The sequence below is a fragment of the Solanum pennellii genome, chromosome 1 (genome assembly GCF_001406875.1).
Source record: "Solanum pennellii chromosome 1, SPENNV200".
Taxonomy (NCBI): Eukaryota; Viridiplantae; Streptophyta; class Magnoliopsida; order Solanales; family Solanaceae; genus Solanum; species Solanum pennellii.
Genome location: NC_028637.1, coordinates 104718941 through 104772677, shown reverse-complemented (window position 1 = coordinate 104772677; position 53737 = coordinate 104718941). Strand labels below are relative to the sequence as shown.

The following is a 53737-nucleotide window of genomic DNA, read 5'->3' as shown; positions in this document are numbered from 1 at the left end:
ACAGTAGTTTGTGCTTTCTTGATTTTCTACAACTATATACATTCTTATTTTGGACCAAATTTAAGAGGGTAAAAGTACATTTAAAATGACAACTTACATAATTATATAACTCAAAATTAGATAAGGTTGGTTGGCACAAGTGAACCATGGAAATCTACCGTTGTTAACCGAACCTATTGCTTGGTCTTTTACATTATTTTTTCCTATCATAAATTATTTGATGTAATTTTTTTAAAATAGTTCTCAATTATTATACGTGAATAAAGTAAAATTTTAATAAATAAATATTATAATTTAAGACATAAATAAAGGTTAGATGATCAAAACTCATCATAATTAAAAAATTTTAAGAGACGTGTAAAAGAGAAATACGACAGATAATTCAAGACGAAGCGTAAAAAACTTATATAGATACATGTGATCTTGTATTTAGCTATCCAATAATGCTTAATAAATAATTAAGTTTTCAATTTCTGTTAAATAAAGGTTAGATGATCAAAACTCATCATAATTAAGATCTTCTTAAGAGACGTGTAAAAGAGAAATACGACAGATAATTTAAGACGAAGCGTAAAAAACTTATATAGACACATGTGATCTTGTATTTAGCTATCCAATAATGCTTAATAAATAATTAAGTTTTCAATTTAAGACATAAATAAAGGTTAGATGATCAAAACTCATCATAATTAAGATCTTTTTAAGAGACGTGTAAAAGAGAAATACGACAGATAATTTAAGACGGAGCGTATAAAACTTATATAGAAACATATGATCTTGTATTTATCTATCCAATAATGCTTAATAAATAATTAAGTTTTCAATTTCTGTTTAATTTTAGCCTTTACAATAATTATTTTTAGTTAATAATTATATTATATATTACAAGTCTGACCAAAAGTTGTTTGAAAAGATGGAAAAGACCATACACGGATTTGACACGGATTGGAGTAAATATTTTAGTTTTATGGTCTTATGGACGTGAGATATACTCCTCCTTTTAATTATATTATTAATTAAAAGAAAACTATATAATAGTCAAGATATGCAAGCTTTTATGATATTATATAAACCTAAAAGGAGATTGTGCATATATAGGAAAAAAAAACATACCCATCTTTTTCCTTTTTTCGAATTCAACTTAAAAACTATAAATAGCCAACAATATTCTTTGCAATTTTGACCCATGATCAATTGTTCTTTGCAATTAATCTATAAATTACCAAAAGTATTCTTTGCAACTAATTCATGATCAATTGTCCTTTTTGAGTAAAGAAGCATATTAGAAATATGGACATGATATGAAATTAATGATCTGAAATCAGATTAATATAAATTTAGATATAATTTGAAATGATATTTTTAATCAGTATTTAGATATGTGATTTGAGATTTTGAGTTCATACTTTTTGAATCAAGTTGACTCCATATAGGTCTACGAGCTAAAAATGGTGAAAAAAACTGATCCAGATATAAATTTTGGGTCGAAAAAATATTTCATATTTTGCACTATTTAATAAATACGAAGAGTAATTAATGCGGTAAAAGAGAAAGTATACTTATGAGTATAAATATGAGTCTCATGATTAAGACCATCATAACTTATAAATTTATCTTTTTACTTCAACAACATATAAATTTAGTTTCAAATTAAACTTAATTCTACAATATCACATCATATCCCATCAACCAAACAATCCCTAATTGTTTTCAGGCCAATTTTGTTTAAAAAATTAAATCGGAACTCTAATTTTTTTGTCAAATTAAGATTAATTGTATTCAAATAATGGAGTACCAACGATGTATTTCTTATTACTTTTTTAAATGTAATGACTAAAATTTTTTTTGGCTATAGCACTATATTATTCTTTTTGCCAAACAATAAAGCTGTAACTTTATACTTATTTTCTTTATTATAATACAATTATTTGTTCCAACGTATAGTTTTTCTTTTGGGAGCAGGTTGTGATTTAATCTTTGGTAGAAATTAGAGCACTCATAGTGTGTATATATATAATAATAATTTCTTTAAAAAATAGGGCTGAAAAATATAAGGCCTTAAGCGATGACTTTAATGGCTAGAGATAATACGATCTTGACCCTAAAAAAATAATTAATTAAAGTTTTATTATATCTATAAAATAATATAAACAAATATCGCTCCCTAAATCATCAAAAGGTATGAAAACTTATCAAATAATAAAATTTTAAAGGATAAATAAGATTAGGAACAATCGAACATTTTAAATATGCATCGAATATTCCATATCAATTAAATTTAAGAGAGTAAAATAATAATATTGCCCTCACCTTTCACAAACCTTATCCCCTAGCTAACCTCACCCAGTACTTTAATAAAATAATTTTTTTTCTAAAAGATAAAGAAACACAATATTTGAGACTATAATATACATTGATCACGACATGGTTTATCGTACGGTGATGAAACAATTGAAGATTTTAAATTTAAATTCTAAAAATAAAGGAAATTATGTAAAGAGTGTTACTTTCAAATTAATTTTATAAATAGGTGATTCAAATTTAGTTAAAATTTTAAAAGTTCTCAGATCTGGATTGAGAAAAAAATGAAAATGCAAAGATAGGTAAGATAACATGCGCCTTACCCCAATGGTTGGTCAAAGGCAAAGCTAAGCACCAATGACATTTTCCTAATTAATTACTCTATTGTTTTAATTTAATTGGCACTTTTAACTCTTTTTCACGTTCATCATATATATAAAATTGATTATCTTTATTTTTCACGTTCATTATATATATATTATTTTTATTTGGCTTACCACATTGACAGCCCCTTGAACTTACACGCGTTTTCCGATTAGACACCTTAGCAAGACCTTCTTCTTATTAAACACTCAATGTATACTCAAAGTTCGTTTATTAGACACACATTGTTGAGTTGGTATAGTGATTATAGGAGTATAGTGTACTCATTAAAAGAGCGTGAAAAATTTGTAATATCTCTGTTTATCTCTGTTTTTTCTCCTCTTAATCCTTCTCAAAAAAATTTCCCTGGCCCCAACACAGTCATAATCATCCCTCATTCATCTCTTGAAAATGTCTTCTTCCTTCACTCTCTAAAATTAAAATTAAAATAGTATTATTGAAGCAACATCAATCCTGATGGTTGAATTAAAAAAATGTAAACAAAATTCATAGACAAAGTTGCTAAAAATAACTAAATACGACGAAGTTGTACCTTTTTGATTTCTTGATAATTTCAAGTTTAAAACATATTTGTTAATGATAAAAAAGAGAGGAAGAAGAAGAGAAAAATTGGGAGGAAAGAATTGAGCTATGCAAGTTAGAGAAAATTGTTTGAAAGGAAAGGGAGGATAAATTATGAAATATATTTATAATAAAAATAAAAAGAAAAAATAGAAAGTTCATAAAATTATGGGATAATGTCCAAGTACCCCCTCAACCTATGTCAAAAATCTCAGAGACACACTTATACTATACTAAGGTCCTATTACCCCCCTGAATTTATTTTATTATTAATTTTTTACCCCTTTTCAATCTACGTGGCACTACCTTGTGGGCCCAACGGGGCCCAACGATGATTGACTTTTTTTTTCAAACTAATGCCACGTAGGCTAAAAAAGGGTAGAAAATTACTTATAAAATAAATTTAGGGGGGTAATAGGACCTTAGTATAGTATAAGTGTGTCTCTGGGATTTCGGGCATAGGTTGAGGGGGTACTTCTGCGTTATCCCTAAAATTATTAATGGTGAAATTTAAGTTGACAGTTAGGAGGGGCTTCAAAGAAGAAGATGCAGAGAGGACAACTAGATCTGATAACTTTTTTTGTAAAAGATTTTTTTTTAATTTGCCACATGTCACGGTATGATTCACTCTTCTTCATATTATAGTGTTTGAAAGTCACGCACTCTATATATTTTTGAGTAATGTCATTGAAGTGTCTGATAGACACACTTTGTGATTTCATAAGGTGTTCACTAGGAATATAGCCTCATTAAGGTGTCTAAATAAAAAAAGCGTATAAGTTCAAGGGACCGCTTATGTGTTCAATCTTTTTATTTCTTAAAATATTATTGAAAATTTAGCAATATTAAAAAAATCCACCTCTTTAATGTTAAAGTAAATATAGTTGAAAATAATTGTTAATTTTGATCATAAATTTTTAAAAATACAAATTTTAAGCTAAAACGCTAATTGAAATGAGACTAAAAAGTATATTCATAATTCATGTTCCTTTCTGGTTGACCGTCTCAAGCTTTATGATATTGCCCTATGATTGCAGTCCTAGGTTTATTGTTCATAATTCATTTTATTGTTTAGCTAAACTCCATTATCTTCAACATAAATAAATAAAAAAAATTCTTCAAAAGATCTCTTTATATTAATGGTTTTCCTTAATTGCTCAAAAGATAAGTTAATTTTATTAATTAAAGAACCAATCATCCTGAGGAGCAACTTGTCTATTTTTTACTATATTACATTGCAATCATAGTCCTAGGTTTATATTAGTTAATGTTCACACCACTTAATTATCTTTCTTTTTCTGTCTCTTGTATTTTAAAAAATTAAAGGTTTTTGTTTTGTCCCTTAAACACTGTTTAGAATATAGTTGTAACTACTTTTTTTTGGTTGTTCTCATACGATGTTCTCTATTTATTTTTGGACCACAATTAATTTATATTTTGTATAGCGTAAAATGATAAGTAAAGAGAAATAACCTCTGTCAAAAAAATAAAAAATTATATTGCCAAAGCTCAAACACGTGCAAGACCTAGAGTTAGTTCAGATTCATATTAATAAAAAAAATTTCTGATTTTTCACCCGGTGTTTGACCAGATACTTGAAGCAACCTCTTTATTCAATATTTATCGAATTTGGCACTAACTCATATTTATATTTATGTGAGTTAACATTAAGTAAAATTGTTTGTTCTTGTAGCTTATTTATATACTCCTTCTATTTTTATTTACTTGTTCAATTTTTCTTTTTTATTTGTTTATTTTGACAAATCAAGAAATTATATTTTTTTACTTATTATAGTCTCAATTTATTAATTTTTTAAAAAGATAGTCAAAATCTTAAATTTTTAATTATCCAATTCATAATTAATAGAAATAAAATGACAAACTCAATATATCAATAATTATTTTCTTAATATATATGTCAATTAAAAAATGGACAAGTAACTATGGACAATGGACATAGGCGATACTCCCTCTGTTTCTATTTACTTGTCCATATTTTTACTTTTAGATGTCCCTATTTACTTGTCCATTTTGACAAATCAAGAAAGGACAATTTTTTCCCCTATTATACCCTCATTTAAACTTCTTGAAATTTTTTTAGTTTTAATTCATTCTTTTTGAACCATATTTAATAAGGATAAAATTATAATTTTACTATATTAATTATTATTATCTTAATATGTGTGTCTTTTTTAAAGTAGACAACTAAATAGAAACAGATAAAGTACTATTTTGAGTAATCATTGTAGCACTCTTTCTCCAGTTTTTTGGTAAAGAGTGGTTGAGATTCTATAATAGTAGTTAAACCAGGTTGCTTTGTCTTGAATCTAATTCATTATTAATTTGACAAATAAGAATTATGGTAACAATAATACTAGAAACACAAATGAAAAAAATTTAAAAAAATAAATCTTAAAAAATTGAGATAAATTGAGTATTATGTTAATTTTATACATTAATTTTTTATTTTATTATTTTTTCCATTTATAATCAAATTCTCAATAAACAAAAAAATATATTATATCATATTTAATCATATCTCTTCCATTTTTGAGATTTGAAAAGAGTTGCCACTTATTCAAGCTTTCATACGTGAGAACATAATAAAATATTATCAAGTTGACTCTTTTTGGCTACCCAAAACATTTTCTATTTTGATTTGTAGAAAACTCGTGTGCTTGGGAGTCCCTGATGATTAACATATGCACGACACGAAATTATGTATATTTAAATCCTCAGCCCACCGATTCAAGCACATTAATAATTTAATATACAATCAAACAAGGGCCTTAAATCAATCTATATAATCTTTTACGAGATATAATACTTCAAATATGTCAAATTTATATATTTAAAATAATTTTACATGAAAATTTTAAATTTTTTTATAAATAGTATTTAATATTTTTTTAAAAATATAATTTATAATCTATTATTGATAAAAGAAAAATGAGGCTCTCAAATTACACAGTTAGAACCGACAGTGAGTAACTACTATACACCGTAAATAACAGAAAAATATTAAAATCGTTTGATAGAATATATAAAATTATCTCAATAAAATATAATATTTAAAAAATTACGGAGTCAGTAATACTCTTTTAATACACAATAACACATATAACTAATATAAGAATTAATCATATATAAAGGTGTGCCAAACTAAGGACTGCTAATATATAAAGGTTAATACTATATGCATAATTTTGTTAATTAATTCTACCAAACGACCCTTAATTTAATAAAAGAAAAATGACATTACCAACACATTGCTTGTATACTCAGATAGCATATATATATATGTAGAGAGAGATATGCTTGTATTGGTTTGATAAAGAGGACGCAATATTAAGGTCCTACATTTGCATAGTTAATCACTTATAAAATTTTAATACATATATATATAGTGGAATTTCGTAGAATTTATGTGTCACTTTTTTTTCAAATCATTAAAAATGAATAATATTTTTCATATTTAGTAAAATGTTAACTTTGAATAATCACATAAATATTTAGGGTTTATTTTAGACCATAATTCTTTTTTTAAAAAAAAGATTAGAATTTATATCAAATCAGATACACTCACAAAATTTGAGACGACAAAAGTATTATGATGGTAAAAAATAAAAACTCTTGAGGAAAGAATAGAGTAAGCAACGCATGGAGTTGATCTAAATATAGTAATACTAGATGTAAAGGTTGATGTTTTAAAGAATTTTATTACATCTAATTAACCATATTCATACTAAATGAAACTTATTATTACTTTAAAAGGTAAAAGAAAAAAACAGACACAGTTTTTTACAACAATTAAATAAGAGCACAAACAATTTGGCAAGTTTCTTTATTGATTTATTTTATTCCTCTTCCAAAAATAGTTATAGATCTTGAAATGTAACTGATTACTACTGTTTCTGTCTCAAATTATTTTCCTGTCATTTTTAAAATTATATTCTTACATTACTGTCGTTTATAAAAGTTGAAGACAAACCTAATTAATTTTTTTCCTATTTTATCCTTAGTAACTATATGTCATCCTAATTTAAGAATAGACATAATATATAATTATGCCCTTTAACTTAGTTTCGAATCACATTTATATACTTCAACTTTGGGTGTGCATAAGTTGTATAAGTTGAACAAATAGACACACATGTCCTACATGTAATCCTACATGTCATTTTTTGTCCTACATGTATTTTGCCATGTAGGATTCATGTGTTTATTTATTTAAAAGTTAGATAGTTAAAGTGTCTGTTTATACATTATGAAAGTTGGAGATCAAAATTAAAATTTGAAGTCAAGTTTAGAGTCCAATATATGTATTATGAATAAAATAATTAACGCCCCTCCTAATTACTTATTTTTTCATATGAGACATGTAAAGAAACAACTACAAATAATTTGATTCAGAGTGAGTACTTTAGGTAAAAAGGCTAAAAATAAGTCACAAAAGTAACCAAAAATCTTTTCCTATTTAAATGCTGATTTTGTTCGATATGATGTTAATTTTATTTTATTGTTTAGGTACTTAGGGTAGCACCAATATATTTTTAATTCATAGACCATAATGCTTTTTGAAAAAGATCAATTTCCATATTTTAAAAAATGTAAAGTGATTCTGTCTTATGTAAATTTCTGGCAATAAAACGTATATTAATCTATTGCTTCCAACTAATTAAGGGTACTAACAATAATTTCACATGCATCACTAACAAAAGGAATAATTGCCCAAAGTAGGTATTATTCCGTCTGAGTGACTATATAATGAATAAACGAATATCTCAATCAATCTATTGCATTTGTCATAATTATTTTATGTTCTATAAAAAATATTAATTAAAATGTTTTTTTTATTTAAATCTGAATTTAGTATTATTTTCTTTTTCATCATATATTATTATTTTTTTCCATATTTATTGAGTAAGGATAAAAATGAAAATAAATAATTTAATAAATTTTATTATACTAACTTCGACACACCCTTTAATAATAAAATTATATTTAACAAAGAAGTTAGGTAAAATGAAGTACAAAGTATAGCATCTTGTAGCATTTAAGGAAACAAAATAAATCATAGGTTAATTTAAAGGAGAGAAGAGCATCTCGATGTTTTCAATTACTCCATGCTTTTAGTTTTATGCATCCGTTTTAATCGGATAGAGAGCAAAGCAACAAAAGAGAAGATATCAATACATGTAAGATAGCAAATTAAATTATTTCTATCTTTACGAGATATTTTAAATTTAAATTTTAAATATAAAAAAATCTTTAAATACGAAACGTTATTCTCTGAATAGGACCCTATGTAGCATGAATCCAATTTAGTATAAAAGAGCATGTTATGTGTGATGGGATTTATGTAGGATGTCGGTTTTGTTGTAAAATTTGAAATTACATGTTTTGGTCTTGAGGAGAATATTTGGATACAATACTATTTTAGAGTTTTTGGCTAAAATCAATCTAGTTTAAGTTTAATATTTTTTTATTACGAGACTAATTGAACTTATAAAAAAAATATTTTTTTATTTGGTCATATCATAGTCATAACGAGAAGATCAAAAGTTACCTAAAAGGAATAAGGATATGGATAGAAAATAAATCTTTCACTTTCAAAATTTAAATATTGTATGTTGTTAGTTTATATATTTTTGCATCACCAAGTAAATTAACTTGTAACAATATGTAAGTCTTGAGATATTTATACAACGAGTTCTGATGTTTACAAAAATTATGTAAAAAAATCAATTTAAAAATATTACACCCAACTATTTAGAGATTTTCTTTAATAAAATATTTAGTACGTACGTATGCTATATACAATGCAATTCACATTTTATACAATGTATAAAAATATTGGAAATTTATTGAAATTACATAGGCATTATTAAGTTATGAAAAAAAATACTTTACTTGAAATTTTTGAAGTTAGAGTTGTATTTGACCATACTTTTTACAAAGAATATTTAGAATTTAGAATATATTTTGTTTGAATGTGATATAAACACTCAATTTCTATAAATAAGAAAAATCCCCAACTCAACTAGCTTAACCATGTGTACATATTCATTTGACTTGACACATTTTCTTTTGTTGGTGGTGTGAATTTTTTTAAAAATCAACACAATGATGAATCTTGCAGTGGTTTTTGTTCACTTAGGTTTAAGTCATACTTTAAAGATGATTTTAGCCAAAAACTCTACTATTTTATATCGAATATGTTGTTGTTCATCGTTTTATTCCTCTTTTTGGGCCTGTAATAAGCCTATTGGGCTTAGACAACCTAAGCCCATGACTCATGAGGTAGTACATGGCATATGTTCAAATCCAATTGTTGCCTAGGACAAACAAAGAATTTGCTAATTAAACAACTAAAATTGAATTTCTATTACAAAAGAGTTGATCAATTCAATTGTTGTCTGAGGACAAACAAAAAATTTAAGTCTGAAAACATAAATAAATGAATTGTTAAATATATAATTGAAAATCTTTCATATAAGCTATCCAACTATTATATTTCCACCTAAATTTATGTAATTGGTTCGAATTAATCGAAAGTAAGATACCAAATATCGAAAGATTGAAGATAAAGAAATAGTCCACCAATGGCTTATATAACAAAGCCGTCCATAGCCTATCCTTGATATTGTCAAGAAAACAAAAGGTAAAGACAAACAAGTTCATCCAAATGAAGTGTACACAGAGTGTCTCTGTTTACTTAAACTGCAATTTGTCTGAAATATCAAAAAGTATCATATACCATCTAAGCCATGTTTCTCAGCAAATTTTTGAACATCTTGCTAGTTTTAGTAATTTTTGTTATCCCTTCTTTATATTCATTGAACTTTAAATTCACCGATATTGATACTTCTCATGTTAATCTCTCTATCAATGTCACTGGAGACGCCTATGTAACGAAAGAGGGCATACAAGTCACGCCTAATGAACGTAGCATGGCATTAGGTGGAAAAACAGGACGCGCCACATACATTGAGACACTGCAGTTATGGAACAAGGCTACAAGGGAATTGACAGATTTTACTACACATTTCTCTTTTGTTATTGATTCAAATGGTAACGATAGTTTTGCTGATGGACTAGCCTTTTTCTTAGCTCCTGTTGGTTCGAGTATTCCAGTTGGTTCGTCTGGCAGTGGCCTTGGTCTTGTTAAAGCTGAGACAGAAAACATGCCATCATATGAGTCATTTGTTGCTATAGAGTTCGATACATTTGTTAATACCTGGGACCCCTTTGGCATACATGTAGGCATCAATATAAATTCTATGGAATCTGTTGCTACTAAAATATGGGTAAATGACATTAAACTTGGGAAGAAAAATGATGCTTGGATTAGTTACAATGCTAGTTCCAAGGTTCTTGAAGTTGTTTTCACAGGATTTCAGAAAAAATATAGTCGAGACAAACTAAGCTACACCGTTGATCTGAGGGATTATTTGCCTGAGAATGTTAGTTTTGGCTTCTCAGCATCAACTGGACAATTGTTTCAGAAAAACAATGTCAAGTCTTGGGATTTCAATTCGAGTTTTGATGCTGTCAAAGTTCCAGAACATGTCAATCAGCCTAGTGCAAGTCCTCCTATACAACTTCAAGATCCAAAAAATCATCCTATTCAAGGTCAAACTCCAAATGATCCTCCAATTACTCATGTTCAAGAAGTACTCAGCACCTCGGGAAAAGGAAGCAAGGGACTAGTAGTTGGATCAAGCATAGGATTACCTATTCTGATTCTTGGTTTGATAACCGCCAGTTGCATTTTGTGGAGGAAAAAGAGGAAAGGAGATAAGAAAGAAAATGTCTTCATTGATCTAGATATGGATGATGAATTTGAAAAGGGTACCGGTCCTAAGAAGTTCTCGTATGGTGAATTAGCTCGTGCAACAAACAACTTTGCTGAGGGACAGAAGCTTGGAGAAGGAGGATTTGGTGATGTTTATAAAGGTTTATTGAAGGAATGTAACTCATATGTAGCTGTTAAGAGAGTATCAAAAGGGTCTAAACAAGGGATAAAGGAGTATGCATCAGAAGTGAAGATCATCAGTCGATTAAGGCATAGAAATTTGGTTCAACTTATCGGTTGGTGCCACGAGAAAGAGAAGCTGCATCTTGTTTACGAATTGATGCCCAATGAGAGCCTAGATAAACATCTTTTCAAAGAAAAGTCATTGTTGGTCTGGGAAATCAGGTGGAAAATTGCTCAAGCAATAGCCTCAGCTTTGCTGTATCTACACGAAGAGTGGGAACAATGCGTAGTCCATAGAGACATAAAAGCAAGTAATGTCATGTTGGATTCAAACTTCAACGCTAAATTAGGTGATTTTGGGTTGGCTAGGCTTATTGACCATGACAAAGGATCACAAACAACGATGCTAGCAGGGACCGTGGGGTATATGGCACCGGAATGTATTATGAATGGAAAAGCTAGCAAGGAGTCAGATGTATACAGCTTTGGAATAGTAGCATTGGAAATAGCAAGTGGAAGAAGATCAATAAATATTAAAGCACCAGAAGATCAAGTGAGATTGGTTGAATGGGTGTGGAACCTGTATGGAACGGGAGGGCTAGTCGAAGCAACTGATCCAAGATTGAATAAAATGTTTAATGAGAAAGAAATGGAACGTTTAATGGTCATCGGTCTATGGTGTGCTCATCCAGACAACAAACTGAGGCCATCAATAAGGCAAGCTATCCATGTTCTAAACTCTGAAGCTCAATTACCAAATCTTCCATCAAGAATGCCAGTTGCAACATATTCACCCCCTCCATTGAATATGTTTTCGTCTCCATTTTCAAATACCTATGAAGTTAATAAGCAGGAGCAGACTATGACTTACACTGTTTCATCAAGTGTCTATACTTCGTCAGCTGCTTCATCGACAAAATCACTTTTGTAAACCAATATTGTTTCACTTCAATTATCAATGGATTTTGTGTTGATTTCCCTTCTCTACAATCATTTAGACATATAATGGATGATTAAATTCTGAGTTTTGTTAAAAGTTGAAAATTCACTTCACTTTGTCAGCAAAAATAAAAGGATTGTTTTTCTTTTTAGTTTTGACTGATTTTTCGTCTTTCAATAGGTCGAATTTTGGGGGAAGTTGTTGGTTGAGTTTTTTCTTCGTAAACAACAGCTTCATGATAAAACAAAGTCGTCCGTAGACTCATTAGGACCAAAAGCCACCAGCAAGGTACCAAAATTTTTTATAGTTTTGTGTTGTTTTTAATGAACAATCCTTTACTCTTTAGGCATATGCATATTAATTTTGTTAAAAGGAATTAGCATCTTCAAAATGCTTCCTGCGCAACACATAAAGGCCTCCAGGGGTGAAGGGATAGATTGAATATCATACGAGAAAGCCTACTAGTTGGAACTGTTATGATCGAAAATAATTAGGTCTCGTGCGAAAGTTAGCAAAAACAAATTTTTAAGAATACAAACGAGAAATATAAAAAAATAAAAATAAAAATTTAACATGGAGTTCGATCAATTTGACGTATATCCACGAAAGAAATGAGCAATCTACTATATAAATATGAGTGTACAAAATATAAAGATAAATAACCTCAATCAATTCACTCAAAATACATGACAGAGATTCATTAAAAGAAAGAAACATTTTCCTATAAAAAAAAAAGAACTTGTCCATCCTAAATTTTTTTCTAAAAGAAAAAACTATTTATGGTAAAAAAAAACTTAGAATACAAAAATATTTTAAAAATCTCTTATACAGCATATACTAGATTCATGTATCAAGCGGCATAAAAGAAATTTGGGTAAAAATTATTATTCATTATATTACTGATTCCTAGTCTGAAAAAAAGCTTCGTTAGGAAATAAACTAATTCTAGTCCTAGTTTACTTTGTATTATGGATTCCTAATCTAAGTTTATTTTGGTTACTAGTATTCTTATAAATAGGAATATCTAATTAAATATTTTCAAGGTACAAACATACCAGAGTTCTGCCACATAGCATCAAGAATTTAACCATGGGTGATGCTTCAAATTCAACCTATATTCCAGAGAAGGATCTCCATACTTATTTAGAGGAATTATTCAAGAAAAAGAGTTCTGCCAGAGAAAACGCACTAAGGACATTGGTTAAGCAATTTGAGACCAATGTCCGTTACGAATTTGTTCAAAATAATTTTGTTACTTTAATACATCGATGCCAAAATTGCTTGAAACGGGGTTCGGCATTGGAGATTGATTTAGCATTACAACTGATAGGATTAGTTGTTCTAACGCTTGGTGCCGGTGATAATGCACATGAGGTGTATGAAGAATTGCTTGTGTTAGTCCGTGAACTTCTCACCAAATCCAAATTATGTCACGCGATCAAGGTGTTTGAATGTTTGTGTATTGTCACTTGTGTTGGTGCCGGAGACTTTGTAGACACAGAAAGATCAATGGAAATTATATGGCAATTCTTGAATCAAGAAACCAAACATTCATCCTCTGTGACGGCTGCAGCAATATCAGGTTGGGTTCTCCTCCTTTCAGGCATTGATCGATGGAACATTAGTCCGAAAAAGTGGAAAGAATCGATCTCTTATCTTCTGAAACAATTAGAGGAAGATGATGAACATGTTAACGTTGCTAGCATTGAAGCGCTAGCTTTGATTTTTGAAATTGGCAGTCTTGAGAAATTTTCAAATCAAGACGGAGAATACAAGGACATAAAAGATGGGATAATGGATCAGATAAAGAGAATATGCAATGGCACCAAACAAGACACTTCAAAAATTCTCGAGGATGATTATGATAAGACCATCACACTCACATTAGGCAGAACAAGTCTCACTTTTTGCACCTGGTCAAAGTTGAAACAAATAAGTTACATAAGGAAATTTTTAGGCAACGGTTTCAAAAATCACATGAAGGAAAACAAACACCTCCACAACGTTTTTAATTTTGCACCAGCAAGAAAATGCAGTAGCGATGATGATTTAGAACTGTACAAACCTGAGTTTGAAGAGGCGGTTGTGCGAGTTTTTGTGCCTGAAGTTAGAAGAGAAAATTGTGCATGGAGGATTAACAAGTCCCATAATTCTGTACTGAGCAAGGGAAGGACTAAGTTGCGGAACAAGTACAGAACTCTTGCAGAGGAGACCAAGACTGGGCACATTGCTGATGAACAGCTTGACTGAAATAATTTTTTTTCAATTCGTGTTCAATTTTTATTTTATCTTGAATAAGTGAGTTAAATGTTATTTGTTTAGTATCTCTCAATATTTGTTAATATCAAATATAAACAATCAACTTAGTTTTTCTATTGATGCATTGATTTTATGTGATAAAAATATATGATTATTGTTTTTAAAATGAAATATTGATAGAAGAACAAATGTGTCTAGCTTTGCTACATATAAATCACTGCCGTAGAAAAAAAAAAGTATGTTAACATATATAAACACAATTTTTAAAGTAAAATGTTGAGTTTTTTTATTTTCAATCACGTATTCATATATGATACTCTATATTATTAAAATTGAAATATTAATAACTAAGAAACTTGAGTAACATAACCAAATGTGTTGTGCCCTATGTGGGATTCGAACCCACAGTAGAAATTAACACGCTTAATCACTGTGCCACAAAAGAGTTTATACAAGGTTTTTTAACATTATTAATTTATTGTTAAATTCAGAATTTAATCTCTCTATATAATGTAATTTTTCTGGGAAGGATGTTCACTCTTGGAACAGAAGTGATGAAAGTGATATAACAATAGTAATAATTGAACTCTGGTATCAAAAGAGATGTACAAGAATTCCTTTTATTTCACACTGTAACAAGGTTACTAACATGTCAGAATAATAATACAACATAGAAGAAATACTGAATCATAAACATGTGTTTCATCGTCGTGATGTTTTTTTTTCAATTCTTGGATCCTCCCAGACTGGATCTTTAATCTCAGAACCAGCATTATCATAACACGGGGAAATGCAGCCACTTCCCATATCATACAGTCTCCAGCCATCAATGTAACGATGAGTAAAATACACACAGTTGTTTCTGCAGCCAACTTGACTTGCAGGCACTGATATACCACATTTAATCCCCGCGAATAACGTTCTATCTCCAAGACTTCTCAATCTTAACAATGATAAATCTTCAATCTTCAGTTTGAACACTTCCACTTTGTCCACCACCCTGTTTGATCTTTCTGAGATCAGGAAAATGAGCAATATCTCTCCATTAGATTCAACCAAATACTCTATGAGATGTCTTGAGTAGTTTGAAGGAATGGCTTGCCTTCTACTAAGTCGCGTGACTTGAAACTGATTTTCAACTTCTTCTATTACAGCCAGGGTTCCTTGCAAACTTAGCGCATAAAACTTCCCTTGGAAGATAATGGCATTGGTGAATTGTATTAGTTGCCCCTTAGGATCATTCGGATCAATAAGACCATTTTGACTGCTTTCTTGTTTCATCCATTTTTGGTTTTTTCCCCACTGATAAACTACAAAATCTGGAAAACAACAATGGCCATTCCTTGGAAATAAAAATGTTTTTCTATGATCAGACGAGTAAGAAGCCCAACAACCATGGGCTCTGGAACTACTCAGAAAGCAATAATCAATAGCTACCTTTTCTCCTCTGACAATCGACCAAGGTGAGTAGTAGTGAAAATGCTTCCAAGGATCATAACGCGGCCTTCTTTTACCATGCCACCAATAGCAACCAGCTTCTTCAAATGAGAAGTTGAAGGTGTGCTGCTGAGTTTTGCAATAGTATTGAGGTTCATATGAAAGCTCAAGCCATGGTGATTGTGCAGTGGAATCACATTTTCTCGACACACATCTCCATGATTTAGGAATACCAGCAGTACCTATGGATTCAACTAGTTTTGAAGGTGTTGGTTGCTTTTTGAGAAACTCGAGTAGCTTTTCAGGAAGATTTTGCGATGGTTCAACAGAAGCAGACTCTTCTTTAGATGAAGTTTTCTGTTTCCTCCTATCATTTGGAGCCATGTCTAGATAATGGTCGAAAAAATCAAAGTATAATTCCGAGCTTGTCTGACTATCCAAAGGTGCTTTTATAATCTAATCCTCCCTGTTCTAGCTGTTTATTTGATGAGCCTTAAGCTCCAAGAATCAAGATAGTTGACTTCTTCATAAATTATTTTTCATTTATATTTTTGTTAATCAGTTACAAAATTATTATATCAGGCATCTAAATAGTCAACTCAACTATTTAATTGAAAGGAACTACCACTACCCTTGTTCTCCAAGAGATCAACTACCTTGGAGGCTAGCTTACTTAGTGGCCACATCTGATCTTGATCACTTTTAAGCCTGCCTCAACCTACATGCCAAAAAAAAAAACAGAAACAAGGAAAAGAATCAAATTTCACCAAAGAAACCAATACCAACCCAAGGCTATGGCCATGTCTTCCCAAAAAACTCACCAGCTTAATCTCAAGTGAACCGAGTCTACTGGAAAACATCACTTTTGGTGGTGTCACCAAGTCACAGAGATCAGCAACGTCAAAAATATTGTAGGCCAATATCGGAAGCCGCTATGGCCACAACACTGAAATTCAGCAAATGCTTCCATATCTGGCTTTATATGGGATATTACTAGCCTTATGGTAGAAGATTGCGGACATGGAAGGACCCTTGGATATATTTCAAGGGTCATTCACTCATTCCCATGGTGCACTAATATCAGTGGGATGCTATATCCAGATAATTTTCTCTTGTGAAACTCCTACAGAGGGGGATTAAATGTCACCTGTCCCTTTTATAATTTTCTTCTTCTTTATTAATAACTATAATATTTCGATTTGCCATGGGGGCAAAGCATGGAAAATGAGTTAATAATAAACATGAACTGATGCAAGTGATGTAACAACAACGATGATTGAACTCTGGTTTCAGAAGAAATGAACAAGAATTCCATTTATTTCACACTGTAACAAGGTCACTAACATGTCAGAATGATAATACAACAAAGAAGAAATACTGAATTATAAACATGTGTTTTATCGTCGTGATGTTCTTTTTCCAATTATTGGCTCCTCCCACACTGGATCTTTAATCTCAGAACCAGCATTATCATAACACGGGGAAATGCAGCCACTTCCCATATCATACAGTCTCCAGCCATCAATGTAACGATGAGTAAAATACACGCAGTCGTTTCTGCAACCAACTTGACTTGCAGGCACTGATATACCACATTTAATCCCTGCGAATAATGTTCTATCCCCGAGGTTTTGCAATCTTAACCATGACAAATCTTCAATCTTCAGCTTGAACACTTCCACTTTGTCCACCACCATGTTTGATCTTTCTGAGATCAGGAAAATGAGCACTATCTCTACATTAGATTCAACCAAGTACTCTATGAAATGCCTTGAGTAGCTTGAAGGAATGGCTCGCCTTCTACTAAGTCGCGTGACTTGAAACTGAGTTTCAACTTCTTCTATTACAGCCAGGGTTCCTTGCAAACTTAGTGCATAAAACTTCCCTTGGAAGATAATGGCATTGCTGAATTGTATCAGTTGCCCCTTTGGATCATTTGGATCAATAAGACCATTTTGACTGCTTTCTTGTTTCATCCATTTTTGGTTTTCTCCCAACTTAGAAACTACAAATCCTGGAAAACAACAAGTGACACAACCATTGGAAGAACAGGGAAATAAAAATGATTTTTTGCGATCAGACGAGGAAGTATTCCAATAAAAATAGGCTCTTGAACTATTCAGAAAGCAGTAATCAATAGGTAGCTTATGTCCTTCCAAAATCCACCAAGGTGAGTAGCTGTGAAAATGCTTCCAAATATCATAAACGCGGCCTTCTTCTACCATTCCACCAATAGCAACCAGCTTCTTCAAATGAGATGCTGAAGGTGTGCTGCTGAGTTTTGCAATAGCATTGAGGTTCATTTGAAAGCTCAAGCCATGGTGACTGTGAAATGAAATCACATTTTTTCGAGACACATCTCCATGATTTAGAAATACCAACAGTACCTATGGATTGAACTAGTTTTGAAAGTCTTGGTTGCTTTTTGAGAATGTTGAGTAGCTTTTCAGGAAGACTTTGACATGGTTCCACATAAGTAGACTCTTCTTTTGATGAAGTTTTTTGTTTCCTCTTAATATTTGGAGCCATGTATAGATAATTGTCAAAAAGAACAAGATTTTGATTCTGCAGCTTATCGAACGATCCAAAAAATGTTTTTATAATCTAATTCTCTCTGTTCTAGCTGTTTATTTTATTAGACTTAGGCTCCAAGAAAATTGACTTCTTCCGAGATTATTTTTCAGTTACAAAATTAATACACAAGGCATCTAAATAGTCAACTCAACTATTTAGTTGAAAGCCTTGTGCTCTGAGGTTGATTCTTGAAAAATAATGACTTCTGCATCTTATGCTTACAAAAGTTCAAACTGGAGAACAAACATGTCATCTAATTACTGAGCATTCCACTAATGATTGACAGTTTTATGAAATGGGAAGTGCAAGCCCAGTTCATTGCCCTGATTATATAATTATGGAAACAGAAAGTACAGTATGGATGTATAAACATGAACTCCAGTTACCATAGCACCAAAAGATACTTGAAATAGATGAGTGATGCAAAAAGAAACATGTTCTATTTGAAATACATGGTAATTGGTAGCTGTATAGCAAAAATATGTTATAATTAACCTATTCTTGGCCTTATCTCAATTCCTTCAACAATAAGGCCTTCCTTATGAGATACACAGTCTTTCACCTCTTTCATACTCATTTCTATACAATCGTGAATATCAGATTGCATGACACTAGAAGCATCCTCCATATCCACATCAGAGAGTGGAGTAAAAACCTCATAATCATCATCTGATTCCCGGGTCTCTACCTCCTCAAAGCGATCACAACGTTGAGGTCTACCCTCAGGCACCAGAAATGCTAATCGCGCGTCGACTTCAACACCAGAAATTCCAACTGGAACCTCTGAGGGCCGATAAACAAAACCATATTCATCTTCCAGCTTGTAAACAAGGTAAGCTGTGTAGGATGTCCGAGGTGACAGCATCCCAGCTCCTATTTTGCCCCGAATGTCAAGCCACCAAACATGTATGAGCTCAGCTACCTCTGGAAACCTGATTTGACAAACAATGTCATACATATGTTTCAGGAAAAGGATGGTAGCTAGATATCCGCGGAAACAAAAAAGGCAAACCTTGACTCTGGTAGTGAAGTCCATTTCCAATATTGGGGTGTATCTATCCGTTGAATGCCTTGAATCGGACCCGTTACAGCAGAAAGAACGGGCCCATAATAAAACTGCTCCCCCTCTTCCCCGTGGACGTAGCCAATTTATTGGTGAACCACGTAAATCTATTGTCTTGTTTTTCGCGTTTATATTTTCTCGTATTATCTCGAATTCCGCATCACTGTATTATCTCGAATTCCGCATAACACTATCACTCCATGTAATTTGAAGATCCCTTGCACCTAGAAAGTAACATTTCTTTCCGGTCCGTTTTTCCAGTGAGAAACTCTGTTAAACAATAGCATAAAGTAAGAAGTGCACAACTATTGAAACACAACAAGGTTACAGAAACATGTTCCTATAGAGATTTAACAAGATGAGCAGGGCGGAACCAAATTTTTTACTAAGGGTTCAAAATCTAAACAATTAAACACACAAAGAAGCTAAGAGGATTCAACATCTAATATATATGCATAAAAAATATTTTTAACCAAGTATAAGAAGTGTAATATTTCGCCAAAGAACCTCTTGGCCCTACCTGCCTCCGCCCCGATTACAAGAGATGTCTGTTTATAGAAACATCTTAAAGGATAAAGATAAGTAGCACTAGCTTTTGAGCGAAATAAACGAGAACAATTACTACCAACTTAAAGTTTCAAGTTAATTTGTGTTCTTTACCCAAAAGGTAGTCAACTAGATGGTAGGAATTATGAGCAAACTCATAATTTAATACTTACAAGTTGACAATTGACACTCCATTAGTGAGAAAAAAAGATCACAAGCTTAGTTTATTAAACAATTTTTAAATATATTACTCTCCGTTTCACAAAGAATGGTCTGATTTGACTTGACACGAAGTTAAAGAAAATAAAAAAGACTTTTGATCATGTAGTACTAAATTAAAGTTATGTCAAATGTACAAAATTGTCATTTAATCTTGTGGCCTTAAACATGTCACGTGATAAATTGTTAGCAAAAAAATAAAGAGGTTATTCTTTTTGAAAGAGACTAAAAAGAAAAGGAGGTTATTCTTTTTGAAACGGAGAGAATATTTACTAATCAATACATTTTAAAGGACACCCTCAATAATAAATAATTCAATACCATGATCTTCACCTTGTAAACTACAATTAAAAAATTTATGTTAGGAACACGGTCATCAAAATCGGGTCTTGCAATGCGTAAATCTGAATTTAGTTTTGCCCCAATACAGTACTGGACACTTCGGTTGTTTAGGTCCCTAAGGGGTTGTTCGGTTACTAGATAGAATTATGCAGCGTTTAGTTATGCATGTATTAGCTATGCAGAGTTTAGTTATGCAGGGTTTAGAGATTACAATACATGATTATTAACTATTGAATATTAAACTTATTATAAATTATTAATATATATTATTTACAAAATAATAATGCATGCTAATAAAATGTGAAGTATATTAAATAATATATAATGCTAATATTTGATTAGCATATGTACCGTTAAAAAAGATACAACCAATTTCTAGTTTCAAAAAATATTTATATTTGTATAAATCAATCAAAACGGTAAGTATATAAAAAGAATTAAAATAATCTATATATAGTAAGAAACATGTTGATAGGAAACAATAAAGTTTCCAATTAAAAATAAAATTAAAAGAAATAAAAATGATCTAAATATAAAAAAGAAATAAAAACGATAAACTTATATATAGGAAAACAATAAAGTTTCCAATTAAAAATAATGAAATAAATTAATAGAGTAAATATGTAATTTATCACTTTAATACGTGTATAACTAATACCCACATAATTTATTCCACCTTCAACCCTGCATAACTTTATACATAGATTCCCTCATAAGTTATGTTGGTACTAATTATGCAGGACTACAAAAATGCAACCAAATATGGTATAAGTTATGTTGACTTTTCTACCTAAACAAAAATTTCTACTAAATATAGTATAATTTAATACATTATTTTATACATAAATAAAATAAATTATATCGTAACCAAATGACCCCCTATTTAGGCAAAAGATAAAAACTTCGGCTCAATTTTGTTTAAGTACTAATTAAATAAAAATTATATCCATGATACTTTTTATTAAAATTTAGAACATATAAACTCAAAATAATTTATTGCAGACAAAAAAAGTAGGCTATGGAGTCTCTTAAATAACACTAAATTGACTAATGAAAAGTATATATAAATACAATTCTTTAGCTTTTAATTTATTACCCTGCGACCTGCATCAATTAAGAGATAAACAAACCATTCAAATTCTCCATTGACGTGAAGTCTGGGTAAGAGATGTGAATATACAAGCGCTGCACCTAATATAATTGCTAAAATGTGGAATTTTCCCAAACACAAAAAGGAAAGCATAGTAGCATGAACGGATTGACATATTTTAAATGTTTTTAACTCAAAATAGATTTTAAATTTTCTTTTTTTAGAGTTTTGATAAAATAATTCTCTTGTTTTTTTTTTTTTTAAGTTGAAAATAATTTTTGAGCAATTGAGTAAGCTTATAAAGTTTTTCCTTTTAAGTATTTGAAGTCAAAATAATTTAAACAAATTACGTAAAAGTTACTCTTTCTATAGCTAATTACTTATCCACTTTTAAATTGACACATTTATTAAGAAAAATAATAATCCATAGAATGAGTTTATCATTTTAGCATTATTAATTATGAAATTGATAAATTAAAATTTAACATTTTAAATTTTTTTAACCTTTTTCAAAATAATTAATTTAGAATATAATATATATATATATATATAATGTTTTTTCTTTAAACACTAATAACTTGTATATTTGACTTAGACACATACTATTCATATAAAATTATTAAGTGAAGTAATTTATAACTTTTAACTTAGATTTTACTGTTTATATTATTTTAAATGAGTAAGAATTGGACAAGTGTCTTAAATCGCTTTAATCTTGCGAGGATTAATTAATTTGCAACATACATGATAAATGTGTTCGATCTATATATACGAGTAATTTATACCAAATTGTTATCCACTATTGAGTATCATAATCATCAAAACAGGGCAAAATAATATCAAATTCCCAATTCATAAAACTTCCAAGTATAAGTAGCAGACTCATTGAAGTAGATACAGTTGCTTCTGCAGTCCAATTCACTTGCATTAACTGATATACAACAATTAGTCCCTGCAAACAACGTTCTATTTCCAAGATTATCCAATTTTAACCATCCATCTGGAGATTCATCACTTCAACTTTATCCACCTTCCAAATCGAAATCAAAAAAATTAACAAGATCTCTCCATTGGATTCAACAAAATACTCCGTGAAATGCTTTGAGTAAACTGATGGAACAGCCCTGCTACCTGAAATTTCGATTCAATTACCACTAAAGTACCCTGTAAACTTATTGCGTAAAACTTCCTTTCAAAACCAATAGCATTAGTAAGTATCATTAGTTGTCTTTTTGAACAATTTGGATCGATGAGATTACTCGATTGTTTCATCCATTTATAAGGGTACCCTGTGTGACAAGCCACGAAAAGTGGATAGGAACATCCTGTTAGTACCAAAACAGACCAGTTATCGTAATAACTTGAAGGAATTGAAGACAGAGTTGCGAAATTTGAATGGTATTGAGTGATCCCAAGGAGGAATACTCCAATAACTGTTTCTAATAGTAGGAATCAACAGAGTATACTCTGCAGGATCGTTTCCACCAGCAATAATTGATCCATGTGAACAACCATAAAAACGCTTCCAGGGATCATATCGCGGTCTTTTACTGTACCACGAACATTGACCTGATCGAAATGAGATGTTGAGAGTGTGTTTAATGTGTTGAGAAGTAATTTAAGCCATGTTTGTTGTGAATTGGAACTACATTACTTAGATCCTACTCTCCATGATTTGGCAACACCGCGAAAATTGATGTTTTCCATTAGATGATGTTGTTTTCCGATTAAGTTTAGGAGTTTTTGAGGGAGATTTGGCCATGGCTCTATTATGGTTTGAATATTTTCTTGAGGTTTCACTAGCTTTTCCTTTTTGTTGTGATGAGACATGTTTGGATAATTTTAATGTCTTTAGAAATTAAAATAAGCAGATTTTAAAAGGACCATAGCCTAGCCTCCAAGTTAGGTTAATTTTGACTAAATGGTTTGAGTTAGACTATCTAGAAACCCTCAAAAAAGATTTAGGTGCAGATGACAAATTGTACTTTTCAAGAATGATCAATTTGCAATAAATAAAGTGTATATTTTAGGGAAAATTGTACGTGTAGCAAATATTAATTTAAAGTATATGTTATAGGTATAATTTCATTTAATTTTAATTCGTAGCAAATACTTTGTCATTCGCGTCTGTCTTCTGAATTTCGATCGCCTCTCGTACTTTATATGAATACAAATATATAAATTGTGTTTATGTATGTATAGAGTGAGAGAGAACTGTACATACAAATATAAATATATATATCTTTGTTTTATACACTTATAATTATATATACAAGTTTCACTCTGCCTTGTTCTCTTTTGTCTTTCTCTCTTTCTCGCTTAATAAATACAAATTATAGAACATACGTCGTATCATTTGTGTTTGTATAAAGCGAGAGATATTTGATATACAAATACAAATATTTTAACTCGATTAATTGTATACAAAACTCAATTTTTATGCAAATATACAAACACAATCATTAATATATATATGCATAGCAGTTACAATTTATTTATATATAATTATCTAATCGATATTGCGATTTATACAAATAAAATACTATATAGCAAACGATGTTTGTTATGAAGCACAAATAACAAACTGTAGTTATAGAGCGCTAATATGATTTCTATGTTTAGTGTTCCTAAAATTTGTTGTATATTTCATCATAATATTGGCATTAGTAGTTTGCACCTGAGAAATGAGTCATTAACATTATTCTTTTCTTAATATGTTAAAGTGGGCAATAAAAAAAAATTGTTAAGCAAAACAATGCTTATATTTGTTTCGATTTGTCAATCCAACGCATTTGAGTTTCATATAAGCACGTGAACTTGGTCAAAACCAACTAATTAAATATAATTATCTTTAGTAATTAGTGGTAGTGACAAATTAAAAATAATAAAATTTCATTCAAGCACTTCAACTTGAACTTGTTTTATTTTAATTTGAAGAGAACTTTGGGATTTAACCTCTTTCTCGTGCTTCTATATTTTTTTGGGCATTGGCACTGAATTTCTTGCAAGTGTATACCAAGAGCTATTCATATTGTTTACGGTTTCCATACCGTTACAACTTGAAGTCAAATTTATCTATCAACACAAGATATAAATTTAATATATACATATAGTCAACCCTAATTTATAAAAATTATATATTAAATATATTGTTATTATTCATCCTTATAATGAACTTATACAAGTCATACCACTTCCAAGCTAGTAATTAATTATATTAATTATCCTCATAATTTTGTTTTACTTTTTATAGTTCAAGTTTTAAGCCAATCAAAAGAAGCTCTAAGAATTGAGGTCAAATTCCAGTAAAAACAAAAGAGATGCTAAGTCATTTGTTTTCTCCATTTCTAAAGAGTTATCTGTATTTGTTTAATAATAAGGGAAACTTTTGGATATAGTCATTTAAAAATAGTTTAATTATGTTTCATATCTATAATTTGTTAATTATGATTCGTAGCAACATGTTATAGGGAGGAGAGTGACAAAAAGAGAAAGGGCAGAGAGTGGAGAAAGGATAGTTGTATATGCATATCTGTCAAATAATTGTATGTATGTAACTAGTGTACATGTGTATTTGTATATCTTGTGAGAGAGATTGAGAGAGGAAGGAGAGAGACGAGTGAGAGAAGACAGACAATGGAGAGAGGTGAGCGAGAAAGGTCAGAGAGTGGTGAGAGACTAATTGTATTTGTATGTATATCATATAATTGTATATGTATGTGGATAATTTATATTTGTGTATATATAAAAAAGGACAAGTGATGTAATTAGCTAAAATTAAGTCATGAGTCTAATTAATTTAAACTGTAGCTATCTTAGCTAATTAACTAGTATAGTATGTGTTTGCTTTTCAACATAATTTTCCCTAATAAAAATAACAAGTATTTCATGAAATAATTCAATATACAAGCTTATCCGAACACAATAATCTCTCTTTTATTTCGTTTGAATAGCACATTATAATATATTTTTAGGGGCAAAACTGGTAAAGTGCAAACAATAAATTATTGACACTCATGTTAACTTCTGACAAACATGTTCCGTTTAGAGTAATAGTACTTGAAACATTTTTAAAATAGGGTATGATGATGTTTAAACGAATTTGATATTCTTAAACGCAATAAGCTAACGTTCACTTCATTTTAATTTTTTTTTATCCATTTTGCATAATCAACAATTATGCATTATTTCCTTCATTATTTAACCAGATAAAGCAATTAATTGTCTTAAACATTTTACTGACCAAAAAGTCCCAAAGTATGTTTTATTTTCCATCAATTTTTTTCCAAAAGAAAAAAGAGCTAATGCAACGGATATTAGCAAAAAAAATAAATGAAATTGATATGGAAAAGATTTAAAAACGAATATTTGGGTAATCCAGAAATAATTCTGACAACATAGGATTATTAATTACTTAATCAAATTTAGGGTAAAATTACAAGAAAGTCCAACCGATAGTGTCCGTATCGTGCGGTCTTTTTCAGCCCGTTGTACTGAGATAAAAATGAGTGTTCGTTGCCTTTGTCCTCGATCTCTTCGCCTTCCCTATCTTCTGCTTCTTTCCATAACCAAATTTTGCTGTAAATCTTGTTTTTTTTTTTCCATCACTAACCAAATCCCATATCTCGAAACAAGAGAACAAGTGTTCTTTTGTATATACAAACAGTGTCATTTAAATCTTTGAGACCCACATGCAGATTATTCGTCTTGTATATTTCTTGTTCATTTTGTGCTCAGTTTTTGAGTTTAATAAGAGATTTCTGGGTTGTTTCTTCGATTTTGTTTTCATGGATTGTGTAGAATCCCTGAAGCATTTGAGTCTGAGTGCTGATCTGGGATTTGGGTTTCTTATGTTTGGGTGGTTTGGGCAAGTGTATAAAGTTTTGGGGTTGTTCTTGTTGTTTGGTTTGGGATTGAGGGTATTGCAATTTAGTTGGTATTTTTGTGGAAAATCAGGTGAATTGAGAAATGGGTGTTGCTCAAAAAATGATTTTGATGGGAACTGTAATGCAAAGATGAAGTCTTGCAAGTCTGGGTTGTTAAGATTGTTGATGAATTCGAACTTTGAAAAGGGAAAAAATGTAATTGATAGAGTGAAATGTGTTTCAGATGAGGAATTGGATGATGAGAATGATGAGTATGAACAAGAGTGTTATGATGAAGACAAAGTGTTTGATGTTTTGTCACTGAGAAAAATGGTAAAGGTTGAAAGGCGTAAAGCAAATGCTGCTCGTTTGGAACTTGAAAAGGAGAGAATGGCAGCAGCTACAGCAACTGAGGAAACAATGGCAATGATTTTGCGGTTACAAAATGAGAAGAGTTTAGTTGAAATGGAAGCAAATCAATATAAAAGGTTGGCTGAAGAGAAGCAACTACATGACCAAGAAGTGATCCAATCATTACAATGGCTTGTACTTCACCATGAATCTGAGAGAAGTATCTTGGAAGACCAACACAAATCATGTAGTGAAAAGTTGAAGCCTTTTGGGAAAAAGGATTATGAAAGGGACAACTCAGGAGTAGCTGCTGAGGAGAATCATTGTTCTCTCAACACCAATCTTGATGATGCTTTTCATTATACCCTCTTTAGCTCTCTTGACATGGATTTGTCAGCAGAGTAAGTTTTTTTTATTACTTGGGATAACACTAAATACTGTAGATTTGCCTCCCTTCATTGCAGACCAGGAACTGTTTGGCATTGAGATTGTGCATCAACTTGTCCAGCTATAACCAACATCAAGAAATGGTCCTTACACCACAACTTGCTCTATGATTGTTCTTTGACAGTTTTACTTGAATCTCTAGCAACTAATTGGTCCTTGAACAGTTCAAGGTAGAGTGACAGTCTTCATGTGTAGTGGAATTATGTTCAATTCTTACTTGTAAATATAATGGTAGTATAAATATAGCAACTCAATTCTTATCAAGAAATAAACTGTCATCTTTGGCCAAGTGTTACATGAATAATGTTAACAAGATTTTACTGTTTCTGTTCATCACTTGTGGCAGTCTGTTCTCTTGCAATGTTGATGCTTCTGAGACTCATTTTTATAAAGCACTTTGTATTACTTATCTTGTATCAGAACTTAGTGTGAATACATACTGTGGTACCCACCATAAAATATTTTATATTTCACAAGATGTACCCCGTTAATGAGTAAGGTAAAAATCCCCCTTCTGATAAAACTTTGAAATATAAAAAATGATCTTAGTTTTTTTCACAATAGAAGACAGATTCTCCCTTCATTGTTTGGCATTATTTCATTTTCTCTTTATGTTAGTAACTTGTAATATTGGCAACCTGATCTTTTACGCAAGGTAGATTTGGTAAAAGGAAATGGATGTTTCATCATACTGAAGTGGTGTTCCGTAATAATCAGGTCAATTAGTTTCCACTTAGAGAATTAACACTGAACAAGACAAAAGCTATGCAATAACAATTTGGAGAAAAAAGCAACAGCTAAACAGACATCAATGTTCCCATGTTATCATTTCGAGTCTTTAACAAAGTTTATCAAGCTGCAATCTTATTTGCTCTGAAGGAGTTCATAATTGCACGAATGTCACTTTCTTCCTGGACAAATACCTTTTCAGGTGTTTGTATTCTCAATTCATATAAGCAGTTGTTTTCCACTCCGAGGACTGAAAGGTATCTCCTGTCCCATTCCAGACGAGCAACTCGATCTTGTGGCATAACAGCCAATTCGTTATTGTTCGCGTAAGACTTGATATTCACCTGTTCAAAACAAATACTGTTACAAGAACCAAGAAGAAATGCTACACAAATCAACTAAGACAATGAAGCTTTAACTGGGAGCTACTCTCCCATCAAAAGGCGTTGACACAACTTATATATAGCATATATTAAGAAAATTTGACCTTCCTACCACAACCCAAAAGCAGTCAGATTTTCCTAAGCCATATGAAGAGACAACAAGTCATTCCCTTAAATCAATATGGTACACTCTTAACATTGCCTACGGCCAAGGCTGGAAAGTGAGCAACAGTACATGGAGTCCAACATTGGGTAAACTAAGAAAAGGACTGAAGTTGGCTCTGATACCATGAAAAATGTAATTGACCTTGCGCCTAACTCAACAATCAACCTTAAATTTAGCTCATTAGGTGAAAATCACCCAAAATCATACAAGGAAACAACTCATATCCTCCTCCAATGTGGAATATGTTAACATAGTAAGAACAACATTATGTACTAAGAGGCAAAATATTCATCCATGTCTAACAGTCTAAGACACCTATATAATCAGAAACCAAAAGGTCCCTAGACCTTTCACAACTAGCAAAATGCAAATATTTTACCTCAACATCATAATACAGCTTCCCATCATCAGCTACCCTTGATGAAGTAGAAAGAACACTTGATTCACGTCGGACACCAAGTCTAGTTGACATAAATTCAGTCAAATATTGTTTAAGGACTCCCTTTCCAGCTTCTTCTGGTGGACCCAAATCTTTTACACTTTTGTACTTAGAGGATGAAGGTGATGATATCTCCACTGAGAGATTTTCATCTAAAACAAGAGGATCCCTGAAAAATATGTCAGCACCAGCACCACGCACTTGAATCCAATTTCGAGGATACATAAACGAATAGCCATCAAAGGTATCAATATATTCCCTGAACTCAACAGATTGAGCATATGCAACTTTTGGCAATTCATAATTTGAGAGCACAAAACTGGAGAGTATCAGGGTCATAGCCTTTCTCCTTGGAACTGCAAAATCTTTTTTCTGATTATATATCGGAAACTCTAGTGAGAAACTGTGTAATACTTACTTATTACCAAAGGTCTAACAGAAAATGTATAGTGAGAGACTATGAAACACATAGTGTTAACTGAGCTCATTCATCTCCGCAGGGTAGAAAAACTGAAACAACCACTGCAGTTCTTTGTTAATTACAGTGAATACCTCAGCACAAATAGTGTTGAATACTCTTCAAATACTCACAAAATTTTGTAGTTCAATTTTTACATTTTCGTTTAATTCAGTAAAGGGCATATTAAGATAGCTTTTACCCTAGTCATATGATTACTTTGTAAAGTGTAATTACTTTGAATTGACAGCTGCAGGATATACTTTATTATTAGTTCTAATCATACTTATGTATCAATCAATAGCTGAAGATTTAAAAAAAAAAAAACGAAAAAGGAAACATGGGAGGGAACCTCGAGAACAACTGAATTTCCTTCTTTCTCCATATCTCCCTTCTTCAAAGAATGCTGCTCCGAGAACTTTCTTTCTATTGGAGCTGATTTGGCCAAAGCTTCCCCTAGAATTTTTAGACAATATGAGAAGAAGTTTTACCAAAAGTTATTTGATCTTAACTTGTACATCCAAGAACCAAAAGCAAAGTTTGTGGATTTGGTGCTCAAAAATCTCTAACGAAGATCCATAATAGAAGCCAATTACAATCAGCAAACTCAGACCTATCATTTACATTTAGTATAATTAGGAGATGCAAGGGCAATATCTCAGACTAAGCAGATATCCTGTTAACCACAAAGCCCCAGAAGAATAGGGATGGAAGCAATGTCAATCCCAGCTTACTAGTAAATAGATTACAGATCATTCTCCAAAGAATTCTAGAATCTAGACACCAAATATTAGCAGCAAGCTCGTTATTCATAATTTCCCATACAGTTCATGGAATTTGAAGGTCAGAAGCAAAATATATAAGTTCCTAGTTAGTTCGTATTAACAAGTACTCAGCTCATAGCCAAGACAAAAACTAAGTTGTAATTACACTATACATTGAAAGGTTTCTTATCATATGATTAGATAAAACATTGTTTACAAAAAAAGAGAGGATATACAAGGAGTATATAACTTTAGGTTCTATACAAGGAATAGCCTCTCAGAAACTCATTTAAACACACAACTTGGGATATCCAATTACTCCATGACTAAATACAGTTAATATTTTGCATTTGGGGAAACATAGAGACTCCAGTGTCAACTAAACACCTTAATGAAAATTCCGGCTACGTCACTACCTTCTTCAAACCCCTCAAAACTCAACTACATTCCTAATTAATTGCTTAATCAACTCATTGAATAACAAAGATGCAACACAAAAATTGAAATTTGTAGTACCTGTGGCTATAGTGGCATGGCGGTGATAAGAAGAGTTAGGGCGAGTAGAAATGGATGGAATACCAAAACCAACACCGTAGATGTTGGAAGCTTGAAGAACTCTCATGTTCTGTAAACAGATAAAAGATCCAAAGCTGCGGAAGAGCTTTTTGAGTAAGAGTGAGGCTGTACAAGATAATCACAAATTCTGCCCAATCCACATTCCCACTTTTTGCCACCATTTTATTTATTTTGGAAACCAATTTTATTGTCTTTTTTTTTTTAAATGCTTAAAATTGAAATTTAATAACTCAATCATTTATATAATTAATATTATTTTTAAATAATTGAATAATGACCAATTTCTACTTTTTTGCAAGAATAAATATATTATTTTTGATAGACTCTTTAAGACGAAGATATACTAAGCTAAACATGTTATTAATCAAATTTTAAAAACAGGCTAAGGAGATGGAGAACCCTAAATAAACAGACATAATTTGAATTGATAAGGAAAATGTCTAGAACAACAAAATTACAAGAAATAATATTTGATTAAATTACTCACCATAATTTGACTAATATTGTATGAAAGAACATGAACATCCAATTAAAAAAAAAGCCTTATGGTACAGAACAAGCAATTTTCGGAGTTCATAAATAACTTTAATGATATAATAAATGAGTTAGAAACAACATACTTTCTCTATTTCATACTTCATAAAATTCGTGAAACAACGCATACTTATGAAAAAAATATATTACTTTCGTTATTATATTTCTTCTGTTCATTTTTATTTGTGCTATTTGACTTGACATATTTATCAAGAAAATAATTATTGATACAAGTATTTTGCCAAATTATTTCTGTCAAATGATTTGGGAAATAAGTATGTAATGTTGAGGATAAACATGGAAAAAATAATTATTTTTTCTTGATAAGTTATAAGTGACAAATAAAAATGAAAATCTATTTTAAAAATAAATAACAAGTAAAAGTGAATAGAGGGAGTAAATGTAACTTTATAAGTAGTGCAATTTATATTCATATTAAATTTTAAATGATTTAATTCTTTCGAAGAATGAAAAAAACCCAAAAAATTAAGTTAATATGACATAGAGGGAGTATAATAAACAGGGTGTTAAAATGTGGAAACGTGAGGCGAGGCGTTTTAATACAGCACAGGGCGTGAGGCGAAGCGTTTTAATACAGTACAGAGCGAGACGTTTGCCCCAAGACACAGGGCGTAAGTCCCATAGATATACTCTATTTTATAGTTTTATTACTAATAAAATAAGCAAAAGTAAAACTATCAATTATTTATAATTTTTGTTTGAGATAAATATTAATAATTAATAATTAAAAAAAAATATTATAATTACTATTCGAAAAATATAATTACACAAATAATAAAAAATATGATTTAAAGCAAAAAAAATTTAAAAAATTAACTAATAACGTCCGAACAACCTTTTTACCCCAAGTGTTAGATGACAATAACTAATACTAGTATTTATTTATTTAAGTTGATAAACACTAATAATGTTTAGTCATTAAATACATCTTTTCTTTGTTTAGGTTAGAGTTCACATTAGTCTTAGGATTCTTGTAGACCTATTGAAAATGAAACGTATGAATTACTAAGTGAATTAAATTTTTTATTAGTTTTTGTATGTAAAAGAGTCCCAAACCTATAAGAGTTATATTCTTTGTATCTAAAAGAGTTCTCAACCTAATGTGAATCCTAAACCTAAAACCTACAAAGTAATTAATAAAATTGGCAAGAAACTATTAGTATTACGATTACAATTTTATCAAAGTTGAATAAATTATATAAAGAAAGAATAATTTAAGAAAAATATTAAAAAGATAATTTTCTTTAAACATATTATTATTTTTTTAAAATTTCTTGTTTACAAGAAAGACTATTGGTAATGTCACAGCAAAATATATCATAAAACATCATAATAGTGGTAATGTCACAGCAAAATATATCATAAAACATCATAATAGTAGTAATTAATTGAAGATAAAAAGTAATTAGTTGAAGATAAGAAATGAATCGAAGAAGTAGTCGTTAGATACAAAAACTCATCAGAGAATGATGCCGCCATGATTAATCAGTGTAATCATATTGCCATTATGTCTCTTTATTTATACTAATAATAACTAAAACAATCCTAACAACGGGAGGACTCCTTAATATATAACTTGAAAAAAAGTTCTTGTAAAGTTAAAAAAGTGTTAGCCATTTGTTACAATATAATATCTTATTTTTGAGTATTTGAGTTCTCAAAAATATTATTATAATATTTAACTTTGAATTGTTTAATTTGAAATTTTAAAAATATCAAACAAACTTCTATAATAATTTTACTAAAAACTTAAAAGTTAGAACGACAAGTTACTACCGTACTAATGTCAAAACTATATAGTATATATCAGAAAATATAAATGTTTTTGAATGTTACGTTGATTGTGGCCTGTAACATAGTTCAACAATAATAATATATATAAAAGTGAATTTATTGACGAATATATTAAGTTAATGAGTCGAGAATATTAACCATTAGTCATCTTTTTTTTTAAATGCACCGATGATTGCTTTGCTAGATGCTACCAATCGTCCACAAGGCTTGTGGGTTCTCCAATAACGTAAAATAGGCAGACGGGTGAATTTCGAGTTTTTTTAAAGAAGAGCGCTATAAAAATTGAATTAGTTGATGAATGTTGAATGCTACAACAATGAGAGATGTGGAAAAATGAACTAAAAGTGCTTTACAAATTTTCAATTAAAAAAATAAGACAAGTGAACCCTTTTTATTTTTCTTTACTTTTTTATTTATAATATTAATAAAAGGACTAAACTAATAACATCAAATAACTATTGAAGTTGTTTGAACAACTTCTAAAATTACTTGGATAACTATTGAAGTTGTCGAACGATTAAAAAAATTGTCCCCACAATTACGATAGTTGTCGGACGACTAAAGAAATTATCCTAATGATTACAACAGTTATTGGACTAAAGTGTAAAAGTTAAAAGTGTAACACTATTGTGAAAATATTTTTTAAACTAATATATATTATTTGTCACTTATACCTAATTTTTAATATTTAAAGGACTCATACCTAATTGACGAATTAGTTTATCTCCTTTAATATACCTTCCCGATAGATGTTGACTTCATAGTGTGTTATGTGCCAAAAAGAATAGGAGAAACTTGCAAGTTGATTTTAATTTTCTTATTATTCAAAATAATATAAATCATGTACATTGAAATATTGAATAATAAACTATTATTATTGATTGTTTAAATCAGCAGGGATATATGGGAGGAAATCAGTATGCAATAATTCAAATTGCTCCTTCGATCATTAAGTGAAATCTTGACTTACACATATCGAGGTGTATTATTATCGTAGTTGATTCTCATCTATTAGAGACTATAGTGTAATAAAAGCATCTGTCGACAAAAAAATTACCTAGAGACAATATCTTAATCATTTAGACATGCATTTAAATTCAAATGTTTTAATCTTAATGAAAATAAATGAGGTCTAAATCAATTTGTATATTATTACGAGTCTTCTATAAATCTAATCCGTTCAAAATAATTAAGAAGCTTTTTAAAAAAAATAAACTTAATAAACTAAATGTAAATGATTGAACCTCACCATCTTTCATCTCATTTATCCTATTTTAATTCAATATATTCTATATGTTTACCAATAAATAATAATACTACTCAAAACTCCAAGTGGCAGATATGCAAATCCCTAATATAAATTTTCTCTTATTTTGTGATTCTTTCCTTTAATATTTAAAGAAATATTGGCCAAATCTCTCTAAATTATTATGTCTTTATTAAATTGCATATTTCACAATATTCCGTAGATTTTAAAGTATATCTTGAATTATATTAACCTTTCTCATATGTACTTGTCATTAAATTAAATATTGATTTCAAATATTATTTAAATTAATATAATTTGTAAATTTAATATTAATTTCAAATATTATTTCTAATATAATTTGTAACTAAATAGTTAAAAGTAGATAAGAAATTATTTTGGCTTATAATAACACTATCATTTTCTAAAAATCTTAAAGTCACTAAACAAAAGATCTGCATCTGGAAAATGGCTTTTTGGAGTTCACTTCTTCAACTGCAATTCATAACTCTTGATCTTTATCTTGTTATTATCATCTCAATGGTATCCATTACCTTTTTTTTATTACATTAAAAAAATATTAAATATCATAATGATGTGATTTACATACATTATTATTATCTAAAATAAGAGATTTATGGAAGATGAAATAAAATTTAGGTCTTTTAATATTATCATGATACCCAAACATTTAATGTGGCTAATCTGCCAAAAAGCCAAATATTATTTATTTCCAAAAAATAGGACTCCATATCACTGATCTGATCTTCATAATCAATTAGATAATCTCTAAAACACTATCTTTCTTGAATATATATATAGATTTGGAATTTTGAATACACCATTTTTTTTTAACAAAATATTTGGAGAGAAACAATGATGCAGTTTTCAGTTCACAGAGGTGAATTTCGCCTAATTTATACCATATCTTTTTGTTCTTATTAGTCTTGTTCATAGAGGTTTCGCCTAATTTGCACCATATTTATCTTTCTTTTTTTTGTGAATGGATAATAATCCATAAATCTTTTGTTTGTTGCAGTGAAGAAACTAAGGTCTTTGACTCCTGGTATTTTTGCTCTTGCTAATCATCACTTTTCAGTTGCTACGGAATCCTCATGGAAGCATCGAACTTCCATCGTCAGTATTTATTTACTCCATGTTTTAGTTTATTCCATCAATTACTCTTGATTTTTTATGTTAATGGATGGTTTAGTGGAATGATGTTTTCTTTCTTATACTTTCTGTTCGCTGTTCAATCAATGAGACAGCTTTAAATCTCTCTGAAATTTTTCTTGTGAAGTAGTGTTTAATTAGGTTTAAAAACTTTCTTGATCTTCTTTTTATCAGAGAGTTCCAAATTTAATTGGTGGCAGCTTTGTAGATTCAGAATCATCAGAATTCGTTGATGTTATAAACCCAGTAAGTTTATCTGTTAAAGTTGCAATCTTTACCTGGAATGCTAATACTTGGGGAAATTTATATGCTTGAGCTTTGATCATAGGCAACCCAAGAGGTGGTTTCTCAGATACCTTTAACAACGGATAAAGAATTCAAATCTGCGGTTTCTGCAGCCAAGGAGGCTTTTCCGTCATGGAAAAACACACCCATAACCACAAGACAACGGGTCATGCTCAAATTCCAAGAGCTTATTAGGAAGAACATGGTTTGTTTTTGTCGGATTACCGTATCTTTCTGCAGTTCTTTGCTTGTGATCTCTGTTCTCTTAATTTATCCTGTGTCTGTTCTAGGATAAGCTTGCCTTCAATGTGACTACGGAGCAGGGAAAAACACTGAAAGATGCACAAGGGGATGTGTTCCGCGGTCTTGGTTAGTTCTTCACTGACTTAGGCATAAGGAAACATCTTCTGTTTGATGGCTGTGAACTTGAATTTCTGTTTTTCTGTTTTGTGTAGAGGTGGTGGAGCATGCGTGTGGAATGGCAACTTTGCAGATGGGTGAGTATGGGTCTAATGTATCAAATGGAATTGATACCTATAGCCTAAGGGAACCTCTGGGTGTTTGCGCCGGGATTTGTCCATTCAACTTCCCTGCAATGATTCCCTTGTGGGTAAGCATGTTCCTATTTTTTTTCTCCTTACATAGTTTCCATACATTTTAGTGCATTTCTTAAATTTCTTTACAGTTTTTGAACTTGGTTGTCTTATCCTTGACTTCTACCTTGCTCGAGGAATCACTTGTTTTCACGTAACAACTCGATGTGATCAAGAAAGCTTTTGAACTGTGATTAGAATGACACTATTGTTAGTCATCAGATGGCCAGCTTTATGGGCTGTTTTGTATCAACTACCTTTTCATGTATCAGTCTCCCTTTCCCCATGCATCTCTGTGGGTTTTTTTGGGTGGGAACATGGAATAGGTGTTAAGCTTAACTTTCAGAAAATATGAGCATCTTTATATAGTTTACGCGAATTTGGTGCAGATGTTTCCTGTTGCAGCTACTTGTGGCAACACCTTCATTCTTAAGCCTTCAGAGAAGGACCCAGGTAGCTGTTTCCATATTTTTCAATTATTATAGCACAAGATGTTGCAACATTTAGGGGTAGAGGTTCATGTACCAGTTGTGCAAAGCATAGTGTATATAACTTTAAAAAAAGAGCATCATTTATGCTGCCTTCTGCATTTGACTTATTTTGTTTAATCATTTGGTTTCAGGGGCTTCCATGATGTTGGCAGAGTTGGCAATGGAGGCTGGTTTGCCTGATGGTGTTCTAAATATTGTTCATGGAACCCATGTATGTATTTTCCTATAATTGCTAGTTATGTGTTTTTCTGCCCTTTTATTTTAGTCCAATAATTATATGGGTTCTATCTGGCCTTCTTATTCTATATTTTAAACAGCAACAAAGGATTGAGTAAAACTATGTAGTGAATCTCCATTTTATCCTGCTACATAGAAAAGTATATTGATGCTTCCTGGGAGGCATTTTCTTGGCCACGTCCTATCCATCCATACCCTTTTTATGAACATGGATTTATGGGAATTATTAGTAGAGATATTTATATGGGTTTGAATGGCATAATTATGGATATTGATGATACCTCTGTCTTGCAGGATGTTGTTAATGCTATATGTGATGATGACGATATCAGAGCCGTATCATTTGTTGGCTCTAATCAAGTGAGTACTGTATTGATTTATTGACACCTTAAGCCACAATTATTAAGTACTTTTTGGATGGGTGGGAGGTGTATCTGGGTTGAGCATAGCTTGTCTTCTTTATACTCTCTCTAGTAATGATCTGCCACTACTATAATTTTCTGGTTCTAGTTAAATCTCTATCCAGAAAGGTGTTGCCACTGTTGTGAATGTTGCTGGACCTTACGAATGAAATTGTTAGTGATTTAGAAATTTAATTGCAGATAACCATCTAGGTATTTTAAGATAGTCTATTATGAAGCATTGACAAGTTTTCCTTGAACTTGAATGCGCTATAGATAATTTGGGGGCATTTGTAGAGAACCTCATTTTTCTGTAGGTACTCTACTTTTGAATAGTACCTTGTATACCTTGAATTTTCCCAGCAATCCAATGAAATTATTATCTTATCAAAAGATAGGAAAAAGAAATCTAGATTCTCCATATTTTGTCAATAAAGATTCTTTTAGTGGAATTTACATTTTCTTTTGCGCTAAAATAAATGACTAAATATTTTGGTAGTTGTCTCAATCTTAGTTTTCATGCTTTATATGCGAGTGGTCAAGTATCTCCATTTGTCTTTGCCTCTTATAACTTCACCCGTTTGCCATCAATAAGGAATTGACACATCACAAAGGCAGGGTGGATGGTGAAGCATATACTTAAGTTTAATACATCAATAAATAAATGAACTCTTTATTTCTTTTTCAAATGAAATCGGTTGTCGATAGATTTCTGATCCATTTTGAATCAGTTTGTTCAGTCTGTGGTATATTGACCATTCCTTGTTTTACTATTACCCCTCAGGCTGGTATGCATATATATTCTAGAGCATCAGCTAAAGGAAAACGTGTTCAGGTCAGTGCAATATTACTAACTCTCCTCTCAACTGTATTTGCCAATGTGGCAAACATTTTTAACATCATTGTTAGTATTGAGGCTAAATACATAGCTAACCAACTGAAATGCCCTCAGTCCAATATGGGAGCCAAAAACCACGGGGTCGTCATGCCGGATGCAAACATAGATTCTACAGTAAATGCTTTAGTGGGGGCTGGTTTTGGTGCAGCAGGGCAAAGATGCATGGCATTGAGCACAGTGGTTTTTGTTGGTGACTCAAAACCTTGGTAACAGATTTACCTTATTATTACTCCACTTCACTGACGTCTTTTAGTTTACAATTGACACCTTTGATGCATGACTACATTAAATCTTACAGGGAAGAAAAACTGTTGGAACGTGCAAAAACTCTGAAGGTCAATGCTGGAACAGAACCTGATGCAGATCTTGGTCCAGTAATTAGCAAGCAGGTGGGTACATGATTCAAGACTTGTACAAACAAGTTACTCAACAACTGCTGTTTTCAAATTTCCATGTTGATCATTCTGGACTGACCTTTTTTTGATACCACAGGCAAAAGAACGAGTATGTCGATTGGTTCAAAGTGGCGTTGATAGTGGAGCCAAATTATTGCTTGACGGAAGAGATATTGTGGTATCTAGTTATATCTGCTCATCTTTTAATTTTTGTTTCTGATAGCACCTAAGATGTTCTTTTTCATATAAATGCAAACTAAGGGGTGAGTTGATCAATGATAAAGATGTTCTAGGAAATGATGACACAAAGCTCAGAAGATGACTTTAGAATGTTTTAAAGTTAGTGGAATGAATATCTGAAACGCTATATATTTGACGTTTGTCGTAGACTCGGTATCCGTTTAATTTCAGTTATGTGTTGAAAAGGTTTCTTGCCAATCAAACTGAGTGGAGGAGCTTGGCTATCAAACTGAGTTATGTTTGGCAAAATTGATCCCAGGCGAATGATGGCCGTGTGATGATGCAATTCCAGTGCCTTATATTCCGTTCGGCGGAATCAATTTTATTTCGGTTGCGCTACTATTAATTTTCATGCATAAATTATGTCCAAATTCATAAGGTTAAGCAAGGAGAAGGGCATTATACTATGTTCAAGAGATGATTGAGTACAGGGAACTAATTGCATAATTTCTTGCATCAAATAGCTACTCATTTATAAAACGAGCTGGAAAGTTAATTTCTTTTACCCTGATGCCCAATAGGTCCCAGGATATGAAAAAGGCAATTTTGTTGGTCCCACAATCCTGTGTGGTGTCACTCCCGATATGGAATGTTACAAGGTAGTTGTCCTACATTTTTCTAAATTCCCTCTTGATTTTCAGATCATGGCATATTACCTACACATAATATATATATATGCTTTTTACAGGAGGAGATCTTTGGCCCAGTTCTTCTTTGCATGCAGGTTGGTTGTTAACCATTCCACCATGTAGCCTCACCTATACCTATCAAGTTATATACTAAACTAGAATTGTCATTTTGATGTTCTCAGGCCAACAGCTTGGACGAGGCCATTAACATTGTTAACCAGAATATGTAATCCCTGTGCCCTGTTCTTTTTTCTTTACTTCCCAGCCTCAAACTCATTTTTCATGCAGTGTTTTTATGTCCTATACTAATATCCTTCTGCTTTTTCAGGTATGGTAATGGTGCTGCTATCTTCACCACATCTGGTGTAGCAGCTAGGAAGTTCCAAACAGAGATTGAGTCAGGCCAGGTATGAAATGTTGCTGCACGAACTTGTTAACATATGGAGAAAAAAAGAAATGGTGCTAAATCCTCACTTAAAATTACGACTTCGTGGATGATATTCATTATGTGATATTTTAGGAACGCATGTCAAAAAATTTCTGTTTCCTGATAAAATTGTTGCTTCTTATTTCTGCTTCCTCTACAAGATTGGAATCAATGTTCCTATTCCAGTTCCATTGCCATTCTTCTCTTTTACTGGATCCAAGGCTTCCTTCGTTGGAGACCTCAATTTCTATGGTAAGGAACAATGCTATACATTTTTTAGTCTTTAGGGAATGGTACTTGGTTTCCATTTGATTGTTTGGGATTTCATTGTAGGCAAGGCTGGAGTTCAGTTTTACACCCAAATCAAGACAGTAACACAGCAATGGAAGGATTTGTCAAGTGGTTCTGGCAACTCTCTAGCAATGCCAACTTCTCAGAAGTAACAAAAAAATTCAGAATAATACACTCTTAAAAGTGCAATAAATTGCCCGTTTTGATCTGGTGTTACTTTTTTGTTATCAGATTTTATTTTCCCCTAATACCCTATGGTTTTATTCTATCCTTTCACCACTTTTCATTGGTATCATAATTGAAGCAGTAAGATTCTCAATAATAAAACACAAGTTGATACTACAATAAAAACAGGAATGGGAAACACAAAGGCCTGAATTAAGCAAAATTTAGTTCCAAAAAGTGATAAGGAATATTGTTCTTGCACCAAAATGTTAAACGACATATGACAATAGGTAATCTTTTATGCCATCAGGCTAAGTTGACCTATAACAACAGGCAACTCTCGTAGCAAACTTGGTTTGCATTGGTAATACGAAAGTCATATTACACTGATGTCATTCGATCAGGTTAAGAGCCTGTTTGACACAGCTTAAAAGCTGGTCAAACTGACTTAAAAGCTGGTTTTTGACTTATTTAGCTGTTTGGCAATACTCAAAATAACTTATTTTAAGTTAAAAAAAACTTATTTTAAGCCAAAAGTTAAAAGCTGAGGTAGGCGTGCTTTGTTTTTTTAGCTTACAAGATGTTTTAAGTTGACCACATTTTTATCTTTTTGCTCTTAATATTTTTATACAATCTCCAAATTACCCATATAACCCTAACATTTCTTTCTTCCATTTTTCCTTTTCACGTTTGACATAACAACTTCAGCACTTTTAAAAGTATTCTTTTAAAGCTGCTTTTATTAAGCTCATCCAAACAGACCCTAAGTTTACCTGTAACATCAGAACATTGGAAAATATGGAAATAACTTGCTATAGCAGGTTATACTTCACTGATGCATAACATCAGGTTAAGTTGCTCTCGTAGCAAACTTTCTTTGCTATGGCAACTTGGGAGGTATTGAAATAACCAACCAAAATAGTCTAAGATGCTCCAGAATCAGTAAAAGTCTCTTGAAGCTTTGCCAAGTGCCTCTTCCCCTTGAGATGTGCAATCATGTCAATCTCACCAGAGACTCTCAAGTTACAGAAAGTACACCACAACATAGCTTCAGCCCTGTGTTTTCTCCCTCGAAGATGGGATTGCAGTGTCAGCTCAGACCTGACTGTCACTTGACATATTTCACATGTCCACCTGCTCTGGAATACCGCTAGAGAAGAAGAAGTATCTGGGCGTATTGCAACTGCTGGAATGACTGGCTTACTGAGAACCTGTATAGCTGAAGTTGATATGTTTTCAATCTGCAAACCATGTTAATCACCAGGTTTGCCAACAACTCTTTCTTGATTCATGAACAATATACAGATGGAAGATTATTCGAATACGAGTGGTGAAAATGCAACATACAAGAAAGTAATATAACCTGGTTTGATTCAGGCTGTAACTAGGCATTTTGATTATTCTATGAAGCAATCTAAACGATAACTAGAGGTAAAACCTTCATAAAAAATGGACTAATAGCCTAGAAAATAAGGCTCCAAGTAATTTGGTAAATAATCAACAGTAACAACAGGAGTACCTTGTTTGCAATCAGAGAATCATTCTCATCAAGACAACTCTCTGCCACAGCCAAAAATGTCTCTTTGTTGATAGATAATGAATGCTTCTTCAGCTTTTTAAGCCATTCAGAACACAGCTGAGTGATAGCATTGGGCAGTTTGAATTGCAAATATGGATGAACAAAATTTTGGTATAAATGAAAAGCCCCATTTAACTGAGGTATCACCAACCAACACATGAAAAGTGATCTTAAATACCACCACAGAAATACCCTGCAATATAACCAAGATCAATTACACTATCAATTTACGATACCAGCTGAGCTGAGAATCTATCATAAATAATTTCAAATAACATTGATATTACTAGATATATTGTTTTTAAAGTATATGATACCAGTTAAAGAGTATGCCTAACTTACCACTCAACAAATTTTGCAAAAACATTCTCAAACAGAGAAATAAGAAAAAATACTATCCAATATGTGGCAACTTTCCACTTGTCATATACACTGCCAGCCTCTATCGCTCGTATAGTCACAAATCTGCAGTAGTAACAAGAATTGTTACTTTTTTGTTAAAATTACCAAAATGAGACCATATTTAACTTTACTCTTTAATTTCTTTGTTGGATTAAATCAATAACAATTTGGGGTAATGACAATTGCCTGACTTACAGAGGATATCCTAGAGAAAGCATTGGCCTGCAAGAAACAATAAGAAAAATAAAATAAAGACAAGACTTTGAATATATCAAATCATAAATACATGCAAAAAAATGTAGTAATATATATAACATAATATACACTAAGTATTTTAACTTTGGTTCAGTTATCATATTATTTATAATTGCTACTAAAGAATTACCAAGCAAGAAGCTTAATGCACACGATAGTAACACTGAGAAGATTCATTTTCAGTTAAACTTTTGTGTTTTTTTTTAATTAGTTCTCTTGTGCAGATTATTTAAATTACGTGATCAGTCCAATTTTATACGACTTTTGAAGAGTAGAAGAAGATGAAAGGACTGAAATTTGAAATGCATTTGCTTTTTCTTTTATTTTTGTCTTCTAATTAGTGGGAAATGGAAAAGCCAAAGTAAATGATATTTGGGAATCTAAAAATTTATTTATTCTATGCTCCCATTTAATTACCCTCACATTTTCCTTTTGAAAAATAATTAAATTCCTCAGATATTCTGCCATACTCCTTCTGATCTGTATCAAGTAAATTATTGGTTATGACAAGTCCTTGAGAAATATATTGACATAACTTAGATGCTACTTTCCTCTAGTATCCTTTTAATTCTCAGAAAATAAAACGTAAAGAAGTATCTCATTATGTAATGGATTATGGATGCTTAAGTACCCATGAAATAAAATTTCTGAATCAGCCATTGATTCAACTAATCATTTGAACTTTGAATAATTTCCTTATTTTGGACTGTAAAAATACTCTCAATAATTTACTTATAAAAGTAGTAGTTAAATCAGAAAATTGTATGAAATAGCAAATTATTAATTCAAATTAAATATTATAGTCATAATTTATTTTATTTGTAAGGACACAATAAATATCACATTTTTTTGTCATTTGATTCAGTGTACAATTAGTCGTTTATTCATTTCGGTATAAAATGTATAAAATGCGTTTGTGTTTGTATAAGAGAAAGAGAAAAAGTGTATATACACCAATACAAATATATATATATATTTGTTTATACACTTATAATTATACAAATACACATCTTATTATACAAAACTACAATATATACATAAATTTATACAAAACTGAACAATTTGTATAAAATTGGATGTATCTAACGAATTATATATATCAAAAGTTCCATAGCAAACATTAAATTTGCTATGGAACACAATTATTCAAACTGTAGCTATAACATACAAATATAATTTTTATATTTAATATATGTGAAAATTGCGGTTACATTTTGTTGATACATTAAATGGAAAAAGAGAAAATTTCATAAATAGCTAATAATTGAAACATAATGAGCCTATTTAACTATAATTTGCCTAATTACGTAGTATAGCTATAGTTTCAGTAGCTATTGTATATCTCACTTGAAAGTTTGTTTTTTCATACAAATTGAAATCTTAACTTAATTAACGAAGCATTAATTTAGGTTATTAAAAACAAAATAATTTCACAAATTATGGTTATTGTATCTGATTAGAATTTCTTATCAAATATGACTTCTATCAAATAAAAAACATTAATTTAACTTCTTAAATAAACATGCTATCATATGCTAAATACATAGAATTGTCTGAAATGTATTCATAGAAATACAAATCACAGAAAAATATACAAAATAAATTATACAAATACTCGATATACCAAAATTATACAAATAATAGCTAAAATATTATATATATATATATATATATATATATATATATATATAAAGAGTAACTATACAATTTCAAAAGTTATACAAATAGAATTTTTTTCATCATTCATACAAACAAAATATATACTTTTCTTACTTTTTTCGCAATCATCAGTCATTACCTTTTTTTCTCTTTTTCTTTCTTCATATTTTGAATTCCATTTTTGAATGATTTGTTGCATCATTTGATGGCGTCATTACGAAACTTAGATATAATCTCTTCTTAATTTGCTCTATTTTCCACAGTGGCTTTGGCAATGGACCCAGTATTTTTTCCAAAATTTTGAATTAAACTCAAAAAAAAGAAGATGGAAGATCATCATATTTTGTTGCATGCAAATGTATAGTTTTAGTAATTCTCTTTGATGAAGATTATTCATCAATGATTTGAATAGGTATAATGATTTTACTGAAATATTTGAGATTATGACTAAAAAATATTATAATGGAAAAAATAAAATAAAAATAAGGAAAAATTTCATAAATAGCTAAGAGTGGAAACATAATGAGTCTATTTAACTATAGTTTGCCTAATTAGTGAAAATTTAGGGCCCAACTACAAAAAACACACAGTCCATGGCATGTGCATCAAACTGGGCCGGCCCAGCCCATGACCCAAGTTTACATCTATTGCAAGTTAAGGTTACGAGCCCTTTTTCAGTTTTTATTTACTGATCAAATTTGTGATTTTGAAAAAACATAATGATAAGTGAAGTATGATTTTTTAAAATTTAAAAGGTATGCATAGTCATTTTTCTAATGTTTGATTTTCTTCCATGTTTTGTATAATCTTGATCATTTCTCAAAATTTGGGGTCGTACACTATATTAGAGCATATCTTTTACGTTCAATTTACTTTGGATGCATGATTTGTTTTTTAAAAGAATTTTTCTATCTGGCGTTTAATATTTTACAAGGTCTATCCATGCATTGGAGGATTCATTTTGGTGTTGATACTCCAATTGGATTTTTCCATTACTATAACTTGAATCTAAGATATTTATTGAGGTTGAAGAATCTCAATCATTTCACCACGACTCATATTATAATCGCCAATTTTTCAAAGCAAAAATAGAAAGAGGGGGGTTTACTAACAAACAACTAAGATTTTGCTCTAGAAAACAAAATGAATTTCGAATAAATTGATAGTCAAATTTCATTAATTGAACCGACAAAATAAACTTAGTACAATCANTATATATATATATATATATATATATATATATATATAAAGAGTAACTATACAATTTCAAAAGTTATACAAATAGAATTTTTTTCATCATTCATACAAACAAAATATATACTTTTCTTACTTTTTTCGCAATCATCAGTCATTACCTTTTTTTCTCTTTTTCTTTCTTCATATTTTGAATTCCATTTTTGAATGATTTGTTGCATCATTTGATGGCGTCATTACGAAACTTAGATATAATCTCTTCTTAATTTGCTCTATTTTCCACAGTGGCTTTGGCAATGGACCCAGTATTTTTTCCAAAATTTTGAATTAAACTCAAAAAAAAGAAGATGGAAGATCATCATATTTTGTTGCATGCAAATGTATAGTTTTAGTAATTCTCTTTGATGAAGATTATTCATCAATGATTTGAATAGGTATAATGATTTTACTGAAATATTTGAGATTATGACTAAAAAATATTATAATGGAAAAAATAAAATAAAAATAAGGAAAAATTTCATAAATAGCTAAGAGTGGAAACATAATGAGTCTATTTAACTATAGTTTGCCTAATTAGTGAAAATTTAGGGCCCAACTACAAAAAACACACAGTCCATGGCATGTGCATCAAACTGGGCCGGCCCAGCCCATGACCCAAGTTTACATCTATTGCAAGTTAAGGTTACGAGCCCTTTTTCAGTTTTTATTTACTGATCAAATTTGTGATTTTGAAAAAACATAATGATAAGTGAAGTATGATTTTTTAAAATTTAAAAGGTATGCATAGTCATTTTTCTAATGTTTGATTTTCTTCCATGTTTTGTATAATCTTGATCATTTCTCAAAATTTGGGGTCGTACACTATATTAGAGCATATCTTTTACGTTCAATTTACTTTGGATGCATGATTTGTTTTTTAAAAGAATTTTTCTATCTGGCGTTTAATATTTTACAAGGTCTATCCATGCATTGGAGGATTCATTTTGGTGTTGATACTCCAATTGGATTTTTCCATTACTATAACTTGAATCTAAGATATTTATTGAGGTTGAAGAATCTCAATCATTTCACCACGACTCATATTATAATCGCCAATTTTTCAAAGCAAAAATAGAAAGAGGGGGGTTTACTAACAAACAACTAAGATTTTGCTCTAGAAAACAAAATGAATTTCGAATAAATTGATAGTCAAATTTCATTAATTGAACCGACAAAATAAACTTAGTACAATCAACTATATTTAAGATCAAACTTTTGTTATGGTTGACCTAAATAATGTTGACAAATTGGGTCAACTACAAAGAAACTTTTTTGATATAATAATTGAAGCAGTAAGATTCTCAATAATAAAACACAAGTTGATACAACGATAAAAAAAAAGAAATGGGGAACACAAAGGGCTGAATTATGTAAAACTTAGTTCGATAAACATATGACAATAGGTAATTAATGATGAAACTTTCACATATAGCGACTTAAAATAATTAATTACTCTCCATACCTATAATTTGATAAATTACAATTTGTAGCTATATGTTATACGGAGGAGAGAGGAGAGCAAGAATGGAGAGAGAGAGGAGAGAGGCAAGAGAGAGGGGAAAAAGTGTGGGAGAAAGGTGAATTGTATAAGTATATTGGTTAGATAATTATATATGTAATTGTATATGTGACAAGAGAGATTGGGAGAGGGAGGACACTGGGAAAGGAAGGAGAGAAGCGAGAGAGATAGAGAGAGGGAGGAGAGAGGCGAGCAAGAGAGGGCAGAGAGTGGAGAGAGGCGAGCGAGAGAGGGCAGAGAGTGGGAGAGAGGTAAATTGTATATGGATATAATTGTATATTATACATATATACATTTGTATATAGGCAAGCGATATTGGGAGAGGGGGGAGAGAGGAGAGCGAGAGAGGCAGAGAGTGGGAGATATGTAATTAATGTATAATGTTAGTCGTGAGTGGTAACTATAGCAAACTGTAACTATAATGAATAATTAAGTAGTATAAGTTTGTTTTATTGCGTAATTTTCTCATCTTTAATACCAGCAGGCTAAGTTGACTTGTAATACCACGTTTGATGCGTGCATGACACTGAAGCCCAGAGGTGTTAGCGGACAATTTAGGGCCCAACTACAAAAAAAACACGCAGTCCATGTTCTTCAAACTGGGCTGGCCCATCCCCTGACCCAAATTTACTTACAAAATGACACTGAAGCCCAATCTAATGCAAGTTCAAAATTAAGAACCCTTTCTCAGTTTCCATTTACTGATCTATATTTCCTATTATAAATTACTCTTTTTATACATTATGAATTTGTAATTTAGAAAAAACATAATGATTAAGTGACGTATGTTTTTTAAATTTAAAAGGTGTGTACACTAATTTCTTTAATATAATCTTCATTCTCTTCCAACTTTTGTGTAATCTTGATCGATTCTCAAATTTTTGGGTGGAAATATATAGTAGTGCATATATTTTACGTTTTATCTTATTTAGATGTATAGTTTATTTTTTAAATTTTCCACACCGTATTTGATAATTATTACAGGATATATTTATGCGTTGCAAGATTCATTTCTGATATTAACGCTCTAATTGGATTTTTTTCATTGCTGAGACTTGAGTCTAAGATCTTTACCAAGAGTAAAAGAATCTCAATCATCCCACCACAACTCATATTATAATCGTCAATTTTTCAAAGCTTTAGATAAAAATAGTAAGAGGGGGACTTGCCCCCAAACAACTAAGATTTTGCTCTAGAAAACAAAATGAATTACGAATAAATTGATAATCAAATTTCATTAATTGAACCGACAAAATAAACTTAGTACAATCAAGGGAATGATATTTAACATCAAATTTTGTTGTGGTTGACCTAAATAATGTTTACAAATATTCGTGCCAACTACTAAAAAACTTCTTCTTTCATATAATATAAAAAATTCATATTAAGCCCATTTTCTTACAACATTAATTTTTGCAGGCAAATTCTAAAATATAACTTCCGTCTTTTTGCACATATTTTTCATTTTAACACTAATTAAAGCTTTTTCAACCAAAAAATTTTGTACGATGAAGTATATTAATTTTTCAATGGTTTTCTACCAAATCAGTTCACATGAAAAAATGCATAATAAACAAATTCTCACTAAAAGTGAAAAGCTTTTAATTTTTATAATCGATTTAATTAAAATATTTATGAGAACACTCACTTGTGAGGATATATATAGTGATTTTTAAATAGTATGATAATTTAAAATGCACGTGATGATCGCTATTATCTTCATCACGTATGTATGTACTGTTTTCCATTACTTGAATAATACTTAATTAAAAATAAGATATCTTTGTATAAGAAAGCTTAGCTCCTGCGCTCGATTGTCATCAATAAACAAAGACTAAATTCTTTAAATTATTCTGGTGTTATAAACTTATAATACTAGTAATTAAACCAACTTAACCTGAATATTTTATTCTCTCTTTTTTTAAATATATAAGTTCCTTGGAGAACTGATGATACCTCACTTTTTTTAATTAAAAAAATGGAACACACGTCACATGCATTAGGGGGGCAAACACCACTTGATTTCCTTCTCATTCCATGTTACCTTGTCTACCAAGAAAGAGGTTTAAATACCACCACAGAAATACCCTGCAATATAACCAAGATCAATTACACTATCAATTTACGATACCAGCTGAGCTGAGAATCTATCATAAACAATTTCAAGATAACATTGATACGACTATATATATTGTTTTTAAAGTATATGATACCAGTTAAAGAGTATGCCTAACTTACCACTCAACAAATTTTGCAAAAACATTCTCAAACAGAGAAATAAGAAAAAATACTATCCAATATGTGGCAACTTTCCTCTTGTCATATACACTGCCAGCCTCTATCGCTCGTATAGTCACAAATCTGCAGTAGTAACAAGAATTATTATTTTTTTTGTTAAAATTACCAAAATGATACCATATTTAACTTTACTCTTTAATTTCTTTGTTGGATTAAATCAATTAGAATTTGGGGTAATGACAGTTGCCTGACTTACAGAGGATAACCTATAGCAAGCATTGGCCTGCAATAAACAATAAGAAAAAAAAATAAAGACAAGACTTTGAATATATCAAATCATAAATACATGCAAAAAAATGTAGTACTGTATACAATATTTATAATTGCTACTATTTCTCTTCGTTTCTTTGCTACTGTATTTATTTTACATACAATTATGAACCAACAATAATGATGAAAAAAAATAGAATGAATAGAATTACCAAGCAAGAAGCTTAATGCACACGATAGTAACTCTGAGAAGATCCATTTTCAGTAAAACTTTTTTTTTTTAAATTAGTTCTCTTGTGCAGATTATTTAAATTACGTGATCAGTCCCATTTTATACGACTTTTGAAGAGTAGAAGAAGATGAAAGGACTGAAATTTGAAATGCATTTGCTTTTTCTTATATTTGTCTTTTAATTAGTGGGAAATGGAAAAGCCAAAGTAAATGAAATTTGGGAATCTAAAAAATTATTCATTCTATGCTCCCATTTAATTAATCTTACATTTTCTTTTTCAAAAATAATTAAATTCCTCAAATATTCTGTCACACTCCCTCTGATCTGTATCAAGTAAATTATTGGGTATGACAAGTCCTTAAGAAAAATATTGACATAACTTAGATGCTACTTTCCTCTAGTATCCTTTTAATTCTCAGAAAATAAAACGTAGAAGAAGAATCTCATTTGCCTAAGTACCCATTGCTTTTTGTAATAAGCACTAATATTTGATTGTAATATCTAATAATTCATTCAAATGTATTAACTAAGCACCTGAAACTAAAAATAATTGAGCATCTGAATCAGCCACTAATTTAACCAATCATTTGAACTTTGAACAATTCCCTTGTTTTGGAATGTAAAAATATTCTGATCATTCACTTATAAAAGTAGTAGTTAAATGCGAAAATTGTATAAAATAGTAAATTATTAATTCAAGTTAAATATTTTAGTCATAATTTATTTTATTTGTAATTCGCATCAAACATCGCATTTTTTTGTCATTTGATTCGGTGTACAATTAATCAATTAGTCATTTCGGTTTAAAATGAATAAAATGCGTTTGAGTTTGTATAAAGCGAGAGAGGAAAGTGTATATACACCAATACAAATACATATATATTTGTCTTATACACTTATAATTATTACAAATACAGATTTTATTATACAAACTATAATGTATAAATAAATTTATACAAAACTGAACAGTTTGTATAAAATTTAATGTATCTAGCGAATTATATATATCAAAAGTTATTTGTTATGGAGCACAATTATTTAAACTATAGCTATAACGTACAAATATAATTTTTATGTTTGATATATGTGAAAGTTACAATTACATTTTGTTGATACATTAATGGAAAAATTAGTGAAATTTAGGGCCCAACTACAAAAAACACAGAGTCCATGGCATATGCATCAAACTGGGCCGGCCCAGCCCATGACCCAAGTTTACATCTATTGCAAGTTAAGGTTATGAGCCCTTTCTCAGTTTTTATTTACTGATCAAATTTCTGATTTGAAAAAACATAATGATAAGTGAAGTATGATTTTTTAAAATTTAAAAGGCATGCATGGTCATTTTTCTAATTTTTTATTTTCTTCCATGTTTGTATAATCTTGATCGATTTCTAAAAATTTGGGGTCGTACTATATTAGTGCATATCTTTTACGTTCAATTTTACTTTAGAATTCTATATCGTGTTTGATATTTATTACAAGGTCTATTCATGCTTTGTAAGATTCATTTCTGGTGTTGATGCTCCAATTGGATTTTTCCATTACTGAGACTTGAATCTAAGATATTTACTGAGGTTGAAGAATCTCAATCATCTCACCACAGCTCATATTATAATCGCCAATTTTTCAAAGCAAAAATAGAAAGAGGGGGATTTACTAACAAACAACTAAGATTTGCTCTTAAAAACAAAATGAATTACGAACAAATTGATAGTCAAATTTTATTAATTGAACCGACAAAATAAACTTAGTACAATCAACTATATTTAAGATCAAACTTTGTTGTTGTTGACCTAAATAATGTTGACAAATTGGGTCAATTACAAAGAAACTTCTTTCATATAATAATTGAAGCAGTAAGATTCTCAATAATTAAACACAAGTTGATACTACGATAAAAACAGAAATGGGGAACACAAAGGGCTGAATTATGTAAAACTTAGTTCGATAAACATATGACAATAGTTAATTAATGATGAAACTTTCACATATAGCGACTTAAAATAATTAATTACTCTCCATACCTATAGTTTGATAAATTACAATTTGTAGCTACATGTTATACGGAGGAGAAGAGAGCGAGAATGGAGAGAGAGGAGAGAGGCGAGAGAGAGGGGAAAAAGAGTGGGAGAAAGGTGAATTGTATAAGTATATTGGTTAGGTAATTGTATATTATATATATGTAATTGTATATGTGACAAGAGAGATTGAGAGAGGGAGGAGAGAAGTGAGCGACACTAGGAAAGGAAGGAGAGAGGCGAGCGAGATAGAGAGAGGGAGGAGAGAGGCGAGCGACACTAGGAAAGGAAGGAGAGAGGCGAGCGAGATAGAGAGAGGGAGGAGAGAGGCGAGCGAGAGAGGGCAGAGAGTAGAGAGAGGCAAGCGAGATTGGGAGAGAGGAGAGCGAGAGAGACAGAGAGTGGGAGAGATGTAATTAATGTATAATGTTAGTCGTGAGTGATAACTATAGCAAAGTGTAACTATAATGAGTAATTAAGTAGTATAAAATTGCTTTGTTGCGTAATTTTCTCATCTTTAATACCAACAGGCTAAGTTGACTTATAACACCACGCTTGATGCGTTCATGAAACTGAAGCCCAGAGGTGTTCGGGCCCAACTACAAAAAAAACACGCAGTCCATGTTCTTCAAACTGGGCCGGCCCATACCCTGACCCAAATTTACTTACAAAATGACACTGAAGCCCAATCTGTTGCAAGTTAAAAATTAAGAGCCCTTTCTTAGTTACCATTTACTGATCATCATTTCCTGTTATAAAACTATTTTTATACATTATGAATTTGTAATTTAGAAAAAACATAATGATTAAGTGAAGTATGTTTTTTAAATTTAAAAGGTGTGTATAGTAATTTCTTTAATATAATCTTCATTCTCTTCCAACTTTTGTGTAATCTTGATCGATCTCAAATTTTGGGTGGAGGTGCATATATTTTACGTTTTATCTTATTTCAGATGTATGGTTTATTTTTTAAATTTTCCACACCGTATTTGATAATTATTACGGGATATATTTATGCATTGTAAGATTCATTTCTGATAGTAACACTCTAATTGGATTTTTTTCATTGTTGAGACTTGAGTCTAAAATCTTTACCAAGAGTAAAATAATCTCATTCATCCTACCACAGCTCATATTATAAACGTCAATTTTTTAAAGCTTGACTTGCCACCAAACAACTAAGATTTTGCTCTAGAAAACAAAATGAATTACGAATAAATTGATAGTCAAATTTCATTAATTGAACCGACAAAATAAACTCGGTACAATCAAGGGAATGATATTTAACATTAAATTTTGTTGTGGTTGACCTAAATAATGTTGACAAATATTCGTGCCAACTACAAAGAAACTACTTCTTTCATATAATATAAAAAATTCATATTACGCCCATTTTCTTACAACATTAATTTTTGCATGCAAATTCTAAAATATAGATTCCGTCTTTTTGCACATATTTTTCATTTTAACACTAATAAAAGCTTTTTCAACCAAAAAATTTTGTACGAAAAAAGTATATTAATTTTTTAATGGTTTTCTACCAAATCAGTTCACATGAAAAAATACATAATAAATAATAAATTCTCACTAGAAGTAAAAAGCTTTTAACTTTTACAATCGATTTAATCAAAATAT

General features: G+C 30.7%; 8 protein-coding genes and 1 pseudogene across 9 annotated transcripts; 4 read left to right on the top strand and 5 right to left on the bottom strand.

The window, feature by feature from the left end:
• The first annotated feature begins 9874 nt into the window (after positions 1-9874).
• On the top strand, positions 9875-12217 carry LOC107026066 (L-type lectin-domain containing receptor kinase IX.1-like). Its single transcript, XM_015226911.2, has one exon. It carries the CDS (start codon positions 10017-10019, stop codon positions 12156-12158), a length of 2142 nt encoding a protein of 713 aa, XP_015082397.2. The 5' UTR covers positions 9875-10016; the 3' UTR covers positions 12159-12217.
• Positions 12218-13256: 1039 nt separating this feature from the next.
• LOC107026056 (interferon-related developmental regulator 1-like) lies at positions 13257-14417 on the top strand. The gene has a single exon (XM_015226898.1). It carries the CDS (start codon positions 13257-13259, stop codon positions 14415-14417), a length of 1161 nt encoding a protein of 386 aa, XP_015082384.1.
• Positions 14418-15030: 613 nt separating this feature from the next.
• LOC107026046 lies at positions 15031-16257 on the bottom strand. The gene has a single exon (XM_015226887.2). The coding sequence runs from the start codon at positions 16245-16247 to the stop codon at positions 15129-15131; it is 1119 nt and encodes a 372-aa protein (XP_015082373.2). The 5' UTR covers positions 16248-16257; the 3' UTR covers positions 15031-15128.
• Positions 16258-17246: 989 nt separating this feature from the next.
• On the bottom strand, positions 17247-18226 carry LOC107026041. The gene has a single exon (XM_015226874.2). The coding sequence runs from the start codon at positions 18164-18166 to the stop codon at positions 17261-17263; it is 906 nt and encodes a 301-aa protein (XP_015082360.2). The 5' UTR covers positions 18167-18226; the 3' UTR covers positions 17247-17260.
• Positions 18227-18825: 599 nt separating this feature from the next.
• Positions 18826-21753, bottom strand: LOC107026030 (F-box protein At2g02240-like). Its single transcript, XM_027913948.1, has 3 exons — positions 21738-21753; positions 19450-19564; positions 18826-19369 (listed from the first exon to the last, which is right to left on the bottom strand). The coding sequence occupies exons 1-3, from the start codon at positions 21751-21753 to the stop codon at positions 18928-18930; spliced, it is 573 nt and encodes a 190-aa protein (XP_027769749.1). The 3' UTR covers positions 18826-18927.
• A 743-nt stretch (positions 21754-22496) lies between these two features.
• On the bottom strand, positions 22497-23527 carry LOC107032348 (annotated as a pseudogene).
• A 2654-nt stretch (positions 23528-26181) lies between these two features.
• LOC107012888 (protein FLOURY 1-like) lies at positions 26182-27696 on the top strand. Its single transcript, XM_015212855.2, has one exon. It carries the CDS (start codon positions 26389-26391, stop codon positions 27316-27318), a length of 930 nt encoding a protein of 309 aa, XP_015068341.1. The 5' UTR covers positions 26182-26388; the 3' UTR covers positions 27319-27696.
• A 353-nt stretch (positions 27697-28049) lies between these two features.
• LOC107019000 (psbP domain-containing protein 1, chloroplastic) lies at positions 28050-31028 on the bottom strand. 2 transcript variants are annotated; one of them, XM_015219830.2, is made up of 4 exons: positions 30815-31028; positions 29887-29990; positions 29018-29449; positions 28050-28433 (listed from the first exon to the last, which is right to left on the bottom strand). In XM_015219830.2, exons 1-4 carry the CDS (start codon positions 30918-30920, stop codon positions 28212-28214), a joined length of 864 nt encoding a protein of 287 aa, XP_015075316.1. In that variant the 5' UTR covers positions 30921-31028; the 3' UTR covers positions 28050-28211. The 2 variants fall into 2 exon arrangements, with proteins under 2 accessions (XP_015075316.1, XP_027774411.1); XM_027918610.1 differs by having other exon boundaries at positions 29018-29433; positions 30815-30991.
• Positions 31029-35094: 4066 nt separating this feature from the next.
• Positions 35095-40797, top strand: LOC107008451 (methylmalonate-semialdehyde dehydrogenase [acylating], mitochondrial). The gene is made up of 19 exons (XM_015207495.2): positions 35095-35370; positions 35509-35606; positions 35817-35888; positions 35971-36132; positions 36218-36296; positions 36383-36537; positions 36910-36973; positions 37143-37222; positions 37543-37608; positions 38434-38484; positions 38602-38753; positions 38846-38936; positions 39040-39120; positions 39704-39781; positions 39871-39906; positions 39994-40037; positions 40140-40218; positions 40400-40490; positions 40572-40797. The coding sequence occupies exons 1-19, from the start codon at positions 35346-35348 to the stop codon at positions 40679-40681; spliced, it is 1614 nt and encodes a 537-aa protein (XP_015062981.1). The 5' UTR covers positions 35095-35345; the 3' UTR covers positions 40682-40797.
• Positions 40798-53737: the final 12940 nt, after the last annotated feature.

Coding starts and splice junctions, on each gene's coding strand:
- LOC107026066 (XM_015226911.2), top strand. CDS start 10,017: ATGTTTCTCAGCAAATTTTTGAACATCTTGCTAGTTTTAGTAATTTTT.
- LOC107026056 (XM_015226898.1), top strand. CDS start 13,257: ATGGGTGATGCTTCAAATTCAACCTATATTCCAGAGAAGGATCTCCAT.
- LOC107026046 (XM_015226887.2), bottom strand. CDS start 16,247: ATGGCTCCAAATGATAGGAGGAAACAGAAAACTTCATCTAAAGAAGAG.
- LOC107026041 (XM_015226874.2), bottom strand. CDS start 18,166: ATGAACCTCAATGCTATTGCAAAACTCAGCAGCACACCTTCAGCATCT.
- LOC107026030 (XM_027913948.1), bottom strand. Junction 19,370..19,449: donor ACTTCACTACCAGAGTCAAG/GTTTGCCTTTTT, acceptor TTGTCAAATCAG/GTTTCCAGAGGTAGCTGAGC.
- LOC107012888 (XM_015212855.2), top strand. CDS start 26,389: ATGCAGATTATTCGTCTTGTATATTTCTTGTTCATTTTGTGCTCAGTT.
- LOC107019000 (XM_015219830.2), bottom strand. CDS start 30,920: ATGAGAGTTCTTCAAGCTTCCAACATCTACGGTGTTGGTTTTGGTATT. Junction 29,450..29,886: donor GAAATTCAGTTGTTCTCGAG/GTTCCCTCCCAT, acceptor ATATATAATCAG/AAAAAAGATTTTGCAGTTCC. Junction 28,434..29,017: donor AGCTGTATTATGATGTTGAG/GTAAAATATTTG, acceptor TGTTTTGAACAG/GTGAATATCAAGTCTTACGC.
- LOC107008451 (XM_015207495.2), top strand. CDS start 35,346: ATGATGCAGTTTTCAGTTCACAGAG. Junction 35,607..35,816: donor GGAAGCATCGAACTTCCATC/GTCAGTATTTAT, acceptor TCTTTTTATCAG/AGAGTTCCAAATTTAATTGG. Junction 36,133..36,217: donor AGCTTATTAGGAAGAACATG/GTTTGTTTTTGT, acceptor TGTCTGTTCTAG/GATAAGCTTGCCTTCAATGT.